The sequence below is a fragment of the Alexandromys fortis genome, unplaced genomic scaffold, assembly GCF_014885135.2.
Source record: "Alexandromys fortis isolate MF-2015 unplaced genomic scaffold, M_Fortis_MF-2015_v1.1 scaffold_274, whole genome shotgun sequence".
In the NCBI taxonomy this organism is placed as follows: domain Eukaryota; kingdom Metazoa; phylum Chordata; class Mammalia; order Rodentia; family Cricetidae; genus Alexandromys; species Alexandromys fortis.
In genome coordinates this window covers 679,966-742,151 of record NW_026068142.1, presented here as the reverse complement: position 1 = coordinate 742,151, position 62,186 = coordinate 679,966, and the positions used below count along the sequence as shown (strand labels likewise).

The 62,186-nt window shown below is 38.3% G+C and overlaps 1 protein-coding gene across 2 annotated transcripts; it reads left to right on the top strand.

Moving 5' to 3' along the window:
* Window positions 1-1,662: 1,662 nt before the first annotated feature.
* Emcn (endomucin) lies at window positions 1,663-49,940 on the top strand. 2 transcript variants are annotated; one of them, XM_050126848.1, is made up of 10 exons: window positions 1,663-1,787; window positions 11,734-11,841; window positions 26,224-26,262; window positions 31,868-31,957; window positions 32,196-32,243; window positions 33,751-33,846; window positions 37,953-37,977; window positions 40,872-40,933; window positions 45,140-45,212; window positions 49,410-49,940. In XM_050126848.1, exons 2-9 carry the CDS (start codon window positions 11,817-11,819, stop codon window positions 45,172-45,174), a joined length of 420 nt encoding a protein of 139 aa, XP_049982805.1. In that variant the 5' UTR covers window positions 1,663-1,787; window positions 11,734-11,816; the 3' UTR covers window positions 45,175-45,212; window positions 49,410-49,940. The 2 variants fall into 2 exon arrangements, with proteins under 2 accessions (XP_049982805.1, XP_049982806.1); XM_050126849.1 differs by lacking the exon at window positions 26,224-26,262.
* Window positions 49,941-62,186: the final 12,246 nt, after the last annotated feature.

The following is a 62,186-nucleotide window of genomic DNA, read 5'->3' as shown; positions in this document are numbered from 1 at the left end:
TAAAATAAATAAATAAATTGGCAAAAAAAAAAAAACAAAAAGAGGGTAGTTGATAGCGAATTTGTATTAAATGAGATAAATTAACTGATAGGACAACAAGCTTTCAGAATTAATATTAAAATCTCATGCACAAAAACAGACATTAAATTTTAACTACAGCCAGAGGTATTTCCGACCAGCTATCTCATATGAGGCTCTGCTACAGCGGTGTTTAAGTTGCGCATCCTCTGTGCAGGAAATGAATACATAAAACTGCAAAGAAGAGAATTTAAAAAAAAAAACTAGTCTCATAAACGTCCTTGTATGATTAGATGGAACTATGATAGGATTGTGGGCCTCACCTTTCTTTTCTCAATTATCTTCCTACCGCTAAGTTTGAGTTGAAAATGAACACTCTGTGGAAAATGTAAATACGAAAAATATAGTAATTTGTGATATAATATCATGTATGTATATATATATATATGCAGAATCCACTTATGTTTATGTCAACTTCAGTCTGTTTCTCTGAACAGTTGTTTGAAATTGTTGAATTGTTTATGAACTTTAAATTAACACAAATCACAGTTGCTAATGGTTACCAGCAGTTCCTCATAATAACGGTACATTTTTCTCTTCAGAATTTTAATATATTCAGCACAGAAAGAGAAATTCACCATACCATATGTAGCATGCTGCACATATCTGAAAGTGGTTACTGATAAATTAGCAACAATCCCCAAGTGTTACTCTTCTTACCACAAGCACATATGCATATGCATATGTGTACACACATGCACACAAGCACGCACACTCACATATACACACAGATGCCCTGCACGGTATTAGATTTATACGAAGAGGGTTTCCTCCATGACTTTGTGGGCAATACCCATCCTCAGCATCTTTTTGCTCCAAGTAATTTCAAGAGCAATTCCTGGCATTTAATAAATATTCTTTTAAATAAGGAAACACAAGGGCATGCAGATCAGCAAAGGACAGTGGTGTGTGTCATGCGCAGTGCACGCAAAAATACAAAGAGAAGATTAATTTCAGAAGTTTTTAAGTTTCTCAATGTCTGGTTTTTATTCAAATTTCATTACCATGAATGACTAAGTTAAGGAAATGAAATATAACTCTAAAATAAATGTTACATTTTGTGATCCTACTTGACAAGGATTTTTCCCCCCACAGGAAAAATAAATGATTTTTGAAACAGCGAAATTTAGTTTTAAATTAAAAATGATCCTTTTTGCATTTTTGATAATATCCAGGAAATAATCTGCAATAAAAACTTGCTGTTTGGATGTTTGGATCACTCATACTGAATGTGTGGTGTGTGTGTATGGTATGTGTGTTTGGCTGTGGGTATGTGTGTGTGTTTGGGTGTCAGTATGTATGTGTGTGTGTGTATTTGGGTGTGGGTATGTATGTGTGTGTGTGTGGATGGTGTATATATGGGGGTGGAGGACTGGAAGTGTATGGGTGTGGGGGGTGAGGAGGTATGGGTGTGAGTGTCAGTGTGGCTGTGTATGTGCGTGTGTTTAAATCAGTCATTCAATAATTCCATACTTGCATTCCCCTTTAGATAGAATGAGCTGAAATACAGTAAAGGACAAGGGTTACTTGGCACATCTGTAGATTGATTGCAGATCATTTCTAAACCTCATTCCTTGGCAGATGAGACGAGACTGTGGTTAATAACACCATCATCTATCTTATCAAACTAGGAAAAACTGATGATGAATTGCCTGAGCATCTTTTGACTCCAGCACCACCTACCTCACTGACAACAGTAGAACATGAAGGTGAGTACTGATTCATTTTGTTGTTTTGTTAAGTGTGTGTGTGTGTGTGTGCGTGCGTGCGTGCGTGCGTGCGTGCGTGTGTGTGTGTGTGTGTGTGCGAAGCGGCTGGGATTTTCTATAGATAGCATGATGTAATCTAGGTCATCATTTCCAAAGTCAATGCCTTTGATCTACTTAGGTTTATTGTTAGTTGTGTCTCTTTGATAAAACTGCTGGAATGATGCTGAACAGTGGTGAGAAAGGATGCCATTCCTTTTTTCCTAACTACAAGAGATCTAACTACAGGATCTCACCATTTAGTGTGATTTTAAACTCCTGTGATTAGCTTTTAGAGATGCTTTTATAATGCAAGAATTTTACGTTTTCAAAAATGCTTTTTCTCAATTTATTGCAGTTGCCCTGTTATTGTTCCTTATTTTATCAACATGGGATGCACCTTTGATTGCTGCGTGTTGACCTAACCTTTCTCTCTTGGCAAAAATTCCCCTTGGTCACACTCCGGAGTACTTCTCCTATGAGGCCAGTTCCATCTATATTATTTTGCTAAGAATTATCATAAGATTGTGGTTTTTCTGCAACCTTTATCTTCTAATATCACAGTAATAGTAGCATCATCAGATTGAGTTGGGATGTGTTCCCTTCTCTGCAATTTTTGGAAAGATTTTGTGATTTCTTCCTGTTACAAAGGCAAATTTCCATTTTAAGAACACTCAGCATTAGATCAATCTACCCTTATCTATCTTCTTTTTCATCAGAAGAAAATATTCTCTTAAAACTAACTTAAGAAGAACCTTAGTGTGAAGAATTCACTCAAGTGGGAGTGGAGTCACTACATGTAAAGCAGGTGATAAGTGTGGGATGAGAAAGTGGATTTGGGGACATTCTTTGAGACTTCTGTACAGAGTCTAGTACAAAGAGAGAAATAAGGAAAATATAGAAAAGAAAAAAAAAAGCAACTAACGTTTTCTGCCCAAAATCATCATAGACAAAGCTGTAGGGAAAGAGAGTTCAAAACTCAACATGATGCTGTAGTTTCTAAGGAACAATGGGCTTTATTACTTATTTTTATATTTCTTTATTGTATTTTATATGTATGACTACTTTGCCTGCATGTATGTGTACTGTATATATACATATATGTCTGTGTACTCTACATATGCTTATATGTCTGTACACTGTATTTGTGCATATGTCTGTATACTATATGTGTGCATATATGTCTGTGCACCGTATATGTGCATATATGTCTGAATACTGTATGTGTGTATATATGTTTGTGCACTGTATATGTGTGTACATGTCTGTGTACTACATGTATATGTGCCAGGTGCCACAGAGGCCAGAAGACAGTGGCTGATGGCCAAGCAGGACTTACAAATAGTAAGCTATAATATGGGTGCTGGGAATCAAACCTGGATGTTATGTAAGAGAAACCAGTACTCTTAATTGCTGAGGCATCTCTACAGCCTGGAAGAAGGAAATTTTAAATTCTGAATTCTGAATCCCTTTGATGATATCAAACAACATCAACTTATTTGATTTCTGGAATTTTTATTATACAAAGGTCACTCTAAGTAGAGCTCAAATTGACTTTTATTTAAAATAAAGTGATATTTTATTTATGGCCTAGATTCACCCCAATTCCTACAGGATCCTTTCTTAGTAACTAGGGTTTGAAAATAAAGAGATTTGGGGATCCAGCCATCCTGTTAACAATGGCCTAAGGAGCAATATGCTCCCAGTCCCCAACCACAACTCATCTTAGGTTTTTTTACACTCTCAAGAGTGAGGACATTCTATGTGTACAACCCCAATGAACCTATTTTGTCCAACAGCACAAGAAACCCTTTCCCATTTTCTCTTGTTAAAAGTTGAAGTCCAGAGTCTGGAGAGATTGCTAGTGGCTAGGATTATGTACTTCTCTTGTAAAGAAAGGATCCAGGTTTAGTTACCAGCACTCACATAGAGAAACTCACAGCTGCCACATCTCTGACCTCATTGGGTACCTGTACCCTGTGTGTAAGTGTGTGCGTGCACACGCATGCGTGCGCGCGCGAGCACACACACACACACTTTAGAAGAAATGTTTTTTAAAATGTTCAAATACTGCCCAAATTTAGCCGCCATTCTCTTCTCTTCAGCATATCCATATAGCTTGGCTCCAGTTTTCGAGCTCTTGTTCCCAGTAATGAAGACTTGGAGAGGTTCAAGTCTCAGTTTCACCTGTGTTCCTTCACAATGGTTTCCTCCCTTCTAGTGCAACACTTAAACTAACTGACTAAGCACACTACTTTACCTCTTCTTTTTATTCCGAAGGAAGAGGCCAAAAGAGTCTTCAATAAGTTTCTGCTGCTCCAGTCTCTGCCAAGGCTTTGAACTACCTTCCTAGGACATTTAGTGTAGGTAACCACAATCCAGACAACCTACAATCTTACCCCAGAAGGCACTGAGGGAATCCAGACATTAATTAAATCTGTCCCTGACTATCATCTTGTTACAAAGACAGAATTTTTATAAAGTACTGACTTCAATTCTTCCTTGAATGCGAGTCCCTGTCACTTGTAAATTTCTAAATTATTATTAACTCCTAGGAGAATAGAATTCTACTGCAAGCACAGTAGCACACATTAAAATAATGATTGTCCTAACAAAAAAAATCTGTGGATTTAAACTTATTCTGAATTAAACTTATTATTCATCATTTTAAAAAATAATATTTTCAAAAAATGAAAATAAAATAAATATTTCATAAATCTGTTTTGCCAGTGTTTCATTGAGAATAGTTACGTGTATGTTCATTAGTGTGAGTTTCCTGAGACTTTGTTGTTCTTCTATCTGGCATTGGTATCAGGGCAATACCAGCTTCATAAAGTGAGTCAGCTAACATTCCTTCCCTCTCCAACTTAAGGAAGAGTCTGAGGAACATGGTATTGCTCTTCTTCAACAATTTGCTAAAATTTGACAATGAATTTTCCCAACTCTGAGCTTTTCTTTGTTGAGACACTATGTGCTCATTGTTACATAGCTGCCTAAATTGTTAACATCTTCTTGATTATGTTTTGCTAGGTCATATGTGTCTAGGAAATTATCCATTTCACATATGTTTTGAGTTTGTTGGAGTATGTGCTTTCTAAGTATGTCCTAAAGGTCATGTGAATTTCATTGGTATCTGTTGTGATGTCCCTCTTTTCATCTTTAATGTAGCAATTTTAGCCTTCATTTTCTTTCTTCTCATTCATTCAGCTAAGTTTTTGTCAATTTCCTTTGTCTTTTCAAAGAATCAACTGACTCATTGAATTTGTGTACTGTTCTCTAAATTTCTGCTCTGTTCATTTCCGAGGGTCTTTCTTATTTATTTATATCTATTGATCTGGGACATGGCTTCTTGTTTTTCTATGACCTTCAGATGTATCTTTTTTTTGTATTTGTGTTTTCTCTAAGTTTTTAAATGAAGAATCTACAACTGTAAGTTCCCTCTTAAGACTGCTATTGTGTCCCACGGGTTCTGGTAAGGTGTATTTTCATTATCATTCAATTCCAGGATTTTAAATTCCCCTCCTAGTTTCTTTATGACTCTCCATCATTCAATAGTGTGCGCTCAATCTTTACATTTTAGGTCCTACAGTTTTTCCTGATGATGATTTTTAGTTCCTATCCACTGTGATCATGTAAAACAAAAATCAAATCAGCTTTCTTGTATTTCTTGGTATTTGCTTTGTGTTCTACAATAAGGTATTTTATAGAATCTCTGGACTATTCTCTCATAGAAGTTTTATGATTTCATAACACATTTGGGCCTTTTTATCAATTTTGAGTTTATTTTTGTTGGTAGAGACCTAGTTTCACTCTTTGATTACAACAATCTGATTTCTCATCAACATTTATTGAAGGTATTATTCTTTCTCCACTGTGACGTCTAGATGTCATGTCAATTATTAGTTATGTGTTGAAATAAGGGCGGCGGGGCTGCGTCCCCAGCACCCCGGCCGCCTGGCTAGCTTATGCCTGAAATAACAACACACAAACTGTATTCATTTAAACACTGCTTGACCCATTTCTGTCTAGCCTCTTCTAGGCTAATTCTCACACAGTAATTTAGCCCATTTCTAGTCATCTGTGTAAGCACCCCAAGGTGCACTTACCGGGAAGATTCTATGTCCATCCTGGGTCGAAGGAGCTTCATTGCGTGCATCTGTCCGGGAGAGTGGAGCATGCCTCTCTGTCTGAGGTGTCTGGCACTGAGAGGAGCTGCATTACTTCTGACCTCACTTCCTCTTCCTCCCAGCATTCTATTCTGTTTACTCCACCCACCTATGTTCTAACCAATAAAATGGGCCAAGCCAGTTTCTTTATTAGCCAATGACCTTCCTCCATCAGTTATGCATAGTTGGTTTTGTTTTCTGATTCTCTATTTTTGTTTGTTTCACTGCTATATATGTGATTTATGCCAGTACCATGCAATTTTGATAACTGTTGCTTTGCAATATGGTTCTTTCTCAAAATTGCTTTGGTTTATTGGCCTTCTGTTGTCCCATATATATTTCAGAATTTGTTTGTTTCTATAAAGAAAGTAAGTGGAATTTTGCTTCAAATCTGCACTTTGCTCCAGGTAAGATGGAGATTTTAACTAATTCTTTTAAGCCATCAGTATGATATAACTGTTTTTGTTCTATTCTATTTCTCCTATAATTTTCATATAATTATTTATGTTCAGAACCATCACCTGTTAGATTAAATTTATTCATAAGTAGGTTTCGACCATCTATTAAAAATAAAAGCCAAATGTCATTTCTCAACTGTAACATTCACCAGTATATGCCTTAGTCAGTGTTAAAACTGTCAATGTTAAAAACTAAAAATTGTCAGAATTTATTCTCCTGTGCCAAATTTATTCAAAAAAAGCTGTCTTTACTGTGGATATCAGATAAAACAGTACTTTTCATCACAGAGATCCAAATGTATAAAGCAGGCTATCATCCTTCCTCTAACATTAAAATAATAAGCTTTTCCCCTGAAGTCAGTTATAACCACACAGTAAGTCACAAAAATTCATTATTTCTCAAAATAAATTCAGCGTCTAAAATGTATAACACTAATTTAACATTGTTAATTCTAGAATAATGGAGTTAACTTTGCACTTGTATTCTGCTCAACCCTAAGCAATGGTTGACTTTCAGGGGGTGGGTAAATTGTCAATCTGGTGCTGATATGACTCCTTCAAACATGTTCCATACTAAATTCGCTTTATTCTAACCCCTATACAAGTAAAAATGCTCAAAATACTAAAAATGTCAGAAACATGGACTCATAATCAAAGGTTCTAACACTGAAATCAGAATTATTTTGATGTTGCAATTCTATGAATTAAAATTAAAATGTAAGCCAAAAGTACAATGAGATGTCACTTTACCCCCACCAAGAAAGGTTATTTTCCGAAAGAAATAAATACTATGTTGGTGAGAGAGGCAATTAATATAGATATTGTAGTCTGAAATCATATAAACATTTGTCAGAATAACTAACATGTAATAATTATGTGATCCAGCAACCTGGCTGCTGGGTAGACATCCAGGGGAAAGGAAACCACTATCTCAAAGAGACCTCTGTATGCCCATGTTCATCGTAGCACCATTTGCAATGGTCAAGAATAGAATCCGCCCAAAGCACTGCAGCTGATAATGAACACAGTGGAATAATGTTCAACCATTAATAGAATGAAATCCTGACTAAACTGATAGAGATGAGCACCCTGCTAAGTTTAATAAGTCAGGAGTAGACAGACAAATGACACCAACCTCAACTGCATGTAGAATCTAAAATAATTGTCAAAGAAGCTGAGATTAGATGATAGGTAACAGAGCCTAGGGAGAAGAGGAGACAGGGAGAATTAGAGAAAAGTTCAGTGAGGTAGAGTAAAAGTTTCTGGTACAATACAATGAATATAGTTTCAAAACACACTGCATTAAAAAAAAAAAAAGAGCTAGTTCCAGGACAGGCTCCAAAACCACAGAGAAGCCCTGTCTCGAAAAACAAAAACAAAAACAAAAACAACAACAAAAAAAAAGCAAGGATTTGAAAGCTTCTAATCATAAAGAATTGACAGTATTTGAAGAAATATGTTTACCTTAATTTCAACATTACACAATATAGGTAAGTGTCAAAAGAGCATGCAATCCCATTAATATGCATGGTATTTAAGGTTTGTATTCTTAAATAAATTTAATTCAAATATCAAATTTTATTTATTGAACTTAAAGTACATCACAACCTCTGAAGTTACAAGTTATAGTCAGTCCAACAGAGGTGCACACTGTAATCTGAGGAAAGTAGTCAGAAAAACTGAATGAAAGGAATACGCAACTTTAAAGCCTTCCCCCTTTCACTCTGGATTATCGGTGCTCTTTAGCTGAAGTCTGGAACATACTGTGTGTGAATCAAAGATCCCATCAGCGTGTTACTATTACAGTGCTTGTATGGTAATAATCCTCCCTCATCTATGTGTGGATCTTTCTGTCCTCAAGCCAAGACTCTAAGCATATCTGCATGTGCTGCCAGAGGCCAAACCTTTCCATCTTTGCTAGGCTAGCATTTATGCTCCACACCTTAACTCCATGTACTCCAGGCCCACTACATACATTTTAAAATACATTATCTTCACAGCACCCAAGATTCCCTCCATTGCCCCTCTTCATGGGTAACTGAGCATCAGTCCTGAACTAAGTATGGCCTCTGGTTCCACTCTCGTCTATGAAGTTCCATATTAAACAGGTGATTCTCTAAGCCAAGTCTTAGGGCTTGCATCCTTGAGTCTTCTCTTACTTTACCCTTGTTTTTAGCTTTTCATCTAGAAATGTTCTATATATCTCTTTGCTGTGTATCATCCTTTTGAACACAAATAATCGGCAAGTGATATCATCTCACTTGTCAATATTTTGCTTCTCTTCCTGTTCTTTGGGTCCTCTCCAGACAATCACTGCCTGGAACAATGTTTGAAGTGATTCACTCCCAGTTTTCTTCCCGTGTGTTTAAGAATTTCAAATCCTAAATTTAACTGTTTGGCTCATTTTAAGTTACTTTTTGAACCGAGTATAAAGTAAGGTTCATTTCAGCCTTTCACTTAAGAATATCTAGTTTTCCAGCATTCTTTATTGAAGAGGTTGTTCTTTATCCAGCGAATATTTTTGGTACCATTGTTGAGAATCAGCTAGTGTAGACGTAGTGAGTCTTCTCAAGCCTCTCTGTTCTGTTCTCGGTCTATGTGTTTGTTTTTATACCCTTATTCTGCTGTGTAACTACTCTAGCTTTGTAGTGTATTTTAAAGTCAGGTAGTGAGGTGCCCCACGTTGATTCTTCTGCTCATGATTTGCTTTCACTTTTCACGATCTTTTGCACAGACACATGGCTTCTCTCTGATTCCGCCTTCCTCCTCCCACACGATAGGCCAAGGCAGTTTCGTTATTCATTAACCAATAAAAGCAACAAATAGACAGAAGGACCTCCCACACCAGGAAATCAGTGAGGAGGCAACCCAAAAAGATAGAAATGGAACTACCATATAACCTAATTTGAACAGTCATTTGGAGTATATCCAAAGGTCTCTCTATCCAACTAAAGAAATACTTGTTCTTCCAAGTTGTTGTCACAATAGCTAGAAAAGGGAAGCAGTCTAGCTATCCATCAACTGATGAATGGATGATAAAAACGTGATACATATATACAATGAAATTTTATTCAGGTGTAAAGAATAACACATGCAAATACATAGAATTTAAAAAAATCATGATGACTGAGGTAGTGAGCCAGGTTCAGAAAGACAAATGGTGCCATCTTCTTGCTTTTTCACGGGTCCTAGCTTCAAACTTTTACGTTTGTACGTTTAACTTGGAGCACCTCTAGAAACCAAGAGACTAGAAACAGGTCATTGATTGGGTCAGTGCCCTCAGGAAAGGGAGCCATTAGAACATACATTTCTATGAAAACCTTTCCTTTCTGCCTATGTGGGTCTTAACTAGCCAAATGAGTTGCTGGGCTATTACTGGGTACTTTTATAATTTTAATCAATTCTAGTGATCCAAATCTTCTACTTGAAGGATTTAGTTCAATTACATTCAAAACTATTATTGAGACTTTTGCTAGTCATTTGGCTTGTTTTCTTCTGGATACTTTTAACATTCTTCTTCTCCTATGTTATTCATTTTGTGGTTCAAGAATTTATTGAACCAGTAGCACTAGATTTCTTTCTATGCCCCCTGTGTGAATCTACGTTTCTAGTGGCATGTGCACTGACCATGCTCTGTGAGAGTGACAGCCTTCCGTTCACTCTGTAACAGCATCTCTTTGAGCATCTTCTGTGATGCTGATTTGATGGATGTGAGCATCTTCGATGTTGCTGGTTTGATGGACACGAATTCCCTTGGGTTTTGCTTGCTTTCGGATATTGTCACTTCCTTTCAGTTTCTTAACCTCACAGATCATAGTAATGTTGGTTGGCAGTTTATTTCATTTAGGCCTTAGAATATTTTTTTCTCCTCCCTCCTAGCCTGAAGAAATGTTGAGCAATCTGCTGGTGGTGTGAAAATGAGACTATGACACATTTCCCCCCTCAGATTTTAAAAAAATTTTAATGTCTTAAACTCTTAATATAAAGTTATAGTGAAAAAAATGTTTTGTTTGATTTTGGTTTGTCGAGACAGGGTTTCTCTGTAGCTTTGGAACCTGTCCTGAAACTACCTCTTGTAGACAAGGCTGACCTCCGATTCACAGAGATCCACCTGCCTCTGCCTCCCGAGTGCTGGGATTAAAGGTGAAAGTCACCACTGCCCAGCACCTCCTCCTCAGGGGTTGTTAATGGTAATCCTGGCACTAGCAAGGGACTCTGGTGTGACAGTGGCCCAGGAGTGATAATGATCCCAGGGTACTTGCCATCTGTTCAGTCAACAGTACAAGTAGAAGTTCCATGGGGCAAAACAGCACATCTCTGTCTGAGAATGTATTTGTCACTATTTATTATATTGGTTTCTCTAACACAGATGCCTTAGGAACACTAAGAATTTTCTTCATAGATTCTTGCTTATTATTATAATTCCAAGACCTCCTGCACTGGAGGGCGTCAGAAGTCTCTGTTCCATCCCATTCTGTAATAGGAATCCTCTAACCTGCTTTCCTGAACAGTGCCAGCAAATGTCCCATCTAGGCAGTACCAATAGCACACTGACCGACATGTATGCATTCTCTCTACTAGTCTCAGGTCCCTATACTGAACTTTGAAAATACTGAAGAACACTGGTCATTTCAAACATGATTATGCAAATATAGGTTGTTTCAAGTCAACTTATTCCGGTACTATTTTTTTTAACATCTCGGCTCAACATTGCTTTTAGTTTTCCTTTTAAAAATGACTAAGTACAATACAAAATAGATTCTCTTGTTTTTTTGGTGCCCCCTCACTTCTCTGTCTCTTCTACATGCAGGAAATTTTCTCATAGGCAGCATGAGACCACAGTGTCCTCTTTAACTGCTGCCATTTCTAGATCCTCTCCTTTCTGGTAGTGCTTAACTGATTTTTTAATCAAATGTGGGTGGATCCCAGGCATGACTCTCTTCACACGGAAATTATGTGACTGGAGAAATTACCAGACTCTCTGAGTCTCACACATACAATGATTTTCATTGAGTATGTACTTAGTAGTATCACGTAAGAGAACAGCTGTCGCAAACACACAACAAACTCCTGTATCACCCTACTTTCTGAAGCAATTACCTACGTCATTCTAATGCTGACCATTTAGAATGTGAGATTTCTAACTCTAGGTCTGAATATTTTCTGTAACAACCTGAAGGTTGTGAATGGACATGGGCATTAATGTGAATGAAACTTGCTGGTTCTCTACTGTACTCCTGATGGGTGTTCTTTTTGGTTTTGTTTTTGGTTTTTTCCACATAACAGAGAAAACAACTCCTGGTGTCATAAAGAACCAAGATATCACTACAAACACAACAGTGCCAAATCTTCTTTTAAATGTTACTTCAATGCTACCAAGTTCCCAGCACAAAAGTAAGTATGGTGATTGCACTGTGTTAATGGATCAGGGAGAACTACCTTCAGAATGTTTGCCAGCCCACAGTTACAGAAGGCCCATGCTCCTCCCATGCTTTCTTCTGCTCCCCATCACACAAGGCCAACCTGACAACCTTGACTGGATTTCCAAGTTATGGTCTGTCCACAGACACAATGATATGGGCTCCAAAGGAGATCACGATAAAGCTGAGTCATCATTTACTAAATCATTCGTCTTCAAGAAGACGGCAAAATACACAACTCTGATAAAATTAGAACATTATGTCAAAAAAAAGCAATCCGCTATGATATAATGTGAAAATGTATAACATTGAAAGAAATTGAAATGCAAATTGGGAATATTCACATGAAGAAAATCCCAACAGAGAATGTCTTCAATATATTAAGGATGTAAATTATATCAATTTTTCTAAACTCAGGAAAGACTGAGAGATTTAACATTTCCTCTTGCATATAGACTGGCCAAAGTACTTTTGACAATGAACAGAGTTCAAGACTACACAGGGCTCAATTTCTAGGTTTATTCCATAGCTTTAATAATCAAGTTTGAACATGAGGACTATTTTGGTTAATAATTGAATCATATATATATATATATATATAGACAGTTATCTGCCCTGTCCCCTGGATGCTAGCTAGCAGAGCCCAGACGATTCCCTTCAACCTTAATTTTATGGCTGATAGTTCCTTAGGTCAAGTTTATAAGACAAAAGTATTTGTGTCTAAAGTAATCCTAAAATCTAGAGCAAAAGCACATTGCTTTAGGGTAGAAGAGCTAATGAGACTGTTCCTTAATTCCCTCTTCAAAAAAAATAGAATGAAAATAAAATATTCCTATAATTTTAGTATTCTTTTTCAATCACATTTATTTCTCTCATGTCATTCTTTCACTCTGTCTGTAGAAGATAAGCTCCTAAAGTTATAGAATTCTACAAACAGAAATTATCAATTCATTCTTTTGAAATTATAAAGAAATGTGGGGTTATTGCATGAATTTTTTCACTAACTTCTATATCACCATTTCTCTCGCTGTTGGCTATAGTTGTATATTAGACAATGCTAGCAATAGAATTAGCCTAGAGGTGGATGACAAAAGCAGTTTAGAAGGTAAATATTTAACCTGATAATAACAAATGGGTGTGCTCATCATAACAAAACAAAGTAAGACACAAACAAGTGATGGCGATGTTGCAAGTTTCTCCGGAGTCAAGGATGCCCTTTCAAACAATGGCATTTAGCAAGGAAAAGCGAATAAAGGGGACGTAAACGTAAGATGTCTGCAAAGAGAAGCTGAAGAACAGATGTGGAGCTTAGGTTAACTAACAAAGAGGAGGTCTGGTGGTTGAAATGAACGGGACTTAGGTAGACTTACAGTTGGAATCAAGCTGTTGGCTGTACAAGGCCAAAGAGGCCACAGTGAATTCTAATAAATAGTACAGGGTAAATAACAAAGCAACAGCACAAACTTGTTCATATCTTCAAAAGGCATGGACTCAACAAGAAGAAATCACAATGCTAAAGCTCATGATATTCATCTGGGCAATGATTTCCTGGATATGACCATAAAATCACAAATGACAACAACAAAAAAGGACAAAGGTGTGACTTTTTTTAAACTGAAAATAGACCTTGAAATGGCCATACATTTAATAAGTTATGATACTAAGTATATAAGAAACTCTCTCAATAGCAAGAAACACTAAGAAAATAGACAAAATACATATTTCTCAGTAAAAACATAAAGATGGCAAAAACTAAACTCACTCAAAATCATAATGTGATATAACCTCATATGATTTCGAATGAATTTTATTATATGGATGAGATTTTTGGAAGAAAAGAAACCTTGGTAGATTTTTGGTGGAAATATAAATTAGTACAAACACTGAAGAAAACCATATGGATGTTTCTTAGAAAATTAAAAGCAGAACTACCATATGATCTGGTAATTCCATATATAGAAACAGTCTACATATATATGTGGAATACATATTTGGAATATATATTTATGTGTGGAATATATGTGTGTGTGTTGGAATACATGTATATATATACACACACACATATATATATATATAAATTAAACTTGTATTTGGGAGACATATACTTATTTCTATGTTTATTGCAACCACACTAACAATAGCCAAGATAGAGAGCAATCATGAATGCCCTTCAACAGATGAGAGATTTGAAAAAGAAAAAGTGGTGGAATGTAGATAAAATTGGAGAGAGTTAAGACTGTACAAAGAAGAGAAACATATCTTGTGTGATGGTGCAATGGTATGGGTGAACTTGAAGGTCGTAATGCTAAGGGAAATAGGCCTAGAATAGAAATACAAAGATTTCGTGAGCTTGCTTATGTGTGAAATCTTAAGACGTGTAACACTTCTGAGTTTGGCAGTACAGGCCTGAAATTCTAGCTGTTTAGAAGGGAGAGGCAAGGGAAGCTCAAGTTCAAAGCTGCCAAGGGAACAGTGAATCCAAGGCCATCCTGAGAAACTTAGCAAGACTTGGTCTCAGGTTTTGTTCTTTTTTTCTTAAAGGAGAACCCACAGACGCAAAAAAAAAAAACAATAGTTATAAGGAGCTGGAGGTGGGGAACAGTTTGGGGTAGGTAGGACAATATTCTGGTTAGGTAGTGAGAATAGTTCTAGGGCTCGATCTTACAGCACATAATCCCTGTTAAAAAATAATAGAATATATGATTGGAAACTAATAACAGACTAGATTTTATGAATTCTCACCACAAAGCAATGATATGATAAATATATGATATAATCTTTAAATATATGATATATTTAAGTAAATATATCATACAGTAAATTTAAACAAATATATGTCAATATATGATATACTCTTTCTACAGTTTCTACATGTGTCAGCATCACTGGATGGCATGGTACTTAAGAGTGTGTGTTACTCTTAGGCTTCTTAGATCCTGTATTAATTTTCCTATTCCTGTGACAGGTACCTAACCAGAACAACTTAAGGGAAGGGGGTGTTTTGCTCAGTGTCGCAGGGACTAACCCACAGATACTTGACTCTGTGTATTTGATGGGAATATGTGGACAATGGGACTTCTTGTCCCATTGCAGAAAAGAATGAAATGAGAAGTTGGCATGTTCTCAGTGACCAACTTACTTGAGTGAGATTCTCATTTCTACCTTTCGCCCCCCCCACCCCAGTTGGCATGTCCTCAGTGACCAACTTACTTGAGTGAGATTCTCATTTCTACCATTCCCCTCCCCAAAGTGCCAGCTGGTCACTTACTGTTTAATATATGAGTTCATAAGGAATATTTCATATTCAGAGTATACATGTTCAAAGTATAGCATTTTGTCCATGGGTCCCAAAGGCTGATGGACAACTTACAACAGCAAAATGATTTTATTCCATCTCCAAGAGTTCCAAAGTTCCATCATTCCATCTAAAATCTAGAGTCTACTGTTATTCAAGATAATCTCTTAATTGTGAGGCATTTTAAAATCAAAAGGAAAGTTCTATGTGGCCCAAGATACAAGGGTACAGCATGAACATCTTCAATCCAGAAGGGAGAAACTGAGGCAAAGGAAGGATAATATAGGCACATCAAGCTGGAAACCCAGCAGAGCAAACATTAAACCCTGAAGATCAATGGGCAGCACCTGTGCTGTAAACCATGGCAAAGTGAGTTCCAAAGGATCTCAAAAGGTGTTGTTGCTATTCCTACGACCTTTGCATTTAAAGACCACAGGGCTTTCTGAGGTGGACTTTACTCATCATCTGCAGCTTTCGTCAGTATATGCCTGACATCTCTAAGCCTCTGGGGTCTCCACTGTAACTTAGGATCAATACTCATCCTCAGTTACTCCTCACCTATTACCCTTGAGCTCTTTACAAGGACTCTAAATGTCTCACATGATGCCTTGACTCTAAAGCCTTCATTTGATATCTGAGTGAAAACCCCCACAACTCCTTAAACCTTGTCCTCCAAAGGTCTACAATACCAACATCACTTGAATAACACTAGGGTGTCAGTTGTGTGACTACGGAAGCCATGTTGGACTTTAGCCTCCATGGCCTCAGAGTGTCTGAGCAACGGACAGCCATGGCCCTGTACATGCATGGCAACTCACAGCTCTCTTCTCAGGCACAGGCTTCCAAATGAGTTGGAAAACCTTTATCTCTTGGTCCTACGGTAGGTGGCACCTGAATGATTCTTGAGATAACCTCAAAACATCTTATTCGTTTTACTGGTGCTAACCACCTTCACAGCCACACTCCTCATCCACACTGACCAAATTCCTTTTGTAGTCAAACGGCATACTTTTTCAAGCTTTTCTACTCTGTTTTTGCTTCAAGCTCTCATTGTAAATGTACCTAAAATTAGCTAAATATATATGTTATAGCCCACTGTGGGCAGTACTGCCACTGGAAAGGTGGGTCTGGGCCATATAAGGAAGGTAGATGAGCGAGTCAAGAAAAATGAGCCAGTGAGCACCAAGCCTTCTGCTTCAGTTCTCCAAGTTCCTGCCTCAAGCTCTTACCCTGTTTTCTATCAATAATGAACCTGTAAGCCAAAAAGAACCCCTTATCTTTCAAGCATGTTTTAGTCAGTGTTTGTGACAGCAACGGAAAAGCAAACTAGGACCACACACTACTACAAAGATCTATCAGTCCATTTTATTGAATTGTTTCACTTGTTTGGAGTTAATAGTCTGTTGGCTCATATTTCTATAACATGTGATCCTAAGTGGGCTTTACTCATGGAACAGAAATTGATTAAAGTTGTAAAAATACTAACTGCAATGTGAGACAAAATATAAATAAAAGGTACTCATCTCAATTGAGGCAGAAAAAAAAGGGACATCACAAAATCCATCACTTTCTTGAAAGCAGTGCTCAACAAGATGGATATAAAGGAGACAATTCCATCAATGTAATAGATTTAGTTCACACTTAGTAGAGAAAAACATTAAGTTTTCACTCTAATATCAGGAATTAATAATACCCGGCCTCTCTACTTCTACCCCATAGAGCACTCAGAGTCCAGAACAATCAGGTAGTGAAAGAAAAAAAGATGCGCAAATAGGAAGGAAGAGGAAAAGGAGCCCCAATCTCTGAGGATGGTGTCTATATATTATCCTAAAAGTCCACAAGAAGAACAGGCCAAAACTTTAGATCTGTTTAATTTCAATGAATGACTTTTTTATTTGCAAGTTCTTTGTAATAAATATTTGATTGAAGTCATGTTGACATCTGATGCCCCAGCCCATAAATGCTGTTGAAATCAATCAATCTAATGGATACACAAGGAACACCACATCTCAACTACGGGAAGCAATTGATTTTCTTCTGGATAAGAATTCTATTATATTATATTATATTATATTATATTATATTATATTATATTATGGCCTGGGTCAAAAAAGTCTCAACATTTTTGTGTGAAATTCGTGAATTAAAATCAAAGAATAATAAAATACAAAATTGTGGCTTTAAACATAATACAGCAATAGAAGCAAGGGAGAAAATAAAGAAGATAAATGCTACAAAGAAAGCCTAGGCAACAAACAACTTAAAAAGTTAGGGGTCCCAGTGATCCAAGTGCAAATAATTGAACTCCTGGAAAAAAGAACGAGAAAGGTGGACAGAAAAGGTGGATTTTAATCAAATCCCAAATATGATTAAAAATTACAGACCAGTAGATTTGGAAAGCATGATGAGCCCAAAATAAGAAAAGAAACCACACCAACGATAAAGAGAAAATCTTGAAGCAAGTTGTTAGGGAGAAGACAACACACTAAGTGAATGAACATGGGGAAAAGGCAGCGAGGCTCCTTCAGGAACAATGCCTGCCAGAAAACAGCGAAGAACATCTTCCCTCCTGGAGGGGAAACTGTCACCCTGGTGTTCTGTGGGGACGTTTACAGACGTGCAGAGCTGAGACATTTCATGATGAGTAAAGACACTCAGCCAGAGAGAAATATCACCAGACGGAAAGTTAGATCTAAATAAAGGAAAATGGAGTTGGGAGTGACAAACTCACAAGTAGATACAAAAAGCTTCTGCCTCATTTTAATCCTTTCAACAGAACTAACTGATTCAGTAAAATAAAACAAGTGCATTTGTGGCTTGAAATATATTTTAAGAATATATATAACAATATATATAAAGATATGTAAACTATATATGACAATATAAATATATGTAAGCAATAGAATATGTTTTGAGATGAGAGATGTAACTATACTGTTGTAAGATGTATAATGGAAAATTTGAAATCCTAAAAGAAAGCTTAGTACAGGGACTGGAGAGATGGCTCAGTCCTGTGTCCCAAGGACCCAAGATCCATCCCAGCACTCACACTAGGCAGTTCTTAACTCTTACTCCAGCCTCAGGGGTATCTGGTGCTCTCCTCTGGCTTCTTGCAGCATGTGCACACATGTGCACATACCCATACACAGATTCATGTGCATATATATAACTAAAAATAATAATCTTTTAATTAAATGCTCAATCCAAAGGAAGGCGATAAAAGAGGAAAAAAGAATAGACAGGAAGTTAAATGCAAATGTTAGGATATTAAACTTTAAATTAAGTCCAATGATGACAGAAATTATATTACCTGAAATAAAATGTCTTAAATGCTTCCATTATAGAAGTAAAGGTTTTGAATTGAACCAAAATATGTCCCAACAACACACAGAATTTTTATATAAACTTTAAATACTAACTGACTTGTAGTTTAAAAATAAAGAAAGATAACCCAACATTGCTTGGACTTAACTTAATAGCTTCGTGTCATTTAGCCCAAACCAGTACAGCACACTGAACATTTCATCAATACTTTGTAAAAAAACAAAATTTAAACTTTGACATTTTTGATGATGGATTGCATAGACCAGAATCTCTGAGAAGCTTCATGTTAATCTAAGACTCTTGCTAAGTAAAGGGATCATGGGCACACATGTCTTCAGTAGGACAAAGACGTCATAAAGAGCATATGCCCTAAGAACGTATGCCCTTCACCACAAAACACAAACTACTTTCTGTTTATAATTGTCCAGATTTTAGATGGCCGTTTATCAACCAAGAATTCTTGGTTGTGAAATAAAACCCGCAAACTTGACATTTTAAGCATTCTATTTGAAAACAGATAGTGTATGTTGAGAGGGAAAGTGACTTATTATTTGGAGTGCTGAAATTTAGAAAACTTAGTTCTGAAGAAGCTTGATGAAAACTGCCAAACATTTTCAATAAAACAAAACTGAAAAGTTATTTAAAAACAAAAAAAAAAAACAAACTTTCAGTATGGAAGTCACAACATATGAATGAATGACTATGCCAACTTTGAAAAGTTACCATTAATTAATTTATATTCAGAGAGGTTTTAACAGGTGTGTAGTGACATTAAATGTGATATACTAGGCAAATGAAAGGACTTTACTAGCTAGTGGGCAATTAATGGATACCGTGTAATAAGTACTTCATGAAGTCCAGATGAACTCCAGTGTGCTCAGCAAGTTGCCACTTCTTTCCTGTGAAGAATAAGTCCATCCACAATGGCAACATCTGTGTGTGACCTGTCTGTGGTCCCTGGGTTAGTTGAATGAAGGTGAGTAACTTCAAGTTTCCTTCATTCATGAGGCTTGGAAGCACTTCTAGCCTTCATGTCCCACTGAAGAAAGCTTTTACTCTTAGTCCCAGTGAAACATTTTGTACTTCCTTCACAGTACCTTGGATAGCATGAACCATTAGAAACCCTAGTTTGGGTAGTTTGGCAGGGATTGCCATGACTGTGTTAATACTGTACATACAAAGTCCTTAAAGAATCATGATGGTCTACTTATGAGGAAAAGACTTAATATTAGCCTTCCATCATTTCTTAGCATACAAATATCAAACTACTATTGCTTTAGATGGTATTCTGTTAGGATCTTTGATTTCTAAAGTCTCTCTTTGAGCTACTGACTTGAGTTAATTTTTAAAACTATTAAATGAATTTTAGCTTTATATTAGGACAGAATTTTTAGCAATTTCTGAAGTTTCCTTATGCATAATTCTACCATTTTGTACTACATACTTATATGAGGCAGGCTTGGCACTGATGATGATCAACCCGAGCATCAGCCAGCCGTAGACTATTGAAGAAATTCTTTGTCTTGCAGTACCAAAGAATTAATTCTTTATAAAAAATAAACAAGCACACCCATCTCAATAGTATAAATATGTCTTCATATTTAATAAATGGTAAAATTATAGTATCCTAGCGTGATAAATTAAACCACTCTATTCTGATTTATTAAAAATTAATGATTTGTTTGTCTATTTTGTATAGCTATGTACATGCAAGCTGTATAAAAATGTCTCATCCATACAAAGGCCTAAATATGAGAGAAGTTCATGCCACAGAGATTTATCACCTCACAATTCTAGTGTCGGAAAATCTCTAATCCAGCTTGCATCAGGGTTCCATCTAGAGGCCGGGAATGGGATCTCACTTCCTTTCCGGGGACTGCGGGCCTTTCTTAGCTAGAACTTGCTTGTGGTATCACAGATACTCTGTCCCTCCATAGCACCTTTTGTCTGCGTGTCTATACATGAGTTTCTCTTCATGTTCTCCTCTCCATGGAGTCTATGCTTTCAGTTTTATCAAGACATTTGGTATGGGATCCAAAGCCTACTTTAATCTACGAGAATTCCATCACAAGACTTTAGATATATTATATTTCATAGATCCCTTTCCCACAGACCCCATATCCACAAGGCTTTTGGAGGGTGTCACCATGAAACACATCTCAGACCAGTGACCTGTGTGAGCCTTCAGTGCACCTAGCTCTGCTGCTACACACTCGCCATCTCTATGTAGGTCTAACTTCCTGGGCACTGGTATAAGATTCAAAAGAAAGGCCAATAACAGTGATTCTTGTGAGCCAGCACTTGAAGTGCACAGGTATTACATGGAAACATACTAATCTTCTCACTCTGAGTCTCCAGTTTAGGACTAAGGTGCTGAAAATACGACATTCGCTTCTTTCATTTCCTGTGCTATTGTGGTTTGGGTCCTTGGGTCCCCCAGGTGTCCCCTGAAACACTTATCTTGAAGGCTTGGTTTTCACAGGGCAGTGTGCAGAGCTTGGAATTTCGGGTGGTGATTGGCTCGTGAAGGCTCTGGCCTCGTGATGGTGTGTTACATTCATGGATGGTTTTGCTTTAAATGGCCTCTGCCAGCTTATTCCTCTGTGTCCCATCGCGGCACACCACCTCAGCACAGTTCAAAGCAACACGGCCAAGTAACTGTGGACTGATGCCTCTGGAAATCAAAATGCATAACAGTTATGTATAGATTATTAATGATAATACTTATATACGATAAATAGATTAGCAAGTAAATTTCCTTATTGCATAATGATTTGCAACGGATCATCAGTCCATAAACTTGTTCTGTATTCCTTCCTCAGTCATGTCAGAATTCATACGAGGGAGAGGCAATAATGGTCTTCTTTTCTTGCTAGGTTCTGGCCAATTATAGGATGTCTCTTTCCAATCTTATTATAAATCCCAATTCCCTTCTCCCATCACAATATCTCTTGATATTGTGACGTGAAATTATGGTCTACACTTGAACCATTGCTCAACTGAGTTACAATTTTTAAAAAAATCTCAGAAATGTGCCCTAATGTTTTCAGTAAGTTTACAACTGAGTGTTCAGCTGTTTTCTCAGATATAGGTGTGACCCACAGGCCCTGTGTTGGACTTGCCCAGTGCCTCTGACCTTCCCATCCTCCACTGCTTCCTCTTCCTTTGTCACATAATTATTCATGGTTTAGTGTGGCATTTACTGTTACACAAAAGAAGAGTTGATTTCACAATAACTGGTAGACATTTCAGAGGTACTACTATCTGACCATGCGAATGAGCCACACCCAGGACTTTTTTTCTCCAAGGCACCACGCCTGTCTTCAAATAAAATAAAATAAAACCATGGTGTCTCTGATCATGCCAAGAGTAAGTTTGGTTGGTGGTTATGAGTAAAGATTCTCAATTTAAAATGCTTAGATAAGAAAAAAAATTAAGTACAAACATTCATTTGTGTTGTGGCCTTTGACCATCTGTGAAGCTCCTTGGGGCCTCAGGATGTTCATTTAGAGCAATGGTTCTCAACCTCTCTGAGTCACGACCCCTTTGGCAGACTTCTAACTCCAAAAATATTTACATTACAATCCATAGCAGAGGCCAAATTACAGTTATGAAGTAGCAACAAAATTAATTTTATGGTTGGGGGGGTCACCACAATAAGAGGAACTAGAGTAAAGCGCCAAGCATTAAGAAGGTTGAGAAGAACTGACCTAGAGATTTGTTGTAAGATAAAACCTGGGATGAGGGGATTGCTCAGCAAGTTAATGGTCTTCTGCTGTGTAAGCATGCGCACCTGTGGGCAGATCCCCAGCATCACCGTGAAAAGCCAGGCAGGTTGTGTGCACCTCTAACCTAGGCCTGGGCGGCAAAGACAGGAGGCTCCCTGTGCTTGCTGCACAGCCAATCTAGCCATGGGTGAGTGCCAGGTCAACTAGTGAGAGGCCCTGTCTCCAAAGCTCAAGTGAAGGACAATTGGCAGACACCCAACATCAACCTCTGGACTCTGCAGACATATACGTGTGCCAGCACACCTTCACATGCTGGAACACACATATGCAAGCATACATACACACATTGCACCCTCATAGTATCCCCACGGACATTAAACTGACAGGAAATAACATCTTCATTGAATGTTCCCTTCCAACCACTGGAGAGACTCTATTTCATGCAATGCTATCCTCTATCATCCTACAATTTAGAAATCATTAATTTGTCTGGTTGCCAAAGCTGCCAATGTTATTTTATAATCTGAGCCATTCCCCATGACATTATAGGCAAGGATTTAACCACAGCTTTCCCCCTTGTCTGGCTAGCTATTTGATATCGTATGCTGTGGGCACAAACAGGACGCATGTGCAGAATAATAGTCTTTGTCGCAAGGCCTAGCGTAGAAAAAAAAAAATAAATAATCTCATGCCCACTGCCTTACTGTCAGATGACAGAGAAATACAATGGAAATTGCTCACAACTTATTTTTCAACAGAAATGGATGATTATATATAAAAATATCTCTATATAGTCTTTCTCCTTCCTTTAACAACACATTTTGTGTGCCACTATAGTGCATTATCTGAAAACACAGGCTCTCCTGTGAAATAAGCAAAGTTAGCTCTTGTATGGTTAGTAAAGCATTCTGTTCTAAATAATGTTTAGGTTTAGCTTTGGAAATATATTTTCAGTTTTTAAGAGCACAGTTTCATATTACAGGCTACAACTCAGCAACAGATGCCAACAGTTCTGTCTTTTACTGATCATCCAACTGTGAGAATATTAGCAAAAGCGTCCCATATGCATCTGTGATTTGACTTCCGTTGCTTCCTCTACAGATCCGAGTGTGGCCTTCTGACAGTGCATATGCGTCCTTACAGTTATAAATAAAAACCAGAGATACTCACACTTAGCCATATGCCAGAGCGTTCATTTTTTGCTAAGATTTTTGAACCCTCTAAACTGGGTCTGTGTTAAATGTTGTATTCATTTAAAAACAGTTTGTTGTCTTCAAACTATTTCCTCTATTTCAAGAAGGAGGCACACATTCCTTTCTGTTTTGAAGGTACTGGAGGTCCAACCCAGGCACTGAGCATGCTAGGCAAGTACACTTTCACTGAGCTATCCCTAACTTCCTGATTTATTGAGAGACAGTCTCACTGTGGAGCTCTGACTTGGGATCTCAAACTTGTGATCCTCCTGCCTCAGTTTTCAATGTGATGGAAATGTAGGTTTGTGACCATTATGCTCAGTCATATTGGTTAAGTAATTGACAACTGTAGAATTTTGTTCTCAGCCTTTTTCTTCCATACACAGGTATATGTATAGGCTTTGATCTTGGACTCTTCAGTATAATGAGATGAACTGATGTGTTTCTTTACATTCCAACCAAGTTTCAGAACACAGTTATACTCCTTATTTATTATTAATATAAAATTATTATGCATTTTGGAGGCCAAAAGAAATTCAAATAAAGGAGAGCCAGAAGGTCTTATTTGATCCAAGCTTAGAATTATTCATTCCCAGACAAGTCTATCAGCAGAAAAGGTTGTGACCTGATATTAAGAAAAGGAAGAAAGGGTTTTGATTTTCTTTGTATTCTAATCCTAGCTGCTAATAAATATTTTAACTGCATCTCCCAAATGCAGCATTGTGCCACTTTCAAAAGTATTTTAATTAGTTATCAAAGGAGAAATTAATTATATAAGCTTTATACTTAGAATATTTAGGAGGAGAAAAACTGTCTCTTTTAGTGAGAGTAGATGTGTTTGGAACCAAAGTTCTGAGCTGTCACCGTGGTTCCACTTTTAAGACAGTAATTTGAGGGCCAGGCAGTGGTAGTGCATGCCTTTAAGTCCAGCACTTGGGAGGCAGAGGCAGACAGATCTCTGTGAGTTGGAGGTCTACAGAGCGAATTCCAGGACTGGCTCCATAGCTACTAGGAAACTCTGTCTCAAAATAACCAAAAAAAAAAAAAGACAGTAATTTGATTTTCCTCAGCTAATATTTGCAGATCTACAAACTGGGAACAGTATCTCTCATAATCATTAAATTTAAAATGCGTTCTTTTCTATATACTAGAGACTTACTACAGCATATTCTAGGGATAGGTACTAGAATCACAGCTCTATCTAAGGTAGAAAATCTATCCTCAGAGAGATATAATACAGCAACAACAAGCGATTTTTCAAGCAGAAAGTAGATGTTACTATAATAATAAAATTGCAGGGCTGCAAACAAAGTCAGGTGATGGGCTGGTTTGAATGATGTGCAGACACAGTTTAGTGAGGTGGCTTGAGAGAACCCTGAGGCACAGGGAAGAACACAAGAAACCCAGGTCTGGAAGAACTCTGTATCTTTGAACCTTTGGTCTATCAGCACCAGGTACAATGTGGAGCAGAGTTAAAGAGGCAGCTGATGGGTCAGAGTACTGAGGAGTGAGGTAGGGCTCCCCAGATCCTATGAAGACAGGCCAGCCACACTAAGGAACAGGGAGGTGGTGCGGAATCAAGGTTAACTTTGAAGACATTTTCTTAAAAGCTCTTGGGAGCTAGATGAACAAACTTTAATCTAGAGCTTCAGAATGTATAGAGGCTAGCAGAGAGGAGATTCCAGAAGGAATTTTCTGGCCTTAAGCAACTGGAAGACAAGGGTCCCTTGCCCTGATCCAAGAAGGCAGGGGGGAAGAAGTAGGTTGGAGGATAGCACTCAAGGGTGCTGTCTGAGGTGGTTGCATGTGAGATGCTAATGTTGGCCGCCGAGTTGAATATATACAAGATGCAAATCATTTGTAAGTATTTTTAGGCCTCTACTTGCTTCAGAAGTATTTTCTATTTTTTTATTTTCTATATTTTTCACAAGGCAAATCCTCTTTCTTCATGGTCCACGCCATCGAAGTTACTGAAAGGGCTTTTTTTTTGAAGGTTCTCTAAAGTGATTTTCTTTGTTGCCATCTCTGTTGGGCTGTAGCTACCACCCAGGAATCCCTTAAGTTTCAAGTATAGCTCTCTGACTCTTGCCTGTTTCCAAGATAAGATGTATAAGGTCTTAATAGGACAATAGCACAGGTTAGCCCCTTTGACAGAGAAATAGAAGTCCCTGTGGCTCACTGTGTTGTATTTAGGTATTTCATTTGTAAGATCATGTAAAAGTGATCCGGACCAGGATCTAGTTAGTCAGAGAAGCAAAATAGGTGCCCCTGCCTATTTTTTCTAAATAAAGTTTTATAAATATAAAATTACATGCTTTCATTATGTATTTTATTTGGCTGAGTTCATGATATACTTTCTTTAGGTGTTTCATATGTATGACAGTTCACATTAAAAGACAGGGCTGAGACATTGCAACAGACACTTCATAGCACACTAAGCCTTAAAGAGGAAGTTACAAGGCAGATGGATCGTTGTGAATTCAAGGCCAACCTGGTCAACAGAGCACTGGACAACCAAAACTACACATAGAAACACTGTCTTGCAAAAAAGAGGAAGTTACAAGTATATTTGTACCTATGATGATACCATGAGGAAATTTTTGTTTAAAATTAAGAAAAGGGAGAGACAAAAAAGTTAGTTGATTCTTGCTCTGGGGTTTCTTGGAGTCATAAATCTCCATGATTCTATATCTTGAGGGACACACATATCATATCCAAAATAAACTGATTTCTATAAAAATTACATTTGAAACAACCATAAAACCAGGTATTATAATCAACAATTAATTTTAATGTTTCTATTTTTACCTTGAAAGCTGAGAATCAGAGTTCAATCAAAACACCAGAAGTGCCAGGTAAGTTCATTTATTCTCTGAATATTCATTGGAAATATCTTAAGAATGAGATTATATAGGTATATGTGTATATACATGTATGTATATGTATGTATGTATGTATATACACATATGCCAGCTTGAAAGCAAGGTGAAATAGAGAACAATACAGGACAACTAAATGTTAGGAGGCTTCAAGTGTAAAGGAATACACCTATCATATGCTGCCTGGAGTGTGTAGCCTAGGGTTTTATAATACCAAAACAATTAATTGACTCTAGAGCTTGCAATGAAATATTTGCTCTACAGCCTACTCATGATGTGATCTTGGGAGGATCTTTAATCTCTCTGGGCTTCCGTTTTTGCTTTGAAAACCATAAGCAATAACACAATAATAATTGAGAGACCTATTCCTTGCAAAACATTTAGAATAATATCTGATATATACTGTCCCATTCAGATTTGAGGTAAAATCCTTAATATTTTTAGAGATTGTTGATACTGGTAGAGAAAGAACATTTTAAACCTTTCAGAATTCAAAGAACAAATTTCATTAACCTTATGAATGGTTATATATAAGCAAATACAATAGTCTTATTTAAAAATCCCTTGATCCTGTGGAAGAATGGAAGGAAAACAGAAATGGTTTCATAATATATTCAACTTACATTTTCTCTCACTCTCAGATGTGTTTACCTCATCTCCCTGAGCCATGGTATCTCTCATCCTTAAGACACAAGATTAAGCATACTTTCTTAGGGATGAAATTACTTGGTGCATATAAAAGTAATAATATCCTGCTTCATTTCTTCTTGGATCTCATGCATAATTTTTTGGTATTTAGTACCTATGTAAGCCTAATAAGAAAGGGGAAGTTGTTCTCCCTCAGTATCAACTTCAACAGAGTTATCTAAACTAAATAGATCTCAGTTCACAATTATTTCCTGAAAAGAATATGTTATATCTCAGGTTAATTACATTGGTGGCTCAAAGCAAAATGATGGACATTTGAGATAAAACTTTGACTTTGCTATCAGAGTATCCCAGTGCAGAAACATAAACTGAGGAGACTCAAGCTCAATCGCAGCCACTCAAAGGCAGAAAAACTCTCCTCTGGTGTTCTACCTATTAACTGACCAGAAAGATCCATCATGGATATATCCTCATAAAAACTTTGACAAAGCAAGAAATCCTGTGACAAGAATCTAAGTTCTTAAAGCTGGAAGAGTGCTCAATGTTCCCATTGTCTTAGTCCCCTCTACAAACACAGCTCTACCAACTGTATGCAGAGCATCCATTAGCTGAACCACGTATGTTCTAGTTGCTTTTTATCTAAATCCATTTTGTTTCTGATAATGGAAGCCCAGCATAGACTCCATCCTTTCCCTATGTGTCAGGATACTCAGCACACATCATTGTGACTAATGTCAGCACCTGCACTTATGCAAGTTCTTGTAGCATGGTTATTTGCTCCATTTGCCTTGGCTCTTATTTCCTGGTGCTGGTTTCTTCACCTATGGTATACATCAATACTAAAGCTTCTCAAATCTTTCTTTTGTTTCATCAGAGGTAGCATAGGCTCACTCATCATGATACTTGGAATACTTTGATGCTTGTTCTTTATCCCTAGTTTCACCTAGATCATTGGAAATACCTTAACTGTATCTTAGACTGTACTGTGCTTTCTTCAATCAATTACTGTTAGATATAGAGTGGGCCTCTATTTGTGGTTATTATTGAATGAATAAAAATAAATACAATGCAACATGTCAGCATGGATGAGGATCTCACAGGGTCCTCTTTATCTAACCGCTAGATAAAGAGCTACCAGAAATTAACAGATGCTTAGAGAGGGAGAATCAGTTTTCCCCAGGGACAAGACCTCTAATTTGTTATCCAATGCCAAGTGGTGAACACTAAAATCATACAGTCAACACTGAAGAGACTCAGCAGGTTGTATTTATGCATTTAAACACATACATAAATATAACAATAATTAAAGGGGAAAAACCCAATGGAGATAATGCATGAAAGTAAAGTGGAGAGCAATGGCGGAGAAGTTATCAGACAGGAAGGTAAGTCTGATGTAGAGAGAGGGCAGGAGGGTGCTGTGGATCAATCTTCTTCTACACTGTGAGTATGTATTAATCTCGTTTGCTAATAAAAAGTTGATTGGCCAATAGCTGGGCAGGAAAAGATTGAGAGCTAGAGCCAGGCAAGGAGAATTCTGGGAAAGGGAAGGGCAGAGACAGAGAGTCACCAGCAAATGCAGAGAAGCAAGATGAGAAAGCTGTTCTGAGAAAAGATACCAAGCCACATAGTTAAACATAGATAAGAATTTTAGGTTAATTTAAGTGTAAGAGTTAGCTAGTAACAAACCTGAGCTATTGGCCGAGCAATAATAATTCATATGTAGTCTCTGAGTCAGTTATTTGGGACAGGAAACATACATTTACAGGAGAGGGCAGTTCAGTGAAAGCCTTCTAGCTTGACGTTCATGTTTAGGAAGTTTTAGAAAAGTCATCAAGGAACACTCCAGCCAAAGAGCATCTTAGGAGACATTCATGACTCTTAAGAAGTGGTGGGCATGATTGTCCCTGCCAGCCTGACATTTGGTTTTCATCAGTCTTGGGGCAGTACGGCCTCAGACCAGCACAAGATGGAGCTCAGAGAACAAGTGGGGAATCTCAGCCACATACAATTCTATAGCTTCAGGCCTTTGAAGACCATTCTCTAGTCAAGCCGAGATTCCTTAAGACAACAGTAAAGTACACTGTTAGTAAAGTTCCCAGTGACCTAAGAAGTTAACAGCAAAAGGTGATGCACACCTTTTATCCCAGCACTCTAGAGGCAGAGGAAAGCAGAGCAGTGAGTTTGAAGCCAGCCTCCTCTACATGCGTCCAAAACAGCCATAGGGAACCCTGCCTAGAAAAACAAAAAGTGCCTCTGTCAAGACCTATGAGCAAAATGTGAATATATTTCAAAAGAATAGGCTTGGCTCTAAGAGAAGTTGTTTCACATAGCTTGCCCTGAGTTTTGACCTGAAGTTTGGAAGCTGCATTTAAATTGTGACACAATTCCCCTAGAGTTTAATAGCCATCACAGTCACAATAATCAGGACACAGATGCAAGCTGGGGGATCTAAGAGAAACTGGTTTTCCAGCTTCTTCCACTCTTGACTGGAGAAAAGAAACACCCTTTGAAAGCATGGAAATGTCTGAAAAGCCAATTTCACACAGCTATACTTTGAATCTTGGAGGAATTGGACAAACTCTCTGGGAAGCCCAACTTTCTGAAAGGCATAATCCTACAATACAGCAATATCATACAGCATATGTTATACGACACTATATAACTAAAAATAACCATACTAGGACCAGGGGCTCTCCTAGACAATTTAAATTTATTCTTACTTAATCATTACAGCAACAATATAATATAAAACTATTTTAAAGCCCTTTACGTATCAGCAAATCAGACAAAAGGAGCTGAAATAATGTATCAAGCCTCCACAGGAAGTCAGCTTTACAGTCAGAGTTTGGTTCTGGCCCCGGCTTTCAGTATCATGTCCCTAACTACCGCATTATTCTTCCGCTGAGCCCTTTCCAGCAGGGTTATGTTAGTAGAAATTTATGGTAGCACATTTTCAACACAATAAATGGAGATCATCAGACTACACTGAATCCCTCTGTTATAGCTACAGAAAGGATAATGTTAGGCTCACAATTAGTGGGTTTATCCAAGTACCATTCAGCCATATGATCCTGCTAGAGACAGGGTTTCTCAAATTGAGGGGCACTAATATACAAGAAATGTCATAACAAGTATTTTTAATTAAATAGAAAAATAAAAGAAATGCAAACACCAAATAGTCTTACACACAATATGGGTAAGCACACATGTGTGCATTCGTGCATGTGTGCTTCCGTGTGAATGTGTGGGTGTTAAATTCAGAAAAGATTTCTTAAGTAAGACTTCCAGTTAGAAGAAAAACAAAACAGAAACCTGGAAGTTTCTGTCTCGGCAGCGCTGAGCATTCACGTGGGGTTAACAAGGCAATCTTCTGGGCTGTGGTTAATGGAGCAGTACCAGCCCTGGGCGATCAACGCATTTTAACACAGAAAGCTGGTGATGGTGTCGTTTACATCAGAAATAATCACTCTGAGAGCAACTTCTGGCCTGAACATGAGGAGGAAATGGGGTGGGGTGTGGAGCCTTGGTAACTAGCTGTTGGTAAATCCCCAGCCCATTGGTTACTCAGCCAGCCATCTTGTCCTCTCCTGAAACACCTAAAAGACTATCCATCCCCACAGCAAAACACAACAAACAGCCGTGAGCTTTCAGCGAGCTCCCACTCTTTCTCTTAATATTCCTTTTTTTTTTTTTTTCCGCCTGCTTTGAGCACTAGCCTGACATTTCTCTTTGTTCTCATGGGCATGTATCTAGCTCCCTCCCACAGATCTCTTGCCTGGCAAGCACAGGGCAGACTCCCAACATGATTCTTCCCCCACAGAGCTCGCAGTGTGTGCCGGGCTGTGGGTGGCAAAGGAGGAAAGAGCAGCCGTGGCAGCCCTAGAAATATCAATCTCCCTGGTGCAATTATCCGGGGCCTCCGAACTCAGAACGAGTCTTAAGCAACGCAGGGACACGGGCAGCCTTGCTTTCGTGTGCACAGGCTGAGGCAGGAGCTCTGTGGGAGGCATGGCAAGAGTGAGGCCTTTTGCACTCTGAGAGTTTTGTGGAAAGATGAGCCAGCAACTATGATACAAAAGAGAACTTTCTGCCACAAGAGACAAAGAATTCATTTTCAAAAGTTCTAAACTACATCTTTACTTTCATTTCACAGTGAGTGTGATTGAATTATAAAGCCTTCCATGTTTGTATTTTCTTTCCTTTCTTGATATGTCATGCATTATGTTATATCTACTAAGGTATGTTGTCTTATATTTTAAATTTTTAATAATATTTACTCATAATGATAATCTGCTTGGTATTCCAATTGAATATGGCAAAGACATATTCCTTGAAGGAAAAAAGGTCATGGTAAATGGAGAAGAAACAATCAAGCATCCATTTTTCTAAGGAAGGTGTTCATATAGCTGCGGAGCTTTAGGGAGGGAAACCAAAGAGTCTCCATTGGTCCATTGGTTCTCCCTTACTTCTCATCAAAGCCTCTGCAGTGATCATCTATCTCCGACCATTGGGAAATATCATAAAACCTGAAGGTTTTTGCATTTATATCTGTTTTAAGCATGTATGATGAACAAAATACAGTTTCCCATAGTTGAAAGTATCTGAAAAGGAGTTAGTGTTTATCATAGATTTACACCTGTCAAGAACCTCAAGACTTTATTTGTGCACTGTGGACTGGAGTATGTAACTTCCTCAAATGTTCTTGGCCAGTTCTGCTCCGGACAATGTAATACTGATATTCAGTTTGTGTGATGCCAAAGTTAATCATTTTTCCAGAAGAAATGCATGAAGAAATACCATTTTATGAAACCTATTATACCGAAATCAAGTGCTTTCCCAGGTCTTTGAAAATGCAGCCTGTTTAAATCTGCAAAGAAATCCAATATGAAGACTTAATACCATAACTCAATCTGGGTTTGTGATTTTCCTATAGGTACCACTCAACTGCCAGATGCCTCACCTAAAACCACCGCATCACCCTCGGCATCACTAACAACTCCAAAAAGCACCTCGCACCTTCAGAGTATGATTTTTGTATATCTGAATGGAAACGTATATTCTACTTTGCTGTTCTTTATGACATAAACACCATCTATCTTGATTTTCAAAACCTAGCTCTTGCAGAGTGAGGGGAAATATTGCCTTTGTAACATCATAACTGTAAATCACGGACATTTCCTTAAATGGGGGAAGAGGGAAGGTTGTATAGATTGACATATTTATCAAAGGTGACTTGTTTGTTTTCTCTCTCAAAATATCAGACACTGCGGATGGGAAGGTCACTCCATTAGCCAACTCGCCTTACTCTGGTGAGTAGCATATGTATCTCCATTCATGGAAATAGGCATGCAGAATATATAAGTGCGAACCATGAAGGGACAGGGTTATAGACAGTCTTTTCTCTACTTTACTTAGCCTGTAGTTCCATTATAACTCAAACTGCAGCCTGCTTTATAAATCTGATCTTAATTACATATCCTGGCCATTTTCTTCCTTTCTTTTCTTTTTTCTTTTTCTTTTTCTTTTTCATTCTTGTCCTAGTGGTAAGCAATTACCAGAAGAAAAAAAAAAACAAACAAATAATGACTTGATCGAACTGTATTCGGCTAAGACAAAATCACCACACATAAATTTTCTCCAGATCATCATGCCATATGCCTTCAACATATCCATCTTCACTTGCCAATTAAATATTCTTAAAGCAATTAAATTACATAACAATTTTTTCACCTTGATGGAATTTTATTATATTGATGGTAGTTAATTTTATTTTAGCTTGAACATACATAGGCAATATAACACCTTAGAGGTGTGCTAAGTATGAATAGATTATTTTGATTGTTCCCTTAGTAATTAACATTAAGATGAATGTATGCGAAGCTGAAATGAAAAATGATTATCTTTGGTTTCAGTAAAACCATTTCATTAAATAAGGTATCCCAGAAAGAACTGACCCATTGATTTGTGAAATTTTCATTTTGAGGAGGAAACAACGTCACTCAAGATCTATTTTCAAGTACGCTTTCATATTGACTTGATAGTGAAATGTAAGCTACCCTACTGAAGAATTATAATATTAATGCCCCTTGATAAATAGGCAAGAAGAACAGGAGTAGATGGGAAGACCTGACTAATTCTCCCCCTCCCTGCTTCTTTGCTTTAACCACGAAACTTTTACCCTTGCACACCACTATCACTGAAAACTCAAAAAACCTCTTGTTAACCAAAACAGGAAAGCCTTCCACGAATTCACAACAACAAACAAACCCCTTGCAAACATATGCACGTGGGCACATACCCAACTCTTTTTACTGACATTGTTAGACTTTCTAAAATGCTATCCAATACATCTACTGTTCTTTCACCCATTTTCTAGCTTTAAGGCAGCATGTTGCCAAGAAACTTGCAAGTTTCAGCCTTTGGATTAGAACCACCCAAGTCAGCTGCATTTTTTTTTAAGTAACATCATTATAAAAGACAAAAAAGTATAATGAATGAGAGTGGTTTAACTCTAATCTAGAGAACTCTTGTCTCTGGTCTCCTCTCTCCTTATGCCCCCAGCTTCCAGGAAGATGGGACGCCATCTCCTCGAGGTTTGGAAGTTTGGTTAAGAAAGGCTACAAGAGTGACATCAAGTGGATATGTCAGAAATGACACGCAGAGCAAATCTGTGAATCAGATTAATTATTGGCTGAAATATACTAGTGTTAAGGCAGGATGTTCTTTAAAGAAAGAAGCATGCATGTTTTGTCCAGCATGGTCTGTTTGTATGGAATCAGCATCACTCCAGCTGACAATGTCTCCAATACTTTTCAGATGTTCTTTTGCCTGTGGTCATCGCGCTGATTGTCATAACACTCTTGGTATTTACTCTAGTGGGTTTGTATCGGATGTGCTGGAAGAGAGAACCAGGCAAGTGATGACCTTTTGTTTTGCTTCATTTTGTTTCCTCAAAAGTAAAATGGGTGTTTGCTTAGTGCAACCTTGAACTTAAAACTGTCGAAAGGAGAAGACTTTTAGTGACGATACCATGTCGCCTGATCAGAAAGGACAGGGAGAAGTTCTCTGTATACTGCTCAAAGTAAGAAGTGAAGATTAAGATCTGGTAGTAGAATATAGATCCCTTCAAGCTAATGAAATGTCCTCAACTGTGGGGACAGCCACAGGTGTGTACTCTGAAGATGATGTGCAATAGAATGTGTCTGGGTCATTGAGTAAGCAGAGATGTATGAAAGTTTAGTTTAGAAGGACATAATCTCAAGAATTATACTTCGGAACCTATTTCCCTCCTTGAAGGCTCAACTTCTTTCCAACACAGATTTCTTCTGTGGTGGCGTTGTGTGGCTTATCATTTCTTTACATAAGCTTTCTATTGTATTAAATTAATACTTTAGAGTAGATAGTTTATAAAGATAAGACATTCCCTCATGTTCTTCATCTGGAGTCCACCATCATCAATTCTCTGTCATCATAATCATCTTAGCTTGATGGGGTTTCCCCTCTGTAGGCTGTGAATATGTTTTATTGCCATTGGTTAATAAAGAAGCTGTTTTGACCAGTGGCTTAGCAGATTGACTATACTTCAACAAGCACAGAATAAAAATCTACTGCTGTATAGCGGGCAAAATGCAAGAGGAGCTGTATGTGGCCTATGGTAGGACAGTTATTGCTGGGCTCACAGGCAATACAGGCACAGAGCAAAGTACAATTTCGATAATAACCACAAAGCTGTTAATCCAATTTGTAGAATAAAAATTAAAGGTATAATCTGTTCTGTTTAACAAAGTGGTATGTTATCCAAAGGTACAACTGTTGGTTGAATCTTATGGAGTAAGTTGCAAATGTGTTCTAAAAGCTAAGTAGTGGGCAAGCTTCACATTCCGGGAAAATGACAAGAATGGATAACTGTATGAAAACCTGAATTTTTTTTTCTTTTTTTTTTTTTTTTTTTTTTTTTTGGTTTTTCGAGACAGGGTTTCTCTGTGGTTTTGGAGCCTGTCCTGGAACTAGCTCTTGTAGACCAAGCTGGTCTCGAACTCACAAAGATCTACCTGCCTCTGCCTCCCGAGTGCTGGAATTAAAGGCGTGCGCCACCACCGCCGGCTGAAAACCTGAATTTCATAACACATCCAGGGCAGGTGTCTGGAACTGGCTGACGGATTGGAGTTTGGTCAGTGGTTTAGCAGAGAGCAAAGCCAGGTGGGAAATCTGAACAGAGATATATAGAGAGAGTAGGTGGAGTCAACGAGACGGCATGTAATTGCTGAAGGAGAAAGACACCAGACTTACCGGTAGGCCGCAACCTTGTGGTGATACACAGATTAATAGAAATGGGTTGGCTTAAGATGTAAGAGTTAGTTAATAAAAAGCCTGAGCTAACAGGTCAAACAGTGTTGTAATTAATATAGTTTCTGTGTTATTATTCGGGTCTGGGCAGTGAGGAAACAAATGCGCAGTCTCCGCTTACATTAGTTTAGAATAGTACAGTTGTCTCATCCAATCAGCCGATGTTAATGCATTATTCTAAACAAAACTCTCTACTCATGGTCCTTCCTTCTATATTTAGTTGTTCTCCTAGTCCCAGGATGGTGCTGTCCGAGTGGACGCTTTGCCGGCACCTCCCTCTACTTGCTTAGCTCGGTTATTCCCTCTATCGCGTGAACTCCAGTCCATTAGCCAATTCCAGACACCTGCCCTGGATAGGTTATGAAATTCAGGTTTTTATATGTTTATCCATTCTTGTCATTTTCCTGGAACGTCAAGTCGGCCCACCACTTGGCTTTTAGAACACACTTGCAACCTACTCCATAAGATTCAGCCAGCAACTGTACCTTTTGATAACATACCACTTCGTTAAACAGAACAGATTATACTTTTAATTTTTACTCTACAAATCAGATTAACAGCTTCATGATAATTTTACTTTGCTCTGTGCCTGTATTCCCTGTGAGCCCAACAATAACTGTCCTACCATAGACCACATACAGCTCCTCTTGCATTTTGCCTGATATATAGCAGTAGACTTTTATTCTACGCTTGTTGAGGTAAAATTTTAAAATGGCCTGTGAAGCAAATCTTCCCTTTATTTTCATTCTAACTATTTCACTAACACAATTCTACCTAAGCCTCTTAAGATTTTAAGAAGGTAAAAAGTACTTATTTTTATATGGCTTATAAGCTACACGGTTACCTTCTTACCCTAGGGTGCTAATGAATGCGGTTTAGGCCACTGACTGTCTCACAGACGCTTGGAGCGGATCATGACAGCCAAAGGAGAAGTTAGCAGACCAAAACAGAGGCATTCATTTGCTCTCTGGGTGGGAAATGAAAAAAAAAGAAAAGGAAAAGAAAACAATGCGCTTTCCTGTAGGAGTGAGAGAGCGAATCTATAATGTCTGAAAAACATTTTCTTATCCAGTTTCCAAAGAGGAAATAGGACTTGCATAAACCAGCTCCCCACACACACCCGTTTTTTTAAGCCACCAGCCCTATTTCTATGGGAATACAGCCATCACAGTATCACAGTTGAAGCCTGGGGGTGGTCAGTCTATGAGATGGATAAAGACTAATATATTAAATCCACTTATAAAAATACCGCGTACTGAAAAAGAATTGTTTAACTGGAGAACTCTGAAAATGTGTGAGGCTAAAAGTGACATTTTCTATTGAAACTGACTCTAATGGGATAATGTGTGGAAGTTATATAACCAGCCAGGTCTATTTGCTTACTGTTAGCTTTGTTTCCACACAGAATTTCCAGCCTTGTTGTCTTTAAATTAGCACCATTAAACACCTGCAGTTAATCACCAAGTACGTTGGGGGAGACTTCATTACATTCACAGTATTAATAAGCCTGCTCTGCCCTCTGAAAGGCAACATGAAGCAGAAGTTGGAAATGAAGCTCATCTGAGCAATGTTTGCCGTAGATTGAACTTTCATAGATGATCAGGCATGGGATATCTGCAGAAAGTTTGCTGGCAGGCATCTATCCGTTAATTAACCCATTGTTATCATACTCTAAGCAAAAATGCTAAAACATGCATTCAAATAGGATCGGCTTACTCTGAATGGGGGGGTGTCTATGAACATCACAGGCAACATTGTATTTAGCACTTATGGTAATAAGAACATACTGCTGGACGCTTATAGATAAAGATAGAGAAAGACATGTCTGATAGAGAAAGACATGGTTAGATATCAACAAGCTGCATGGGGTACAATGGGTTAATCTTAGGTAACTAGAGATTGAGTTGGATGTCTTGGGTTGGGCAACAGAAATAGAAGCAGCCTAAATGTTTATGATATCCAAGGTCTTCATGGAAATAATAATACTCAAAGGCAGACGAGACATACTCAAGAGGCTCATCCCAAAGATGGACCCAGATTAGATATGAAGAGAAATTGCCACAGGAGCCAAATGGAATGGAATATAATCAGGGCAAAGCAAATGAGTGGAACATGTTAACATTTGCTTCAGGGAGGCCATGACCCTACAATAGGAAACAATCTCACAGTGAACCCAAGGAGTGTCTATCAAACACTTGGGAAGCTTGCTGCCTCAGTGGCACTTCGAAGGCTTGTCTTGGGAGTGACATTGTGGTAAAACCCAAGAGAAAGGATAGCTCCCTCTCACCTGCCATAACTATAGTGATTTGTCTCCCAAGAAAGAGCAGTGCATAAAGAAAAATAGAAAAGTTTATTCTCTGGCTGTCAAGGGCAACCAATCCTTTGAGAAGTTTCTGAGAGATAGCAAAGATATGGAAGTTTCTAGTGTCCACATGATAGACAATCCTAGATGGTGCATTCTCAAAGTAATGTGATGTTATATGGTAAAAATTAAACCAGAACCAAATTCCTTGTAGATTATTTAACAAGGACAGCTCCATGCCAGGTTGAGTGTTAACTGTGCCTGAGTGAATGTCTATGAGTAGACAGGAAAAGTAAAACTGGTTTTAGAGAGAGTTTCGGCAGAAAGAGGCCCTGATGTCACATTTAATAACAACCATCTTCTCTTCTAGGAGCTCCAGAAAACGGGAATGATCAGTAAGTTGGCCTGCATCGCTGTTTTTTCCCACAGATCATTCAATCCTGTCATTTACATATAGAAGAATTTTTAACTTATACTCACATTTTATGTATTGTTTTCTTTTTAAATTGTTTTTATTGAGCTATATATTTGTCTCTGCACCCCTCCCTTCCTCTCCCCACCCCTTCTACCTGTTTTCATGGTCCCCATGCTCCCTATTTACTCAGGAGATCTTGTCTATTTCTACTTCTGATGTAGATTACATTCATGTATGTCTCCCTTAGGGTCCTCATTGTTGTCTTGGTTCTCCGGGATTGTGAGTTGTAGGCTGGTTTTGCTTTCCTTTATGTCTAAAAGCAACTTATGATTGAGTACATATGATATTTGTCTTTCTGGGTCTAGGTTATCTCACTCAATACGATGTTTTCTAGATCTATCCATTTGTCCACAAATTTCAAAATGTCGTATTTTTCTGCAGGACAGTACTCCATTGTGCAAATATACCACATTTTCCTTATCCATTGTTCAGTAGGGGGCATTTAGGTTGTTTCCAGGTTATGGTTATGACAAATAATGCTGCTATATATAGTTGAGCACATGTCCTTGTAGTATTATTGAGCATCATATGGGTAATAATGAAAAGTGGTATTGTTGGGTCTTAAGGTAAGTTGTTTCCTAATTTTCTGAGAAATCACCATACTGATATCCAAGTGGCTGTACCAGTTTGCACTCCCACTAGGAATGCTGGAGTGCTCTCTTTACCCCACATTCTTTCCAGCATAAGTTGTCATCAGTGTTTTTGATCTTGGTTATTCTTTCTTACAAGTGTAAGATGGAATCTCAGAGTTGTTTTGATTTGCATTTCTCTGATGACTAAGGATGTTGAACATTTCCTTAAGTGTCTTTCAGCCATTTTAGATTCCTCTGTTGAGAGTTCTCTGTTTAGGTATGTGCCACATTTTTTATTAGACTTATTTGTTCTTTTGATGACCATTTCTTTAGTTCTTTGTATATTTTAGACATCAGCCCTCTGTCCAATGGGGGGTTTGGTAAAGATCTTTCTGTAGGCTGCCTTTTTGTCTTGTTGACCGTGTCCTTTGTTTTGGGACATAGACGTTCAGTATTGAGATTTCTTCTTGGATTTTCCCTGTAACTAATATGAATGTCCTTCTTTGTCTCTTTTGATTGATTTTAGTTTGAAGTCTATTTTGTTAGGTATTAGGATAGCTATACCAGCTTTTTTTCTTATGTCCATTTGATTGGAATTTTTTTTCTCAACTTTTTACTCTAAAGTGATGTATCTTTGAGGTTGGGGCGTGTTTCTTGCATGCAGCAGAAGGATGGATTCTGTTTTTGTGTCCAATCTGTAAGCCTGTGTCTTTTTATAGATCAGTTGAGTCCATTTAAATTAAGGGATATTATTAACCAGTGATTGCTAGTTCCTGTTATTTCAGTTTTCATCGTTGGTGATGTTCTTTTGTAGGTTTTCCCCTTCTTTGGGATTTACTGCTGTAAGACCATCTATTATCCTTATTTTTGTGGATGCAGCTAACTTCCTTGGTTTGGAGTTTTCCTTCCTGTACTTTGTGTATGTCTGGGTTTGTGGTTAGGCATTGGTTAAATCTGGTTCTGTCATGAACTATCTTGTTTTGTCCATTTATGGTATTGAAAGTTTTGCTGGGTATAGTAGTCTGGGCTGTCATCCATTGGTATCTTAGTGTCTGCATAACACTTGACCAGGACCTTCTGGCTTTCATTGTTTACATGGAGAAGTTAGATATAATTTTGATAGATCTGCCTTTCTACGATACTTGGCCTTTTTCCTTTGCAACTCCTAATAGTATGTTTTCTTTTTAAAAAAAAAATGTAAGGAAGCTATCATACATGGGATTTGGTTGTTTGTCAGAGCTATTTAAAGACAAATAAAAGAAAAGTTTGCTTTTAGATACAGACAAAGTATAAGAAAGAAGAAAAAATATGAAGAAAAGATTTGGTGAAAGATGAATGTAACAAAACAAAATATGCAAATGACATAGCATTTTAAGATAGTTTTCCTGATGAAATGTTCAACACGGTCACCACAGCTAAGGAAAGCAGTGCCTGTTCTTCAAGCTGCTTCTGACGAGCTTTGCCTGGGCACAATGTTGTTCTACTTTGATTGGCAAAGCAAGCAGAATGGCTGGTAGTAACACAGGCAACTATTTCATGCACGGCTTTAGTAAGCCAGGAGGTACTGTGTTTGTGCTGAAAATCAAGAAAGTCATTACATTCTCTTTATTTACCTGAATATGTACCCTTCATTCATAGTGATATTTTTTATTTCACTAAATTGTTATTGTTATAGAAGTAATGACTCTTGGAGGCCTATCATCTTACTTCCAAATGAAGGCTCTCAGGATATCTAAGGGAAGCAGCTAGGTTTTGGAACTGGAATCTGGGAAACAATATGGGAAAGTCTCTTTAAAAGAGTCGGTTCAGATACTACGATCTTATGATCTAATAAAAATGAATGTCCCTGGACCTCACTATTCAGTCAGAAAGTTCATGAATGTTTCTGTGTGTTCTACCTCATAACTCAGAGCTGGAGACACAGGACATTTAGGCATTCATCTCCATGATCCAGGTGATGTTTATCTAAACTTATAGCTGATGGTCACCACTGTGACAGTGATGGGATCTGCCATTGTGCTTCAAAAACTACCGGAAAGGGCTGCACAGTACGCTTGTATTTGTAGTGAAGGAACATGGAGTTTGTCATAGAGTCTTATTAAAAAAAAAAAAAAAAAAAAAAAAAAAAAAAAAAAGTAGTCTTTGCCTGTGCCTTTTCTTCACCCTGGGCCCCATCCGCTTCCTTGTGCAGACACACTGCCCTTGACCTTGGTGCTAACTCACGTGTCTCTGTATCAAACAGGCCTCAGTCGGATAAAGAGAGCGTGAAGCTGCTCACTGTTAAAACAATCTCTCACGAGTCTGGTAAGTCTCCATTGGTAAGAAAACAGGGGGTTAGAAGGCAAGCTGACTCCACATTGGGCTTTAGTCCATGAAAAACAGCTCCAAGCAGAACCGGAGAAACAGTTCCGCCGTAGCTCTCAGTAAATGCAGATTCCTTCTACGGAGAGGATATGATTCCTAAGATGTCATTTTCATAAACTGGAGTCTTGGGCCTTGTGTTACTGGGGTTGCTTTTGGTAGAAGTAGAGACATGTTCTAATGAATGAGGGGGGAGTAGTGTTAGACTTTCACTGTTCTGCAGAAATGGCCCAAAGACCAGACAGTTTAACAGGGTTTTTAAAAGTTCTATTGATATTTTGCTTTATTTGGGGCAAGGAATGAGTGTGTGTGTGTGTGTGTGTGTCTATGTAGTCATATGGGGAGTTATGATTTTCTAGTTAAAAGATAAACAATGTTCTACATTATTTCACACAATCTCAACTAACTTTCCTAAGAAGCACAAAATAAATTTTCCTATTGATATAATCATCATTTGTGCTTTTAATTCCCTATCCGTATTTGACTCAATTTGAAATATAAAATTCTCACACAGTACAGATGTGATTTGTTTTAGATGCGTTTGTGTCCAGATCAATAACAAATAATATGCAAGCTTGCTTTGAAAAATTAACAGTTATTTTCCCTTGGTTCAAATAGACTGGTAGCTAAAGCATTGATATCACCAAACAGAGAAATTAAAAACAACTTCTAAGTTTTACAAAGTAGTCCATAGAGCTCTAATTTAAATATCAGGTTACATGGTTCCAGGTTCATGTGTTATGTCCAAAGAACACTAGAGTGAAGAGCTAGGTAATAAACATTTATAGTAGTTTAAAAAATTCACAAAACAACAGGCTCTAAGTAGTGTCCAAAACAAAAAGCAAAGTTTAAGATTGTTGAGTATCAGGCAGGATACACCAAGCAAAATAAAGTATCATAGAAAATCACAAGACTAGAAAAGCCAGGGCCCGCAACACAGCACAGATAGACTTTAATCCTCTCTCTTCTTTTCCTTTCCCTCCTCACTGGAGAAGGAACCAAGAGCCATACTAAGCAAGTGCTCTCCCTTTGATAATATTCTCCGTCCACCATTTTTCTTTTAAGAGACTGCTGGTTTTTATTCTTGCATCTCTAATATTCTTTGGTGTGTTTCTTTTATGTCCACTCTATTTTCTCCCTCAGGAGTAACCTCATCTAATGAAGCAAAACAACAAACTCATCCAGAGAGTAATATAAATCCATGTCTAGGATTTTCTTGGCTACTCACCAGCAATGACTAGGTAGCCACGTTTATTCTACCGCATAAAAGAAGGGAGTGAAAAATTGAGTAAGCGACCTGAATGTGCGTTAGTTAGCACGTGAGAGAGCCTGAACACGATTAACACCACTGATCCTGAGAAATTCTCAAGAATCTGCCTGTGTCTGGCCAGGAAACATCACGGAGATTCTCTGTGCTGTCCTGCCCTTGTTTTGGAGTTTGAACAAGTGCACTACAGTCTCCTCGACTCTGGAGATGTGGGATGAGGTATTGTGTGGGATCCCCAAGTGATAGCTGCAAGAAGTTGGCTATAATAAAGACCACTTGATCATAGATTTCTCAAAAGAATTTTCCCGCTCAAAAACCAAACAACAACAAACCCTGAAACCTTCTTGAGTTCTGTTTGCAAACTGCACAGCATATTTGGCTCTCTCAGGATAGTACTTGCAACAAGTGAAGCTGATAATGTAGACAGATGATCCTCAACCTTACAAGTTTCCCTTTCCTTCCTACAGGAGTTTGTTAAGATCCATGTTTAAAGAAGAAATATTATCTTAGGCCTGTTAAGAGTTTGTCTCTGATACTTTCCTTCCTTCCCAGTTGGATTTGGGAACCATACTGCTTTCAAAATTACCCCAAAGGCCAATCCAGCTGATTACCACTGGAAAATGTCTGAGTGAGATAGAAACTGGTGGTTCAGAATCGACTTTAATAACCTAGAACTAAGAAGCTAAGCGTAATGACCTTCAAATGGTCCTTAGACTACAGAATTTTGATTAAAATCTATTGTTAACAAGACTTGGTGACTTCATTATTCCAATCAAATGTCTTGTCAGTGCCCTTCAAACTTATTCAAATATATCTTCTTTATAAAATATTTCTCACCACCCTTGTAAGAAATTTAATTTTTTAAATTATTTTCCATTTGTCCCAAGACCAATGCTAAAACCATTCCTAAAATATAACTAGAATAGAGCCTGAAGTGATAGAGTTTAATATAATTTCACAAGTTTATCTTTCACAAGTAATAACCTTAAAATACTTAAATGAAAAAATGCATCTGATAAGAAGACATCAGCATGCCCATAAATCATAATAGAAGATTGTTACATCTGACATTATTTACTTCAAAGTCTAAGTCACACAGTGTTAATTAATATGCGTAAATGGGAATACAATGAAATTGGAATCTCAGCAGCCATACATGGTTTGGGGTACAGTCATGTCTCACTATAGAATCTCAGGACTTTTATCTCAAAACGAATTATGTCATAAGAGAAAACAATAAACAAATGTTTATTTGAATAAGGAATAAGCAATAAAGGAAGGAAAAGGAAAAAATAAACGTTAAAGCCTCATATTTTCAAGAAAAGTTCCAGTGCATGCTAAAATTATTTTTTGTTTGTTTACAGACAGTACAGGGGCTGTGATTAAATGTCTTGTCATTTTCCCAATGTTAACAGTTTCCTCTCCCCAAATCCTCTTCCTCTACTTTGGTCACCACGTTATCCTATGGTTCCAGGGGCAGAGGGCCCTTCTGGTGGGAAAGGCAGAGCATGGGAGCAGGGGCAGGAAGATGACCACGTTTTCATGCACACCCAGAACACAATGACAGGGAAAGGATAGTATGGAATGGCTCTAAACTCTCAAAGCACACCCCCAGTGACATACTCCCCCAAGCAAGGCTCCCCCTCACTGAAGTTCCAAAACAGTGAACCAGGTGGAGACCAAGTGTTCAAATACAGCCTGTGGGGGACATTTCTGATTCAAATGAATATCATTATGAAAATAACTGTTACCAAAACCATTATGGTGCCGAGTTTTTCTCATATTGTCTGTTTCTGATTGGACAGAACTTAAGGTCAACTATTAGAAACTGTAATGAATTCTCAATATAATGTCCTTTATGTGATTTCTGTCACATAGAAGAAGTTAAATGAAAATGTATCTTGTTTACTTCTTATTCTTCTATTTCATAGCCATAGGCCTCAGGTAAGTGGTGTGCCTTTGGCAAACTAAAGAGATGCAAGCAGAAGCTTGTAGTATGGTTGGTGCTGCAAGGACTGTCACCCTGTGCTCTGCAGTTCCTCCAGCACAGGACCTAAGAATCACCGCTGCAAAGAGTCGTGAGTCCTGTCTCCTAGCTCTCTGGTGCTATTTATGACTTCCACACCTGTGAAAGTAACTGGTGACACATACGTTGGCACCGGAAGACAGCTGTGCTAAGCACGGACAGATAAACGCTAGAGTAAAATGATGACATGTATCCTAACAGCTGGAGCATCTTACCCACAGTGCCATAATGATTGGCACTGATACTTGGTACTCCCTGAAGGATGCAGGATGCAAATCACAAATTCAGTATCATGTAAAAAGTGCTTGGGGACTCTCATCTTCCCACCATCCGGGTTCATCCTTTTACCTTTCTATACAATAGCAGACTATCACTGACATTGAGGGATGTCACCTGTATGCTTCCCTTACTGTCACTAAAGCATTTCCATTGGCTTATAAATCATTTCCCCAAAGCTCCCACTGAATTATTTAAATAGAAGGACCCAGTTATACCTTCTTGATAAAATGGCACTTTAAGTATGTAGTGTGGATTTGCCTAGGAAAAAAGCCATAAAGGGAGAGTCTGTAATGACCCATGTGTCATCTCCCCTGAGATGTCTCCTAGTCCACACCCTCACCTCCAGGGAGTGAGCTAGCATGCATCCTTTAGGGTGAAAATATAAGATGGCCAAAGAAAGCTCATAAATCTTGGTAGATAATTTCCAGACAATACCAAGAAGCAAACTGTGAGTTTAATGACAATCTTGCAGAAAAAAATTTGAACTTTCCTTGAAAAAAAAATGAAAATCCAGGAAACTTTATTTTCATCTTTCATCTCTCTGAGCACATAGATCAAACCTCTCCTCTGTTCTCAGGTGAGCGCTCCGCACAGGGGAAAACCAAGAACTGACAGCTGGTGGATCCTCCCTATACCTGGGCAATACATATGTGAGTTCCCTAATTCCATTCACAGAAACACCAATTCATATCTGCTTCCGTAGCCGGCTATACCTCAGATTATTTTATAGACTTCTAAACTCTGAGCATTTAATGGTTGCTGTCAATGAAAGCATCATTGGCTGTTGGTCTAAAAACAGACTAAGAAAAGCTATCAGGAAAACGACTGCTCTCTTGACTCTAGAACATTCTTCCAGTGGCCCTCCCCACTGCCTACAGAATGACACAGCTCCCATGTTTCCTTGTGAGTAGAATCCTCCTGCATCTGGGATAGGCAATGTTCATAGGGTAATGGCAGCTCACAGGACACGGGGACAATACATACAGACCTGTAGCTTACTACATGTAGTTTATTGCAAGGAGGGACAGCAAACAGAAGCTACATTGGGTTTAAGATGTACCTTCCTGCCATAGGCTGGCTCAGAGCTGGTAGTCCAGCTCCACCAAAAACCCAACCACCTTCCTGGCCAAGGACACATCCAGAGGCACTTTCTCTCTAGATCCACGAAACATGGCTATGTGCACCAAACTATTGAAACCGAGTGACCAGAAATGCAGTCTTAGTTAAAGTCCTTCAAGCTGTCATTGCGCCATGGAAGCTTGCCTAACCCAGGTGCAGGAGGCCTGTATTCACAAGGGAGCATCACCCAAATGAAGGAAGAGGAAACTGTAGCAATCCTTAGGCACATGGGGAAGGCTAAAGGCCGGGTGAGATGCAGGGTGGGGGCATTATCCAACTCCCATTTAGCAGTAGGCTGCAACCCTACACAAAGAGCTATAGGTGACTAAGGAATACTGAGAGCCAAAGAAAATCTCCAGGGAAGAGCACATCCATCGGTTATGCAATACCAAGCAGTCACCCCTGAAGGCATACATATAAGAAACACTGTATAGACTGAGTCAATTGTATTTACATCTTCAGTGATACATATATTCATTTAATAACAATTAATGAAAAAAGAAGCCATGGGTTTGAAATAGAGAAAGGAGGGGTTTATATGGAAGATTTGGAAGGAAACGGAAGAGGGCAATGATGCAATTATTTGACAATATTTAGAAATGGAAGAAATATTTTTTTAAAAAAAAATCCAGTCTGGAGAGATGGCTCTGTGTGTAAAGTGCTTCCTGAACTAGTGTCAGGATGTCACTGTGGATTCCAGGACCTATGTGAATGTGTGATGAGTGTGGCAATCCCCTTATAATCTTAGCTCTCAGCAGTGGAAAGAGACTTCCCCAGAAGCAAGCAAGCTAACTAGCCACACTAGACAAATAGGTAAATTGAGTTCAAGTGAGAAACCCTCCCTCAATATACTAGGATGATCAAGACAGACACCATCAACCTTTGGCCTCCACACGTGCTCATATGCATGCCTACATGCCTGGACAGATACAGCCACACCATACATAACACATACCTATCATAGACCTGCAGAATATATATTCCTGAGCTATGATTTCTTGTCTTTGGATTTGCAAACCTATACAACTCTTGTTGCTCTTCTGAATAATTTTGGGATTGCATAACCATATTCAGAAGACTAAAGATCAGAAAGGCGTGGGAAGAAACAAGTTTGACATCTGCCAATTGTACCATCTATTTGTGTTACCTTTTCTTCAACATACATATTTCTGTCACTGCACTTAGAATGTAATAACCAGTGAGTAATTTCTGGGTTGTCAACTCAAAATCAGATATTAACGCAGAAATTCAGAATGAATTGGAATGAGTTCATTAGAATTAAGGAAGGAGCAAAGAAGTTTCCGAATCTGTATGCAACAGAAAACAATCATTCAAATTCAAATCTGTCACCTCAAATGAACATTCTAGATACATTTAATGCTTCCTGTTTCATCTAGTGACCATCCACTTTTTTTTCTTCTTTGACATTTATGCATTTATTTGTGGGTTCTGTGTGTCTGTGTATATATACAAGTATTCACCCATGCCCACACCCATGTGTACATACACAGTGCAAATGAGGAAATCAGAGGATAACCTGTGGAAGTTGGTTCTCTCCTTTCACCATGTGGGATCTGGGGATCAAACTCAAGTTGTCAGGCTTGGTGGCAATGCCTCCCTACTGAGCCATCTCATCAGCCTGACTGATGGACCATCCACTTTTTTCAGGTAATTATATTTAATGTGAATTAGCAGGGCAGGCAGGAAGTCCAAAAGACTTTTGAGCTGTGATCTTTGACTTCTGCAAAGTATTATTGACCGGAAGAATAAAATCTTACATGAGAAATAAAAAATAATTACAGAAAGATGCTGGCTCACCCGTTCACCTGCTATGTTTATAACAATAGGAGGGTTGATAGGGGTCCAGAAAATAGTTCCCTTACTCTGCAGATTTACTGTCATATTGAGGGATGCTCTAGAGGAACAGATTCTATAAACAAATATATAGTAAAAGGGGACTTGTTCAGCTAGCACACACAGTGTGGGCTGGCTAGTCCAACAAGGGCTGCCTTCATGTTGGAGAGACTGAGAAGCCAGTAGCAGCTCAGTCCCTGAGGATGCAGGCCTCTGCAGTGCTGCTCTGGCCTGGAGGCTTCCTGGAGAGCTACTGCTCTTCAGTGCACATTTGATGCCCGAAGAAGCAGGGCTCTGATATCAACTAAGGGATGCATCCGTGGCGGCAGAAGCATGAGTAAGGCAAGCAGGCAGAAAGCAAGTCTCCCTTAGCCTCCCTTTTATTTGTCCTGCCACTGGAAGGTGGGACCCTAATTTGGAGTGGCTCTTTCCATTTCAAAGAAGGGAAAAATCCTCATAGGTATCTCTACTGGATTATCTCTTATTTACTTGATTCTAAATCCCGTTGAGCTGATAACCAAGATAACCACCACATCGAGTCTTAATACTTATTTTAGCTTCAACTTTTCCTCTATAGTTCAATTTGATAATAGTTGTGAGAACAAAGATGATTTTATTCTCAAAAGAGTTGGCACCATACTCAAAAACAGCTATTTGAATTTTTGTAATTGATTTAAAAATCTTGTGTTTAGCCAGGCAGTGGGTGGCTCACATTTTTAACCCCAGCACTAAGAGGCAGAGATAGATGGTTCTCTGTGAGTTCAAGCCCAGCCTGGTCTACAGGATGAATTCCAGGGCAACCAGGGTTACAGAGAGAAATCCTGTCTTGAAAATACAAAAAAAAGTCTTGTGTTTACCTCTGAATGCCACTATAATCAAAGAACCAAAGTTGTGTGAAGTACCATCATGAGCATTTTTCTTTACGTACTGGTACTCCCCTTGGTAAGTGTAAATGTATCTTGTTATTGTTTACTGAGTCCGTTCTCATACAAGGAGAGGCAAAGATGGCATGACTACAGGACATAATTTATCGTCACACAGAACTCCTGCTAAGGCCAGAATCTTTACTGGTATATGGATTTCATCACCATTTTTATTCAACTAGGTCATGTACTTTGACCATACACATCCCCTATATCTATCCCTTTCTCTTCCTCCTTCCCTCCTCTTCCTTCCTTCCCCCAGACAGCCTCATTTTTGCTTTTAATGTTATCCATATAAAATCTAAGGTCCACAGAACAGGAACAGGTGTACGCATTGTCTTTCTGATTCTGGCTTATTTCACTCAATATGTTGGTCCCCATTTGCATCCACCTTCTCGTTCCCTACCCAGTACATCTCATCCCCCTTCTGCTCTCACATGTGCTCAACCATCTGGGCTGTTCTGGAGCGACATCAAGGATGTCCTCAACTACAGCTCCTTCTACATCGTAAAGCTTAGCATACACTCTGGATAGCACTTCCAGTACATGGAAGCCATGGGCCTGCGGATTTTGCTGTGGAGTACTTGTCTAGCTTGTGCAAGGTTCAGGGTTCAGTGCCTAGCTCTGTTTGAGAGTAAAACAAGATGTGCCAATTGATTGGCTGTGGACAGGGAAAAATAGAAACAGTACTGCTGATGCCACCCACACCTCCAGCCTGTGTACTTGGATGAATCAAGAAAATAACAGTGGAGATGGAGGTTATGGAATGAGGTCCAGTGTGGGGAAGCTAACCATTCTCTACTCAGAATGTTCATATTGAATATCCATGTGACCGCTGTGTATGGCAAAAATGTAAGGAAGTCACTAACCCTTCTTGCCTAGACCAGTCTTCCTCCCCACCTCTGAGTTCTCCACTTCCTTAGAGCTGAGCTTCTGTTGTACTTTCCACAGGTTTAATCTTCAGCTTCCAAGATGAAGGTGGAGAGGAGAGAGTCCCGAGAAACCAATGCCAACTCACAGTCTCCTCGCCAGTCTGCACCAGCTGCCCGTCTCAGCAAAGGATGGACATACTACAACCCGACAGAAACATAAAGTCTTCTAGATATCTCCTGTCTGAGACATTAGAAAATCAAATGACTCTAGTTTTCAGGGACATTTCTAGGTGGAACTTCTGTGAGCAGTGACCCCTCAGCCCAGGCAGGTGGGCTCCCGGGAGACAAGTCATAGCTGAGTTTAGAGTTTCCAGGGCTTACAGCCTTGATCCATGGAGACCTACCTGTATTCTTTGTGTTCTCATATTAGTTAGTGTTAGTATTTATTGTTTCCCACTATGTTAATGCAGGGAGATTTTGAAAGTGTGATGTCAGATGTTAAGTAGAAATCATACCATGTTCCTCTGTAAGACAGGTATGTTATTCATGTTTTCATGTGTTACTTTAATAAGTGATGGCTGTACTCAGCACATTAAACATTACATCATGACTACAGTGTGGCACTGGCATTGTATTACCATAATTTTGACTAGTTGGATCGATTTCTAGAATATGAATTTGAATTAGAGTATGAGAAAAAATATTTGTAAAAATCTGTTGTAAAAACCTGTAAAAAAAAAAAATCAGAGGACCAAAGTATCAGCCAACAGTAAAAGAAAAGACATTGTCATTTCTTTGGTTTTTCTCATATGTAATTCATATCACGTGCCAAGAATACCAAGAAGGTAGCAGGGTTAGATTTCTTTGATGGATCCATTTGACTGATACTATCTCTGTGGTGTTTTTATTTATTTACTTTTAGAATAGCCCACGTTGAGCAAGCAATCATTACTAAAACTCCAATGTCTAGAAAATCAAAATCCTATCAATACTTAATTGGGATCTTATTTTCAACATGTCACCTTCCCAAAAAACCCATAAAAATATAGAACCGCCCTTATTAAGAGCAGACTTTGTTGTTGGAGCCTAACGGATCAACCTTCACCACTTTTTTTTAAACACAAGAGATCAAAATATCAAGTTCGCTGAAGTTCTGAGCAAAGTTCCAGAACCAACAAGCTGCAACTGGTAGCTCTTTTGAACAGCTGTGATTTCTTTAGCTGAACTCAATGAAAATTTGTCCTACTGATCTGAGGGAAGGTTGGGTGAAGATAGAAAGACATATTTTACAGCATCGTGATGATTTTCTTTTACTGAAATATACATGGAATCTTTCAGCCTTAGGGTTTTAGAACCATTCTGATATTTGAGCTGCTCTAATCAAAGATATCAAGCAAGCATAAATACGAGTCTCATGGGTGTCTCTTTACTTTTCTGTGAGAAGGGAAGAGAAATGAGGGGGGAATGAGGGCGGAGGATAAGTATCTGCGCTGCATGTGTTTTCACACTGGAGCTACTTTCTAGGTTCAAAAAGTCTAAAGCGTGAGACAGTGGTGGCAGCACCCCCAGCAGGGGGCATATGTCTTTATTCCAGATTGTTCCAATGAGCTCCTCAGCTAAAGCCTTGGGAAACAGATGCATTGTAAAGAAACAAACTCTTCTACTTCCACGTTAATGTCTTTGCTCTAACTTTCATAACATTGTTAGTATAACTTGATCATTCTAGAATAATAACTGATCATAAGGGAATAGCTCTAACCTAACAACCAATGTGTCAAATCTTTATTAAAGGTCAAACTGATAACAGAGAATTTCTGGACATATTTAGGCAATTCTGTAGCAACAGCCTCCAAAGTAAACTCAACTCTATATTTTTATAAACCAACTCAATGTTGGAAAGGAAAAAAGTCAATAATATCATGACTGAATTTTTTAGAAATAGATAATATATTGATTTATTTTAATACCCAACATTATTATGAAGTTTTAATAAGGACATACAGTTCAGAGGTCATTTAGATCAAAAGTAAGGCCTTTTGTGTATTTGTGCTACCTGATAATATGAATATAAGTCTATCAATGAGCCAAACACCAACAAGAGTTAAACAACTTGTGTTGTGAGAACACGTGGGTGCTACTGACTAACACACCTGCTATTACTAATGGCAAAGCAAGACTTCTATATCCCCCCTTGTCCAACTAATACATGATGTTACGTATGGCTGACACATCTCTTACCTTCCTATCATATATATTGAAGTCTGTGAGAATCAGCTTATGACATCATCTGATCTTCAGTGATGGACATGTTCATTTTTTCTGACTTTGTTCTGATAAGCTCTACTTGTCACAAGATTTTATAGCTGATGAGCACTGAGTGCAGCTCAATGGTAGAACCCTTGCCTGGCATGCATGAAACCCTGGGTTTGATGCCCAGAATAAATACAGACAGATAAACAAATAGGTGATAGAGAGATAGATGTAGATGGATAGGTAAATGAGATAGATAGATAGATAGATAGATAGATAGATAGATAGATAGATAGATGATAAATAATTATAAATATAATAGAAGATAGATTTTAAAAGTTGTAGTTTAAATTCTAAGCATGATTTAGCATGTCAGTAGGGCCAGGGCTTGGGAGGCTGATGTCCCAGGCTATGACAAATGCTGGAGGCATACACACACATACACACATACAAAGTTGTATTTTGAGTGGTCATAAGAGTTTTCCATATCACCATCTCCCATTCTCTACTAGTCTCAGGTTGAAAAGGATAGGCATGTGCCTACATTGAACATGTCCAGACTGTTTTATGTTGTCTTTGTTTCCTGAATACACAGCATGGCATCTATTTATACATTTATATCACTTTAAGTATTGTAGTATTATTACCTGAGAGTGATTTAAAGTACATGGATGGCATCTTATATGCAAATATGTCATCATTTTATACAAGAAACCTGAGTATCCACAGTTTCTTTTTCCTTCTGGGATACCCTCGGGGATTATAAAATCAATTATATGTAAATATGATATCAAGAGTCTGTTATGGCCTGAGTCAGTGATTATGCTGTCTTTATAACCAATACCTTGGATGAGTCAACTTCTAAAGAGAAAATGTGACAATTGAGGAGGTTCCAGTCCATGATGGAGTGACAGATATAATAGGTCTCATGTTTGGGAGAAAAAAAAGAAAGAACTCAGAATTACCCTCAAGAAGATGAAACCAAAGGCTATGGTATCTCCCATTAGGCCCTACTAAAGATTCCACCATCTCCCAAAACCGCAAATTGGGGACCATGCCTATAATAGGTGAGGGACTGTGGAATACTGACAATACAAACTGTATTCAGGCTAATAAAGAAAATATCCACCACATAAGGAATTAGCCCTCTGATATGTACCCTGAACTAAAAATCTGGGATGGACTATCCACAAAATTATTCCTTAAAACTTCCCCATGAGCAAGATATGGTGACTCTTGTCTGTGATCATAAAACCTGGGGCACTTGATATTTTGGGGTCCCGTGGGCATGAGCACACTTATTTTCTGTTCTGGCATACATTTTTAAAGAAAAAAAAGTATTTTTGATAGACCACGGAAATATATTCAATAGTACATTCCTGGACTTGAAATGAGAGAAAATTCTTGCCAAGACAATATCAGACAAGGGCTTAATATCTAGAATATATAAAGAAGTCCAAAAGTTAAATGCCCCCAAACCAAGACATCCAAATAGTAAGTCAATTAATTAGTGGAACAAACAGTTCTCAAAGAAATACAAATGGCCAATAAATATTTGAAAGGGTATTTAACATCCATAGTTATCAGGGAAATATAAATTCAAACTGGTTTGAGATTCTGTCTCACCCTAGAAAACTGGATATCATCAAGAAAAGAAATAGCAACAAATGCTAATGTCTCCAACATCATCAGTGGTAAAAGAAAAAAACTGTATGTATATACTACTTCTTAGAAAGTAAATTGGTGCTGTCATTATGGAAGTCACTGTACAGGTTTCTCAAAAGATAAAAACCAAACCATATGAACCAGTTTATGACTCTTGGATAAGTCAACATTCCACAGAGGCACTTAATCATGCTGAGTTGACTTGGTTGTTGTTGTTGTTGATGATGATGATGATGATGATGATGATGATGATGATGATGTACCATTCACAAAGCTTAGGAGATGGAACCAGCCTGCATATCTATCAAGAGAAGAATGGATAAAGAAAATGTGGTATGCTGTGGGACAATGATCTTATACTCTGTAAAGATTTGTCACTTGTACTGGTTTAATAAAGTTTGGCTAGTAGACAGGCAGGAAGTATAGGAGGGGCAACCAGAACAGGAGAATTATGGGAAGAGGAAAGGTTCCGTCTACAGTCATCATCCAGACACAGAGAAAGCAAGATGAGAATGCCTCACTGATAAAAGGTACCAAGCCAAGTGGCTAACACAGACAAGAATTATGGGTTAATGTAAGATATAAGAGTTGATAAGAAGCCTGAGCTAAAGGACAACCAGTTTATATTGTAAGCCTCTGTGTATGCTTTTTGGGACTGAACAACTGTGGGAGTGGTCAGGACAGAATTATCTATCACAGTGGTACATAAGCCTAACATAATTTTGTTAATCATAAAGGGAAAAAATCATGATATTTTGGGGGAAATTAATGCAGATGGGGATTATTATATTAAATCAAATAAGCCATACACAGAAAAAATAATCACTGCAGCTTTTCTCTCATATACAGAATACAGCATTAAATTTATATATGTGTGTGTAGGTCATAAAAATAGAAAGGAGACTATGAAAGATAAAGAATAAATCTCAAGAGAGAGAGGTAAGATATTTTCTTAAAATAAGGTATGAAATATATGTGACATGAATGAAGAAGGGAGGATTATGGGAGGATCAAGAGAATCCAGCAGGGTGTGAAAGTAAAGCCTAGTAGATGAGTAAGAACAAAGTTTAGTGATATATGTGTTTGAAAATTCTGCAGCACAGCCTATCACTGCTTACTCAAATCAAAATTAATATCAACACCCCAAATAAATTACTATTTTTCCTAATAATTAAAAAATGGAAGTTAAAAATTATTTTAAGTACTACTTTTCAGCAAATAAAATACTCAGACATAAATGTTTTAAATATGTATACTTTGTACTTTGAAATGCATCAAGCTTCTGAAATAAACCAAGTTACACCAGACAAGAAATGAGAAGACCAGGCAGAAAGAAGCCACTTGCTGGGATACTGGTCTGTAATTTTCTCAGTCCAATCCAATCCATCATTCCTTTTTTGTGGAAACTGAAAAGACTGTGTTGAAGTTCACTTGAAAAATGTAGTGGAAGTAGAATAAGCAAAAACATTTTTAATGCTTAAAGTGGGAAGACTCACAAAATTAGATTTATGGACTTATTGTTGACACTCGGATCACAACAGTAGAGCATTGACTCAGCACTGGAATTTCATCAATGAAAGAAAGTAGAGGCTCCAGAGAAAAATATATACTTCTGCCCATGTATATCTATAGATGGTCAATTGATTTTTGCCATAGGAACCAATGGGGATAAGATAGCCTTTATGATGGCTGTGATAAGAGAAGGCAGTCATGTACAAAGTTAGTTCCTTCAAATATACTGAAAATTGTGGTAGATACTTGAACAGTTTACAAAAGAAGACATATTTCAAGAAAATACATTCACTACAAATTGTTCACCGTGAAAATGCAACTGTAAAGCAGAATGAGATGTTAAACATACAAAAATGGCTAATACCATAAAGACAAGTTGTATCAAAAGTTGAGAATATGAGAAACTAAAACCCTCATGCTTTGCTAGTGGGTATGCAAATTTACAACCTTGGAAAATAACTTGGCAGGGCTATTTTTACTACTATATATTTTATATTATAGTATAATTATATCATTTCCTTTCCTCCTTCCAAACCATGCAATAATCCTTTCTTCCTCTCTTTCAAATTATTGACCACTTTTTCCATGGACTACTTTTTCCATAAATTATTGTTATATGGATATATGTATGTATATGTTTCTAAGTATAACCCAATCAGTCCATAATATTACTTTTAGATGTTGTTAGGACTATTTGGTATCAAAACCCAATTGGTGCTTTTCCGTAGGGAAGATTATTTTTCCCACTCTTGGCATTCCTTTGTTGCCTGAGTTCTTTGTGTAGCGCTCAAACCTCCTGAGCTTTCCCCCATCCACGTGTCTAATGTTGTCACTGTTTAGCTCATGTCTGGGTATTCATATTCATGAGACTTTATGGATGCTACTTCTGACATTACTATGAGAAGCAGTCTCACAGCAAACTCCCTGACTCTTACAATCTTTCAGTCCCCTCTTCTGTAGTTATCTCTGAGTCTTAGGTGCAAGAGTTGTGTTGTAGATGTACCAATTGGGACTAAGGTTCACACTCTGCATTTTGATTGGCCATCATTTTCTTTAATGGTCTCCATCTGTTGCAAAGAAAAGTTTCCTTGATGAGGGGTGAGAACTGTACTTATCTATGGGTATAAGGAAATATTTGAGGATGATATTAGGGATTATGCTGATATAGTAAAGTGATGATTGTAGATTCTCCTCCAAAATCTTTGTAGTTAGTATGGGTTCCCTCTTGTTGAGTGAATCTTAAGTCCAATTAGAAAGTTTTTGGTGACCGCCAAAGTATGTGTGCCAGTACTGCACCGTTAAGGTTATTGTGCCATGATGGTCATTTTTGTGATTCATAGCCATAATAGCTTGGAGGACTGTTGGTTGTTTTCCTCTTTTGGAAATTTGAATGGTACCTTGTGAAACCATGAATGCTAGTCCTCAGAAAAGAAACATTCAGATCACTTCCCATCAGGGGCCTCTGGGTCATACTTCTGAAGGGCATGGTGCCTTCAGCAACAGAGAATTATATTTCACCTCTGGGGGGTGGGGGTACCAAAGGCAGTGTCAATAGCCTGAAACATTTGGAAGTCCTTTGGATAACTCAGGTTTGCTTTGTTTTTCTTTTTTGTTTGTTTGTTTGTTTGTTTAACTAAGCATGGATATTTCATATGATCCAGGATTTTTGTATGTATGTATGTGCCTTGGCCAAGAAAAGATCTATAACCAAATGTTCATTAGTATCTCTACCCATCATGACCAAAAGCTATCAGCAATAAACAAAGAGTAAGGTGCAGTCACACAATAGAATACTATTAGGAAATAAAATGGAATGGATCATTGATATGATATCCCAAATTGTATATCAAGATAGTCTGAATCTACCTGCAGAAAAAAAGAGTCAGACACAGTATAGTGAAGGCTCCGTGACTCTTTTACACGAAATCCTATAAAGAAATCCGTTAATTGGCTGCCTGGAGCTCTGATTGGTTTGAGAGGCAGGGTAGGTCTTGTTACCATCTAAACTTTGCAGATAAATAGAAAATGGTGCTTTGGTTGTTTTTGTTTTTGCAAACACTAATAAAGGTCTTACATCAAACATGTATCCACACCTCATTCAAATACTAGTGGCTTTCTAGGGATGCTCTGGGGCAGATTAGACATGAGAGGCAGAACAAGGACTGAAATCCTTATCGCTGTCTCCAGACCCCTGTCTCCTAACCTTCCTAGAGGCTAAGAGAGGACACGGAAGGTCCATCTTTGAATTGTTGACTTTATAGGCCTGGTAGTCATTCAGTTACAATTAGGTTCTACATATAAGTTTACCACAAGGTACTAAAGCCAAACTAGGATAGTGTACATCTCATGATTATTTTAGTAGTCAATGAGATCATTCTCATTCTACCTCTTCATAACTATCATCATCACTATGCTAATTTATGCTAATTTCCTACTATGAGATTATCAGTTATAATTCACACAGCTATAGGGTTCCTCAAAACTTTTGCACATTGCTCCCAATTTGGAAGAAGTCTGTACACAAAGCTTTACCACTTTCTGGCTCTGCCTCAGTCTTCAACAAGAATAGAGATGAAGGAAAAAAACATCAGGATGAAAAAAAAAAGCTGGGGCACAGGGTAGGCATTGACTTGAAAATCCACTCCAAGGCACAAGTCCCTTGCAAAAGGCATGACCATTGAAGACCCTGCCACATCCTGCTCTGTTGTCCAAGAACCAAATTTGTTTCATGTCGTATTTAGAACAAATGCCAAACATAGTCCAAATACACACCGTGCTCTTTCCTAAGCTGTGACTTGGAAAAGAATGCCATTCAATGCAATATCTAAGCAAGGATAGAGCAAAGCAGAGAACACAGATTACAAAGTAAAAATGTCCCTGAACAACAAAACAAACCAGGGATACACAGACCTTTCCATTTCACTCTTGGTTGCAGAGAGTTGAGCAAAGTCATTGATTCATCTCCTCCACAGATTTGTTTTGTGCCAGAGGCCTTTCTGGAGCTCTGTGTTTTCTTCTACCCCGATACCTTTGGGGAAACCTCGGGGTATTTTCCTGCCTACAGTCAGAATCTCAGTTGGCTGCATACATCTTTTTTCCTCATCAGTTTCCACTCAAAATGCTTTAATCCCCCCCAAATTGTGGGTTGCTATGGTGACTGTAGTTGCTAGAAGCTTTTCTAAGATGTGACGATACTCTTGTTATAGTTCAGGTTTTAGAATTTCAACAGTAAGAAAAAAGCGAAGCCTCGCTCGTTAGGCCAGGATATGGGGTGCTGAGCAGTATGGAAGCAAAGCCAAGCAGTGTTGGACAGTGGGCGTGGTAGAACACAGACGTACGGAGAAGAGAGCTTTGAATGCCGAATGCACAGTGGAACCTTCCTAACACTGCAGACGCCACTGCAGAACACAGACCCATCTGTCCATGGCAGCTTAACTGATCTCAGTTTGCGGCAGCCCCATAAGTGACCCCAGCAACTGAAGACTGTGTGAAACCCGGGGTCGGCAACTATAGTCCATTGGCCAACTCTACTTTATTACTTGTTCGTTGTCGCTATTGTTACTGTTGCTTGATTAGATGGGTGAGTGTTTTATGGTAGGAAATATTTTACTATACAGGGCAGAAAAATGGCTAATATACTACAGAACATGCATCACATGCAACGAAATTAATAATTTGTTTAGCAAATATATTTATTGTGTGTTGAAAATTAAAATATCTTCCCCTAGCACAAAAGAAATTTCGATTGTAAAACTCATTTGCTATGTAGGGAGTAAACGCTTTTCCTAGTTGACTACAGTAGTCTGTCTCAAGATCAGCCCATATCTGTCAAGTTAACATTAAAAGGGTGACCAGGAATCAAAGGACACACTGGCTATTATTTTGAAAGGCAGAATTCTTCTAGAACACTTTGTAGTTTCTGAATTAGATGACGTTTTCTTCTCCATCAGCAGGTCAGCTTTCGTCGCCTCCTAAGAGCCACCACAGACATCACAACAGACCAGAAAACTGTTCTCTGAAGCTCATGTCACCTTTGCGTGCCTATGGCCTCAATGTCTCTTCAGAAAGCTCTGACCGTCTTTGGGGTTTTTGTTTTGCTGGTTTTTCGAGACAGGGTTTCTCTTTGCAACAGCCCTGGCTGCCCTGGGACTCACTCTGTAGACCCAGCTGGCCTTGAACGCAGAAATTTGCCTGCCTCTGCTTCCTGGATGTTAAGATTAAAGATGTGCACCACCACACCGGACTCCATCTTTGTTTCAGCCTCTAATTTTTGGTCTGTTTGTTTTGGGAAGAGGGTATCATGTAGCCCAGGCTGGCCTCAAACTTGTTATGCAATCAAGGATGATCTTGAGCTCCTGATCCTCATATCACTCATATGCTGGGATTGCAGGGGTGCACGCCATGCCTCAGGCACTTTTAAATGGAATTAGGGGGAGGACAGAATCTTTTCCTCCCCAAAGACAATGCTAGTAACCTTCAGCCCCTCTAAAATTTCCTTACCTCAACAATAACTTTCAGTGTTTTCGTCATTTATTATTTGTTTTACATACCAACCACAGTTTCCCCTCCCTCCTTCCATCCTCCCCCTTAAGCCCCCCATCCACTCCTCCTCCATCTCTACCTAGATGGGATAAGACCTCCCATGGAAATCAACAGTGCATGGCACATCAGGCTGTGGCAAGACCAAGCCCCTCCACCCTGCCTCAATGTTGAACAAGGCATTCTGCCATAGGGAATAGTTTCCAAAGAGCCAGCTCATGTGCCAACAACAGGTCCTGGTGCCATTGCTAGAGGCTCCACAAAATACCAAGATACAAAACTGTTACCCACAAGCAGAGGGCCCAGGTGAGTCCCATGCAGACAGCTTAGCTGTCGGTCCAGAGTCCATGAGCTCCCACTAACTCAGGTCAGCTGTCTCTGCGGATTTTCCCATCACAATCTTGACCCTCCCCCATTGCTCATACAATCCCTCCACCTTGTCTTCAGCTGAACTCCTGGATCTTGGCCCAGTGCTAGGCTGTGGATCTCTGCATCTGCTTCCATCAGGTACTAGATGAAAGCTCGGTGATGACCACTCTGGTGACAGGCACCCTCCCCACTGTTGCTACGAGTCTTAGCTGGGGTCATTCTTGTGGGTTCCCGGGAACCTCTTTTGCCCCAGGTTTCTCCATAACCCCATAATGACCCCCTTTATCAAGATATCTCTCCCATTCCTCTCCTGCTCTGTCCCACCCACAACTCAACCATTCTGATCCCTCATGTTCCCATCTTAATGACAATTTCCTGAAGGAAATTCTTTCAAATTCTGCAAAAGAAAGAGAAAAAATAGTATTCAAATTTTAATATATAAGGTGTTATATAAAAATATGAAAGCTATATTAATCAAATTTGGATTTTCAGACATACTTTTTAGGACAAATATTCATGCCTTATGTAAGACCCAAGAACTGGTTTATGATACTAAATTTACAGAGTGACGTCCTGAGGTTGGGCCTCCCACAATCTCACCACCCACAGCACCCAACCCAGAAAGAGCAGGGTGCAGAATTCAAATTAACTCAGGGTAAATAAGACACACATTGTTTTAAAGAATGGTGATTAGTAAGTGATAAAAGCCAGCGTGTAGAAGTTTAGACACATCGTCTTGATATATTTGCTGTTCTTTCTTCATTCTGTTTGAGAGTAACAGGTATGTGTGTGTGCAGTGAAATGCGTGTGTTACTGTTAAGAAAGAAACCAAGAAAATGAAATCAGATATCCCTCTCCCAGCTCAGTTCTGCCTCTTTGCATCCCAGAGTGGCTTCCAAAAAGTGACATGATAATAACCTTTTCAATATTTTTCTTCTTTATTACCTCATGTTTTGATGCTCTCCACCTACCAAATGACCAAACTTAATCAAGTAGTTAAGTGTTTTTCTATTTCCACTCAAAAATAAACATGTATGTAACTGCTTTCCCCTTCTGCCAAGAAGTGTGTGATTATTAGGCTTTCGTTATGAGTTGATATAATTTTCACATGAAGACAAGAGATAATGTTTCATCCAGAAACTGCAGCAGCTCCGTTGTCAGGAGAAGATAGATAGTTTCCATAAGGTTGCTCTGAAGCATAGTGAACATTGCCTACAGGACTCCGTTATGAACGAAGGCTAGGAGGCCCCCAAAGACCTCAAGATACAGCTAAATAATATGGCCAAGAGACGGAGCTGTGCTTCTCAACCTTTTCTCACCTCAATATGCGCGAGATACAACCTACTCTCACAAGGAGCTGTTGGTCAGTGGTAGATTTTGCCCATGCTGCCCACCCCAGGCAAGAATGAGTTAGATTCTTGGGGAAGAAAACCCAGCCTCTGAGTAGAGAGAATGTATCTCTTGAAAATGTCTCACAGGAAATTCTAAAATGAACTCCTTAGCTGAAAATTGACTGGGGGTCAGGGTAGTTGCTTAATTCCTGGCTACAAAGGGGAGTTTATAAAATCAAGTGTTTTCTATATACTTTAAATGTGGCTGGATTAGTAAAGAAATTTTTAGGATGTACCCATATACCTTCTTTGGATCCTTTTGGGCATTTAAAACTTGATGCTTTGTCAGAGTAGATCACAGGGTAGGAAGTTAAACCCCTAGGTAAGTAATCTCTGACAGGTACTAGCAATGTTAAATCCTGTCCTTGTACCTTCTTTCCCTGCTCATCAGCTCCAATAATTTCCTCAATCATTTCAAATCTTTGTACTACTGTCTTTGGTAAAGCCTGAATCTCCTGGCCTGTATATATTTCTAGTAATTACATTGAGGCCCCTAGCCTTTGATCCACATCTGTGAATGTGATTTCAGAGTATTAAGTTTTTCTTTTAAAGATAACGTCTTATCCTTGGACATTATTTGGATAGTGTGCAGATTACCTTCCTGGAGAGATGCTCTATCTGCTAACTATCATAAATTTTTAATAGATTTTGACTGTCAAATTCAACAGTATGAATTCTTTCAAATAATTTCTCAGTACCCTTTAAAATGTATTGAATTTTGTCTGTCAAATTAAAGTTATCTTTTTCAGTAGTATTAATTTTTCAGGTAACTTTTGATTTTTGATGGTGTTAATTCTGACAGTCTATATTTATATTAGTCTATAAAGACTGTATCACTTCTAAAAGTGCCTCATTCTTGGCTCTATTATCAAACCATTTTCTTAAGGATATAATATAAAGAAAAAACTGAGTCCCAATATCCAATAAATGGATGTATCATAATAACCATATAAGCCTTGCAGAATAAAATTCATAATATCAGCAAAAAGGTTATTAAAATTTTGCATGGTAATGTCTGCCAATATATAACTTTCAAGTTTATTGATTTATTTATTAATCAAATAGTTACTTGTGTTATGAGATCCAGTAAATTGTTTTAGGTATAATAATCTAAAGGTTTCATGTCATGG

What these genes read in the sequence shown, in the direction of transcription:
- Emcn (XM_050126848.1), top strand. Translation starts at nt 11,817, where the DNA reads ATGCTACCAAGTTCCCAGCACAAAA. An exon ending in ACCAAGTTCCCAGCACAAAA is followed by an intron (nt 11,842 to 26,223) that starts GTAAGTATGGTG and finishes TTACCTTGAAAG; the next exon opens with CTGAGAATCAGAGTTCAATC. An exon ending in GTGCTGGAAGAGAGAACCAG is followed by an intron (nt 33,847 to 37,952) that starts GCAAGTGATGAC and finishes CTTCTCTTCTAG; the next exon opens with GAGCTCCAGAAAACGGGAAT.